The sequence below is a fragment of the Tetrao urogallus genome, assembly GCF_951394365.1.
Source record: "Tetrao urogallus genome assembly, chromosome: 10".
NCBI lineage: Eukaryota > Metazoa > Chordata > Aves > Galliformes > Phasianidae > Tetrao > Tetrao urogallus.
Window position 1 is genome coordinate 15,864,252 of NC_136823.1, and position 72,089 is coordinate 15,936,340.

Genomic DNA, 72,089 nt, shown 5'->3' on the forward strand with positions numbered 1-72,089 from the left:
TTAGGGGTGGTGTGACAGTAAAGTGTTTTTCATGAACCTCCCTGCTGGCTTCTGCTTGAACAAGGATGCCTGGGAAAGATCTCTGGTAAGCTCTGTGTATCTACACTAAATGAATAAAATATTCCTATGGTTTCTGGATCTGCTGCTGATGATCCTCTAGTAGGAGGAGAGTCCACACAGCCTTAGAGGAAAGTTAAGTTGCAAAGGGGTAAGTTGGTACAGCCAGACACCTGTCTGCTCCTGTACAGACAGCCCTGACCCAAATGCCTGTAAGAACCCACCACATAAACTCAACCACCAAGCCAAAATTATCTGACATCCCCCGTAATTTTGTAAACTACACAGAGGCTTATCGATGGTTTTAAAATCATTATGCAATGCCCCATTAAATCCCACTGCAGCTGAGTTATAAGAAGGGAAATAAGAGATGGCATGCACAGAATATTGTTCCTCGACATGGTTTGCCTGTCGACTGTACCAGGAGAGCAGAAGGCGAAGCAGCACTGGCTTGCTGGAGATAATGCCAGCACATCAGCATTAGGCAATAATGGGGAATGTATTCCTCATCCTTCTTCTCTCCCAGACAGATAGAGGTGATATATCTTTTGGCACTGTCAGCCTAATCTAGGTCAGTCCTATTGTCAGGCTCCTCAAATAGTACCTGTCCACAGTTAAAATTTATGTTGGAAAAGCATTAATGCAAGCTTTTAATAAGATGAAGAATTTAACAGTATGCTGTTATCTGGAGATGATATATTTTATATACAGGAGACATATTTAATTAGCTTTGCAATAGTCAAACTGGCTCGTGCCGAGGCAGGCACTACTGCACCTCCACTCCTTCCTCCTGTAATTAGAGGCAGCAAATGCAAGGCACATATTAACTTTTCTGGTGGCTGAGCTGCCTTGCATAGACCTCCGCACAGGCTGCTGCTCACATCTAAATTAGCTTTTTCAAGGCATGCTTGGTGGATAAATAAAAAGGAGGGAAGATCTTCCTTGAAGTTTTGTTCTTAGGTACCAATACCAAGGGAGGAGTCCATGGACATTCACATGGTATTTGCACAGCACACGTGGAAAAGAAGGCAAATATCACTCTTGTGGAGCTAGCAGGGCTGCAGGGAGCCAAGTTGTCCCCATCACTGGGAACCCCCGTCTCCCTTACCAATCCAGCATCAAGATAACATTGGCCAGGCACCCACCAGCAGTTTATGAGCCACATCCCTCCTTCCTGGAGTCAGCAACATGGCTGCAGCCAACGATGCTTAAATGAAAGGTGCAGTTAGGAGTTACTGATGATGATCTTGTGCAGGTTGTTACAGGAAAAAACCCTCCAGATTCTCCCATTTCTCCATCAGTCCTCATCATTTCCTCTCTGCTTGTGCTAGACCCTGCCAGGAAAGCAGATATCTCACTACTGTGTGCTTCTGAAGGCCCTATGCAGTGCAGTGGCCAAAGACATCCTGGAAACCCTGCAGCATTTCTTCTCTTGATTACAGCTCACCTGTGCCCCAGAATAGAAGCCCACCATGGGCAGAGTCGGGTCTGGCAGCTGAGGACAGAGGAAGGCTGTTATGTTGGGACCCCATGGCAGCGTGACAGTGAAGGTAAGCACAGCCCTGCCATCACATGTGCCTTTAGGGACAGCGAACTGAGAAGGACCATAAATGCTCCGAGGGGGAGAACTCTGTTGTTTTAATGCCAAAACGATTTCTAAGGAGTGGTAATAAAAGGCAAGCCTTTTTCAAAGGGGTCACATTTGTTAGTGCTTAAAAATGAAACAGCTGTGAAAAGATAAGTCAAGAGAATGCTTCCGTTCTCCCATAACAATGATACATCTGAGGCTAAATAGACAAACATGTTTTATAAATACAGTCTTCTAGGCTATTAAGACTCTTCTCCTGGATGAAAAGATGCAACAAATCACCATAAACTAACTAAATTTAAATAGTTTCTATTTAAAAAACTTCACAATAGCTCACTATTAATAAGCTGTTGAATAACAGGCATTTAAAGAAAGACATAACTACAATATTAAATAGATAAATGTAAAGTACTCCGTGTGCATTTAAATGTGAATATCACATTAGGAGTTGAAAATTACAAAATTTTAAATACTGTAGGAGGTTGTTATGTAGGTAGTCTATAAAAAACAGACAATTTGGAATTCCTCTAAAGAACATAAACCCTAGATAGAGCTGCTAGCTCCTTTGATAAAGACAGGTCTCAAGCTGAAGGTTTGATGTTTAAACCCCCGAAAGGTGTCTGAGCTATCTTTTTCTAAGGGATTATATAAGATAAAAGCTTGCACTGTAAGTCCCTATTTTAAGAAACAGAGTTGCTAGGAAGTTGCTAATACGAAAGGCTAATTGTGCATGCAAGAAAAGCATTGCTCCATTCACAAAATGAAGTGCTAATGGTTTGACACGGGCTGAACATTTTCTGCTCAGAAGCTGCTGCAGGATGTGCTTCACCCAGGGTTGCTCTTGACCTGCAGCATGGGACAGTGCCAGAACCAGGCCAGCAACGGCTATGGACACAGTGGAAGAGTTGTTGCCTCTTAGACAAGTTTTGAGTGAGTAGAAGTGCGACACATATAGGTTTTGTTCAGTCTTCCCAGACTGTTTGCATCTCTTTTACTTATTAATTTTATTCCGTTCAGCACATTTTCTTCCTCTCCAGCCTCTCCCTCTGACATTCCCATCTGTCTGCATTGTTGGCCATTTGTTAGTTTTCTCTGGGATATTTTCACCTTTGGGACCCAGGTTTCCAACCTACAATGCAAGTGCTCCCTTTGCTGTCACTAAAACAACCTTTGCACCCCACAGAGAATGTCTTATATCTTAAGAGGGCTGCATTCCCTGCTGGTGGCACCTAATGCTTTCCGTAGACTAGGAGTACAAACTAGCCCTGCTAATTTAGGTGTTGCAATTAGTTCAATTTCTACTGTTTGAACTTGATCTAAGCTTCAGGGGCTGAATTGAAGGCTAGTTTGCAGTATCATTCCTCCATCAGATCTGCTGATTTATGTGAGCTAGGTGCAGGAGGAGATACGTGCTTTAATATGAGGTGAAGAGAATGGTTAGGTCAGCAGGGACCTTACACCCACCCCACCGCACAGCCTTGTGATGCAGAGCTGACCCTTCTCCTTTCCTCTTCTCTTCCTGGGCTGATGAATGCACGTAGTGCAGCCCATGTAGTCATGCCTTCCCATTCATGGCATTTCAAGTGTTCATTTTAACCATCAAGGTCTTACATTTCTGGTGATGCAGCAATTTGTCTTTGTGTACAAGGGCTTGTATTGGAATTAAGAGCCAGATCCTCAGCTGATGCAAATTGACATCACTTCATTAATGTGGTTGCTCTCTGTGTAGCTGGGTTGATTTACAGCAGCTGAAAATCAAGACTCAGAGCTTCCTTTCATTAAAACACTCTTGATCTGTAAAATAAAGTTGCGAATAAGATGATGGTGACAGAAGGGGATAGTCTGCTTTGTAGTACCTTGTTCGCTAACATTATAAGTGGTATGGAAATTCAGTTGATGTTTTGCCTTTAAAATATTAGTTAAATCATTCTGTCAACACATATTTTTTAATACATATCCTCCCTGTCAGATTTTACACTTAATCTTGGAGTCTGTAGACAGCTCAAGAGCATCGCTTTCCACAGCGACTCCTGCATCAAGGTCTCCTTTTCTGTTATACTCAGCTTGCATCTGTTTAAACACAAGATAGGAGATAAATGATAGTGCCAAGCTTAAACATACATCATCAGGACTCTGATGTGAGGCTGTGGAAATGGCAGGCCAGATGGTGTAACGCAAAACTCAGACATCACAGTTTGTCATGCCGTGCTCCAGTCCACCGTACTAAAAATGGACTTCCCCACACACTTAGTCAATCATCCCTCTGGTGACCAGGAAGTGGGGGTCAAAGCAAGAAATGTCACGAAACAGAGGTTGTAGTCCTGCTTGGCAGCTGTTCAGCCCTCTAAAACTGGGCATCGTCCTTGCTAGCTGCAGAGGAAAAATTAATAATGAAAGGAGCACATTTGCGGATGATATCAGTGGGTCTGAAGAGTCACGCTAAGAGTTAATGAAAGAAACCAAGCCTACTAATAGAACAGTCAAGAATATAAAGACCCATCTGGAGGAATGTAGTGCTGGAGAACTGTTTTCCTGGAGGACACTAGAGAGATCGATATATAAATAAGTTCTTGTTATGTTTGCTTCAGGGGAAGTACGTAAATGCCACCCAGGGAAGAAAATTAGCCACTACCTCACTGTATTTATAGGCAAAGTGTTAATCAGGGAGAGGAGTGGCAGAATTAAAAGATGCTAATTTGAATGAGTTTTTGGTGTGAATTTTTGCTTGTGACATACAACAGAATGTGCAATGGTAGCCACATTTTAGATTTTTTACATGCTGGCCTTAAGATTATATTTATAGCTAGTCTTACTGATGAACAGAAGTCAGCATCAGACATAGGAAGCTACTAGGAGTAACTGTACTGAACACTCACTGATAGTCGTATATAAATGTGTTTGGAGGATATTTGCTTCAGTTCTGTATGTGTGTGCAATTGCAGTAATTGTGTGAAACTGCAGTAAGGATCCATCGCCCCAGTTGTGCAGTGGTGTAAATGCTGGGACAGAGCAGCAGCGAGCTGAGCTGTCTGCTGCTAAAGTTAAGCTGGGAAGGAAGGAACCAAAGCTTGCGTCAGCAGAACAAATACGTGGTAGACCCAGTGAATATGAAACATTGCTTCTAGTTATCAGAAAACAAAACACATTTGTTGTATTATGCAGGGCAGGTTTGTTTGTTAAGCTCTGTCAGCAGGAGAGAAAAAAGCAGTATGTGGTGTATGGTTTTGATTTAGCAAGGTACTCTGTGCACTGCACTGTTGTCTTTGCAGTAGAAGAGAAGGTTTCTTAACTCATAAAATCCTCTGATTTCCTCTGATCCTCTGAGTTCTCTGATTGTTTTATCAAGCAGCACCTCCAGCATGTGTGTGAGAAGTGGAAAAGACTCAAACAAAATGCAGACGTGCTTAAAATCTTTTCCAATTAACCAATTTTCCTATGTATTCAAACTGCCCTGAGATTAGACAGGGCCGAGTAAGAGGCCAGCACAGCTTAAACTTGTCATTATTTGTTACCTAAAATGAAATCTTCGGAAGCACACGTTGACAATACAGTGACTTGCTGGAACAGACTGCTAAAAGTTGAGTTAGCTTGGTTTGGAAGCATAGAGTTAAGCTGAATTTTATTTATGGGAGCAAAACTCCAAGAGCTCATTGGTACTTTATAGAGCTTTGATTCGATAGGTTATTGATTTTGGCTTCAGGGGATATAGCCTCTGTTCAGAAAGTATCAAACTCACACTGAATAAAATTGTCAAAAGCCTTAAAACCAGTAGTAAGGTACTGGTTAGCTGTGACTGCAGTGCTTCTAATGGAGTGGGGAAGATATGCCTTATTGCCTTCAGACCTCTGGAAGCAGTTATGTGTATTAAATACTGGAATAACTTGATATTTTAAAAGCTTATACGCTCATCCAAGTAAAATGGGTTTAGAAGACTGCTGGGAGTTTCATTATTTTATGACTAAATCGATACCCAGATTTATGCTTTTTGGACACAGAAACTTGAATTTAATTGAGAAAATGGATCTAATGAGAATAGACATTTTTTTTTTTTTCATGCAGGTGCCCTTGTTTAAAAGCACACATGCATGCAGCTCTGTACCAAATAAAAAGAGCAACTTTTATTTTAAGGTTTGAATGCACCCACCAGAGAGGGACACAGCTAAAACACTGGGGAATGGGCAGAAGCAGAGAAATAGTAGTTCTCCTGAACACCTGAGAAACCAGGGGATTTTTTTCTTTACTCTTGAATACAAAATTCATTAGTTAATGCATAAAAGCATATTATATTCCAAGCTATCAGCAAAATTAATGGCCAGATGGCAATAAACTGGCCATCAAAATCTGCACTTCTGGCTGACTCAAGTGCAGCATCAGTATTTCCTTTTTGCCCATTCTCTGGCAAATGTTATATACATATAGTATTTATAATACACTTTTCCTACTATAAATTATTATCTGTAGTGATGAAAATCAGAAGGAAAGTGTATCAAATGTATCTAGCTGAAGTCTGCTGCTTGTGTGGAATCAATTAAACAAAAAGCCCCAGACAAGTACTTATGCTTGTGCTTAATTTTGTTCCTGTCTCTGAGACCAACTTTAGACCATGTGCTTTGCCAAATCAAAACCAAAACGTGGGGCAACCCCATTGACTTCAGTGAAATAACTCGAGAGTCAGTCCCACATATTTGTCTCAATATGTGTTTCATTGGCTATAATAGGCAGGAACTATTTATGACACAGTTTTCCTGGACTTTTACGGGCACAATTAGCACTCTGAAGGGCAGAAGGAAACTAGAAGGAAAAGCTAACAAGTATAGAAATGTAGATAGAGATTCATTAACATTTCATTTCTTCTATACTTAGGCACACACACACACACACACACACACACATACACACACACAAATGACTCTCCGCTGGGAATGCACACATCTTGAAAATTCAAATTACGCACTGAGAATAGGTTTGTGTTGTAATGTACAGCAAGAAATTTTCAAGTTTACGGTTGGCAAGAAATTAGCATTTACTATATAGAGAGACAACATGATGGGGGATATTTTGCTCTTTATGCAGAACCTCCATTGATTGCCATGGGAATTTTCTGCATGGAAAGGCAGCGGGAGCTGTGCCTTTAACAGGAAGCAGCAGTGATAGTCAGTGATGTTTCTGTCTGCACAGAAATGAAGTGCTAATAAAAAAAAAAATCTGCATTGGTATTGTTTAAAAGTCACAGCCGATAGATTTTTATTTTCCCCACTGACTTGAACAGTAAACTTCTGTAAACAAAATCTGACATGCTTATCTTATTAAATGTAATTTAAATGAGTACTCTGGGAAAAAAAAAAAAAAGAAGTCTTCAGTGAGAAGATACGTGGGATAAGACTTAGAAAGTATGCTGGTCAGGAGGGTACTTGGGTAGGGTGCTGCTTTTCCTATGGAAATTGGCATGGCCATTGGATATTCCTTTATTTGCCTAAGTGTGAAGGCACAGCTTCCACAGAGGGGTGAGGACAGATTGGTGCTGAATGGGTCTGAATGGACCAGAGGAGCATTTAGTCTGCAGCCACGTTGGTCCCTGTATTTCATGGCCGGTTTGGGTGCATGCAGCACAAAGAGCCCTGTGGCAGTGGGAGCAGCCAGAATGACTCTGCTGCTGTAAGGCTCACGCCAGGGCAAATACTGGGCTGAGCGTTCACAAATGCACAGCTGCAGACTCTTCTGTAAATAGCTGCCCATAAAAATAAATCTTGAGAATGAATAACTGCAAGCTGTGCGCTCTGTGTCTATTACTGCTCACTGTGCTGACAGAAATTCCCCAGCAAGCCCGCACTGTTTGGTTCACACCAACGGGTTTCTGTTGGACTTAATGGCGTGACCATCGTGTGCAGGGGCTGCCTTTGTGCACTGCTTTGCCCGGGGTAATTTGGGAGGAAGTGATCCTCATGACGAGGCCACCGGCCGTGACGCAAACCCCTGTGCTCTGTCCCATGGCTCCCAATGCTCACTAACGGTGTGCTGCGCTGCGGAGGAACTCGATGCTTATTAAAAATAGATTACTTCCTGCCACTTTGCCATATTTTTACTAAGAGGTTTTTTTGCACTAATTTTTCTGCTTCGCTGACACACTTCTTATTTTTTTCATGATCAACAAGTAATCACTCAAAAGAAATTAAAACAAAAACAAACACCACAAACCCTGGAAGACGATCTGGAAGACCAGAGTGTAAAGTAATTCCAATGATATTGGAAGATAAATGATACCCACTCGGAGATAACCAGGAGGAATCCAATGGCCCCATGCTCTCTCCCTGCAAAGAGCACCCAAGTAAGGGCCATTTCATTGGTCTCTCTTCAGAGGAGGAAGCTCACATCTTTGTGATTAAACTGCTTAGAGAAGAGCCTGCACTTTCATGCTAGAGCTAGAGCAGTTTGCATTCGGTTTCTGCCAAGTGAATTTTTCTTTTTCAGGCATGTTTTTTGCTTTATTCTGTATATGAATATGGTCCAGGTAAAATATTTTTAATTCATTTCAGGCTGGATTAGTTATTGGAAAAAAAGGGACCCTTTTTTCCTTGTTGTTACTTGATTTAATTAGTGCTCTGTTTTTAAAGTGGCAAGCCAAGCTTTGCCAAGTCTGGTTCTCTGACTCATGCGAAAGGGTTTTATAGCCCCACCTGCATCTGTGAGGAGGAAAAAAACCCCAAAGCTTTATTTTTTAACTCCGTGAGTGTAGCTCAACCATTCCATTAATGGTCTGTGGGTGCTGACTGGAAGCCCACCTGAATCCCTTGGTCGGTGGATGCTTCTGCAGTTCATTAACATAAAAAATAATTCAAAATTGTGTTATCAGTGCTTTTCTTCTCTCACAGGACTCTGCCTTCTGTGCTTCTCCAGCAGCTGGGCCTTGTGTGAGTGGATCAGAGTCAGTAGGTAACCCAAAACGCCACTTATTTACCTGATGGGATGGAAAAAAATGTGACTGCATTTCTCGCCTTCTTCCCTCTCCTTTTCTCCCAGCCCATGTTGGCAGCTGTGCTTTGTATTCCAAGCCCAACATTTCCTCCCCATTCTCACCTCACCCTGACGCCACGGCAGGTCTCCCTGCTTTGGGCTCACCAGCAGTCTGGACACGAGCCATTTGAAATCCTGTTGGAAAAAACTGTCATATTTACCATTGCTGAGGCTTTGTGCAGGAAGAGGCCTGCTGTGGTGGATCGTTCCAGTTTGAAAAGGGCTTGAGTTTAAAAAACAAAAACAAACAGAACACTGTTTTTATGAAAACTGTCTAGATTTTGACTTTGATTCATTTTTCTACTTTTCCTCAGAATCCTTGCGACTTTATTCCAGAGGCTAAAAACAAAAATTTTGTGAGATAAACAAATAGAGACATGGTTTAGTTGGCATGGTGTTGGTGGACTGATGATTGGACTTGATGATCTTAGAGGTCTTTTCCATCCTCAACAATTCTATGATTGAAGGCACTGCTTCAAAATGACAAAAACGTATAACTCACTTTACCTCTCCTCAGAAATGATACTTTTAAAAATAAATTCCTTCTTCTTTACCCTGAGCAGAGACAGTTGGAGCCACTGAGTGGTCAAAGTCTCGTGCAAGGTGGGAGAACTCTCTCCTCAAGCTCTGCATAGAGCAAGTGTTTTCCTCCCTCCCTCCCTCCCTGGAGCCGCGTCCTCTGGCTGTGTCCCCGATCCCGCTCTTCCTGCTGCTGGCACCCTCTCTGCTGCCTTTGGCAGGAGCAGGCCTTTTCCTGTTGATTTTTTTTCCCCTCGCTGTCAATCAGTTCCTTTGACATCTAAATGTCAAATGACACCACATGGCATTTTTCGCTTGCGATTTAATTGCAGGCGCAAAGCGGTGGGTGCAGCGCGAGAGGGTTTCAAGAGAGTGGATCATTAGCAAATTCAATCAGCTGGCACCGGCACAGGCTGGCATGGAGGGCTTCGGCGGTGCCAGGGAGGCTGGTGCCATGCACAGCTCCCCAGGCTGGCTGCTCACCTCTGCTTTCCCCCAACCAGCCCGCGATCAGAGCTCCTGCAGTGCAATCCACTAATAACGTGAGGGTCTCTGCTTCCAGGAACAATCCTCCTGCAGCAGCACATCAGCATTTCTTCTATTGTAACATCATTCCTGGAAGTGGTGCAATGTGACATGCCCTCGCTGCCTGTCTCAGTGTGAATGAGAACGCAGCAAAGCTCATGTTTTCCATTGTTGAAATACCAGCATAAATCTCTCACTAATGCACTGCTGTCTTTTATTATAACAGTCACTGTGGCATAGAGAAGTACGTCAAATCTCTCCGTGTTGGTGCAGTCGGTTGTTGGCATCGCCCTGACATGTTGTTTCTTCCCTTAAGATGGCTTTGTGAAGGGACTCAAATGAGTTGCTCAGATTCTGGCAGCACCTCCGCATGTTTTGACAAATCTGAGGCTTCAATGTTGTGTGTGAGAAAGTTCAAAGCAGGGGGAAACCGAGTCCTGGTGGTAGGCTTTAACAAATCCAGGCCCATGTTAGCACCAAAAGGGTGGTGGTGAAGAACCAGGGCAGGAGTATGGGGCGTCCTTCAGCACATGAGTGGGAGAAGGTTGATCTCATATGCAGGTACAGCTTTGTTCCACCTTTCTCCTTCACAACTGAGTATTTCAATTGTGTCTGAAGGATTGCTCACAGGTTGAGGTTTGAGGTTGTTTAAGCAAATGCTTGTATAGAGAAATAAAACCACAATGAGGTAAGGAATTTAATGACTGGCTGTTTGAATCCCAGAGCATCCCATATCCTTCCTATCTGTCCATCCATAAATGCCTTCTTCTTTTATTTTTCTTCTTGTTTTGTTGTTTTTTGGTCAGTGAGCTCTTGCATGATGGGAAGCCTCACTGTACCTTGCAGCAGTGTGGGACCTGGGGCTGCCCCATGGCCCAGCACAGGCAGCCGAGGCTGTCCCTTGGCTCACCTGCTGCAGGATGCTCCTTGGACACCTGCCCCAGATGCTGGCTTAAAATAGCCTCTTCTTGCAAGAAGCTGAGCTCCTCTCACCTCCTTTCAGAGAAGCAAAAAGCACAGCCTCAGCCAGCCGACCCCTCAGTTCGTTTTCTCTCCAGTCTTTTCTCCTTATGAGCAAGATAGGGAAATATTTAAAAGGTTCCTTCTCATGCCTGTAAGGCCCTCCTCCTCCATCCCAGTTTGGGAAAAAACACTTGAAGCTGATGACCTATGTCTAGGGAAGGGCTTGTCTCAAAGGTGCTAGTAGGGCCACAATGACAAACCACTGCAGAAACTTCAAGTCACTTCCAAAAAGAGGAGAGCTTGAGTCCTGTGTTTTCCTGTTTCTCTGCTTCTCAGTTTCCAAATGATGCCATTTGGAAGTGGATGTCCCTTTAGTGTCCAAGAGAGCCGAGAATGGGACATACTCATTTTTTTCACATGGGAAAACTCAGGCAGAAAGCTTGTCTGAGGCAGCAGGGCTTCACATAGATTTTGTAGCAAAACTGGAATTAAACTGCACCTCAAGAGAAAGCTTTCCTCCCAAGGCTGTCTTGCAGCCTCATCCCTTTGCAGACATATCCAAAGTGCCCACCCCAGCTGCAGGGTAACTTTCAGATGCCCCTTGCAAAATATTGCAAAGCATTTGGCATCAGTGCAAATGAGCAGAAAATGTTTGGCGAAGCTCCCTGGCATTTTTTGTTTTTATTTTTTTCTTTTTTTGTTTTTTCCATTCTGCACAAGACATTTTACAGTATTTGTGAACCCGTGTAGAAGCTGGTTCCTGGCATGTGGTGTGCTGGAGACTGCAGGCTGTTGCTGAAGCCTCAGGAGTACAGCTGGCCTTTAAGCTCTGCTTTATAGGAAGGAAACTCTCGTCTTGCTGGAGGGAGAAAAGATCTTGTGACGCTTGGTGGAAATAGAGCTGGTTTAGTTCGGTCAGAGGGAGAAGTTTTCCAAGGAAATATGAGGTTTTTAATAGTTTTCCCAAGTCCAAAAAAGTTCAGTCCAATTGTCTTGCTTTCTCAGGCTAATTTTACAAGGAGGCCCTAAAATGTGAATGAGGAGTGATCTGGTTCAGCCTGAAAAATAAAATTAACACCACTATGAAGAGGACTGAAGACCAGGGAACTGCAAGTGCCTCATTGTATTTTACTGAAGGATGCAAAGGCTGCAGTTGGTACGTAAACAAAGTCCGCTTTGAATAATGTATTTCTTACTTGCCGAAGAGAAAAAAGTAAACTAAGATCCCTCTGGGAGGAGGCAAGCCCTTAGTGCAATAAGGGAGAACAGGGAAATTCCTTCTTTTCCTTCTCTCCTAGAACTGACCTTGGGTCCCTTAAAATCTGCCATTTCTCTCATTTACATAGGGTGCTCTATCCCTCAGAGGTCAGCCTACCTCCTCTTTTTCTTTTGGTTTCAGTACTTAGCACCATTACAAAGTCGAAGTTTGACTGAAAACAGAGCCCGAGCAGCCAGGAACAAGCCTGAGACGTACCACTGCCCTCCTCAAAACCAATGGTCAAATTTCTCTTTCTCAGCAGCAGCACTGGGATTCATCTGGGCTCTACCTGCTTTGTGCCTTACGTGTGCTCTCATCCTCTCTCTTCCTCTCTCTCCCTCCAGCTGTAGGCATCTCCTGTACCTCACCTCTAGGGCTTCAGGGGGGGTCTTTAGGAGCAGTGTGACCAAATCTGGGAACCTGGGTTGAGGTGAATAGCAGAACAGTTAGATTTTTTGCAACCAAATATATTCTGCTAACTTCTTTGCTATATATAAAGTTTTCCTCAAATCTTTCTCAAACTAAGTCCCATCTCCTCCCTTGGAAGCATCTGCTTCCCATTGCTGAATTCTTTTGCGTTCCTGTCCCTTTGGTCATGTTTTCTCTGAATCCTTAAAAAAAAAAAGTGCATTTTGGCTGCGCGGTCATGCCAAAGAGTGTGAGAGTTTGCACATTTCGAGCAGGGATTGGCCCGTCTTGAATTGGTGCATCCAGAGAACCTGTCACAAGTTCCTTGAAGCACTTCTGCCTTCTGTTGTGCTGGCAGCGAGCTGATGGGCGCTCATTTTGCATGTCTCGGCTCTGCGCTTGGCTGCTGAGGATATTTGCAAAGCTGGATATTTCTGGTTCTACTCCATAGAAGCCTTAAATGGAGTATTTGCTGTGCCCTGCCTTACAAAAAGGAGGCTGGTAATAAAAGTTTGAAGGCTCTTGTTCAAAGCCTTGTGTCAGACCTGCCTGGGCGGTGATACGTCTCTCTCTGTTTGTGAAGGAGTTTCAGAATTCCTTGGCTGTCACCACGCTTCCTGAGCTCTCCTTGCTTTGCCTTACCGATGGGTTTCAGAGCGCTTATTAATGCCAGTTCTCCCTATACTGTTCAAGATGTTTTTCAAGCGTGGATTTAAAGGTTGGGAAGCAGCCCGTGGTTGAGCTCAGACCATCTGTGCCCTGAGCCTCCCCATAGGGCTGACAGCAGAAAGTGCTTATAGAATCATTAAGGTTGCAAAAGACCACTAAGATCATCAAGTCTAGCCATCAACTAATCACCACCACAGACACCCATGCTGCAGTCTGGAACCCCAGGGCAGGTAAGAGGCACTGACAGGGAGTGGTTCTTTCTCTTATAAAGCAATATATTGGAGCCTGGATAGCTCCATTTCTGTTCAGCCTCATGGCCTCCATCACTTAGTGGCAGGAGGAGCCTGTGTTGCCCGACCAGCAAGCACCAGCAGCTACTGATCACTACCTGGCAGAGCAAACCACATCCTTTGAGGTTACCAAACTGGAAGCTACAGCATATGGATGCAGGTCTATCACCTGTCTCATCTGTCAGCAGTGACTTAATTACCTGGCACCTTGGGCTCCTCTCATTGCCCAAACAGAAACAAGAGGAAGGAATGACTGATTAAAAACCTCCTCTGCCCCTGTAGATGCTGGTCTTAGTTGCCAGATAATTTTAATGGTGCCTTCTGACCTTAAGAGGGATGAATCTAAGTTAAATATCAAGCGTTTCAATCTCGGCAAAGTTCAGATTTCCAAGATGAAGAAATACAAATAGTTAGAAAGGAGACGCTGTGCCTGCTCTGGAGGGCTGAACGAGTGCCATTAGCGCTTGAGCGTATTCCCAACTAGATATAAAAGAAATCAGGAGTGTTAAGGAAAAACAGAGTAAAGTGTATGTCTATTACAGCTGTCGCAATAGGAAAGTTGCAACATTTGCTTGTAGGATAAGATGCAGAATCACACAGAGTACCTGCTAATGCGAGCGAAGCCAGACTTGGGCAGGATTTCAAGTGTTGCAGACATAATCCTGAAGGCTATATACAGAGCAGCAGACTTTTCCATTATGTTGGTTGAGATGTGCCATTACAATTTGTTTTTAATTTCAATCTTTTTTATTTTTGTTTTTATTTTTTTTTTGGAGGCTGCTGAAGTTTTCTGAGCCTTTATGTAGTAGACATACATAGCTTAGGAACATGGTGTGCGCTGCAGGATGGGACTGATGGTGCAATGTCTTCAGCCATATTACAAACACCACCTGTCTCTGGGCTCCTGTACAGCAGGTCAGATTCTTAGTTGAGGAAATAATGTTCTCAGGGGAAGAAAAAAAATCCATGCTTGGTCCCTTTGTCCTGATTTCCTACTTACAGTCTGGGTGGTCTTACACTTCTCCCTATCTGGCTTGAAAATTAGGAGTTCTCTGGATCAGAGAGTCTTGTCCCTCCCCCACAAAATTCTGGCCGTGACACAGATGTTAAACACAAAGCCAGGGGGTTTTATTCTGCCAGGGATTCTGAGTTTAGGGGGAAAAAAATGCTTTTCAACATCAGAAAAATGGAAGGACTTACACAGAAGGATGGTCAAAGAAAATTCATTTGGGAAGAAAAGGTTTCTGTTCTAGTTCTTATTTCATATTTTAATGAAATGGAACAGATGGTTGACCTGAATCTCAAGGACTTCCAGGCTCCCAGGAACGTGCCTGGGTCATCTTTGCTGCTATGGGCTGACAAAGCCCCGTGGAGCCCTCTGGGGAAGCCAACAGTTCCCAACACTTGGTTGCTTGTGGTGCTGCAAGGTCGGTTAGAACAAACGATTGTTCTGTCATGAGCAACTGTTTTACTGGAAAATTTCTGCTCTGCTTTAGCTCTAATAATTATACAGCTTCTAAAGGTATTAACAAATAATGCTGATCTGGCTTTGTCTTATGAAGCTTTGTATCACAATTAATCTTTGCCCACCCTCCATCATTTCTTGCTTCTTGGAACACAGAGGCATTGCTATAAATACCCTTGAATATAAATATGGATTTCTACATACACACATACACTCAAGTGCACAAATTGATATTTTATCATATCGTACCGCACTGTGTCATATAACTTAATACAGTATTGCATATGTGCAAAGAGAAAAGACATTTTTTTTCTGGCCTGGTTAGTCAAAGTGAAACATTGAAGGTTAATTTCTCCCTGTCTGTAATTTACCCCAAGAAAGTTAAGCCTGACTTTACTGCGCCATGATAAACTTTGGGTAGTATACCTTGTATAAAGGTAAAATACATTTTCCATGACTTAAACCCTTGTGGATCAGCACTATGCTAAGGGCAATTAGATTTAACATCCCTGGAAGCTCTGAAGGCATTTTAAAGGGCTCACTCTTTTGTTCCAACTCCGGTGCTCAGAGAGACTGAGACATTTTTGGAATGGGTTTTGATGGACTTATATGAAAATTTATATGACTAAGAATTGGATTTGTTCCTCTGGAATATTATGGATTATTTTTGCACTGGAATTACATAAGTGTGCAGAGCCGCATGCAGTTGGCTTAATGTAGCTGAAAATATACATTCTGATTTCCATTTGGAAAGGTAGCTGGATTTTTCCCGATTCCCCTCTCAGTAATGACTTTATGGTGTGTATGGGTTATAGTTTATGTGGAACTCTGAAATGCAGAGTAAAATCAAGGCTTTGAAAATTCATTGGTATTTGATTATGTCTTTGAGCAGGTGATGTTATTGTGTGTCCTTCTCCACTCCTGATTTTGAACAGAAAATCCAGCTCTCCTATTCCAAAAGACAACAGATCAGAAAATCCAATCCTTTCGTTTTGAATGACTGACTCCCCTACTTAATGCCAACTTTCAGCACATCTTTCTGTTCCCTCCATGTGGAGCAAAGACAGTACAACACCCCAAAAATTTTTAGGAGCTGAAACAGTGTGTCTGTGGGCAGCTCTGCTGTTTCCCAAGCAGCAAGCTTGTGTGTGCAATGACTGCATCGAGTGCTAAGGCGTATTGACACTTAGAGGAGATGAATGACATAAATACACTGTGCTAAAGATGAAAAAATTGAGCAGCCAGCAGCACGCTTCCATTAGGTTTTTGAGTGTTTTGTAAGGTGGAACACGTGTTATGGCATAAAACCAAAACTCTACTCTTGTTCTGCATCTTCACCTCACCCTGCGTGCTTTCTAAAATGGACATGTCACTTTGGCTGTATAATCTTATCATATTTAGATTTTATTTAAATCTTGCCTTTTCTCAGCTGTGCTTGCTAATGGAATCACTCATGCTTTTTATACAGTTGATCTAATAGTATTTTCTTCACCGCTCTCTGATATTATTTTCTACTTCGTAGAAATCATAGCAAAACTGGCCACGTAAATTGAGTCTGCATCTTAATGATATTGATGGTGATTTTCCTGTGTGTTTGTACAGGTGTGGGGTTTTCTTCTTTCTCTTCGTACCACGATCATTCTAATATGCTGTGGCATGAGGCTGTGAACGACTACTTCAGTGGCAAGGTTCCCTAATAACAGATTACTTTGCCTCATAAACCGCCCTGCTGAGACAGGTCATCAACGTAGTGTCTGTGAGAAATGTTTTTTTCTTATTCTTCTTTGCATTTTATAAGCAGGATTCTCTAGCGCCTGTGAACTGGCTGTTTGGAAGTCTACAGTCTTCTGAGGTCCCTCCTCAATATCAGGAGAGTGGTGCCTCGCTCCTGGAAGGCTCTAGGAGAAGATAATTCAGCGACATTCAACATTTTCTGGCTTGTAAATTTCTCAGATTTCAGGTGGGGATTTATGAGTAGGTACTTTATATTTAGTGACAATAGATTTTTCTTTGCTCCCTTCTGGATGCGCCTAAAAAGAGGACAAACTATATACTGCCAGTGACTGCCTCTGTTTCAGTTTCTGCTCATGCAACCTCCATGATGACTTTATGGGGGAGGGAGAAGATGCATGCTGAGTATGCCCCTTCAGAGCCATTTTTCTCCGTGTTTGAAGGGAGATCTGAGATGCCAGGGGGTATCTCAGAAAAGTGAGGCCTGTTACAGAGGCAGCAGATGCAGTTCAGCAGTGCTCTTTCTACTCTGACCATGGAAGAGCTAGCACTTGGGACAGAAAGTGCTCCATTTAGTCTCAGGCCTTGGCATTTCTCCCAAGGGTACAAATTATAATAATGTTTTTTTTTTGTGATATGGGCACACATCCATTAGGAGTTGGCTTGTGCACACCAACTCATTTTGCACAGGCCATGGAGCATACATCAGATGGCAACAATTCCTGTTCGTGTGCAATGCTAAGAAAATCTAGATTGTTACCAGCAGAATAATGAATTCCATATAATTGTTTTGCTCTGCGGTGACAGGAAGAAAAAGTGCAATTTCTCAAGAACTCTTTCCTTTTTTTTTTTTAAACCACAGGAATGATAGATTATTAATCATGATTAATACTCTGTTACTGTGAGTTATGGTAGAGAAGTGCCTGGTGATCCCAGTCTGTGCAGTAACCTCATGTTCTTGCATAACAGGAAACTTTCTTTTCATTTAGGAGACCTAAAATTCAGCTTGGCATGGATGACAAAGACAGCAATGCAAAATACAGATTGGAACCACTCGTTTCACATAATTAAAAGATACATTTTATAGATATATACATTCTTAGTCAAAGAGTAATTAAAGTTTTTCCATATATACAGGCATAACAACAGGATTGCAAGCGTCTTACTTGCTCCTACATTTTGCTTTCTTCCTGAGAAACAATGTCTTCTAGAGCTCAGCTGTAGCATGCAGTCTGAATCCCTAAGCAGCACTGGAGTTAAGGCAAGAGTCGTCTTGACATTTGGAAGAGCTTGGTTATTCTCAGTGTGATTGCTTAAGAGAGTACGAAGGATTAAAATGCTCTAGGAAGTAAAGGAAAGTCACAGGTGATAACATAATACGCTCCATTCCTGAATTCAGAAAAGTACACGGGATAATTTTTGTTTGCCCCCTATCTAAAGGGACTTCTGTGCATGGAGTGTAAGGCACCAGAACTACAAAGGGGAAGGCTCACTCAAGGGTCAGTTGGAGAACTGCAGTTCCTTTGAGATAACTGCTTAAATTTTCAGAAGCACCCCAAAGCCTTGTCACTGGGTCCTCTGATAGTGCTGGGTGCAGTACAGTATTTAGCAAATGACAACTTCAGCTGCGAAGAATTTGCATCCGAATCAGGAGATAAAAGGACTTTCTTTTTTTAAGGATGAGATTGGTGAGTCACTGCCAAGAGGAGATCCGTGGAGAGCATCCCGTGGTCCATTCCTGTAGAAGGCAGTGATACAGATCTTCGTTATTATCTCCGTCTCTCTCTTCCCCCAACCAATCTGTCAGCTCATTTATGGTGCTGAGGAGAGGCGTCGTGTCAGAGCGATGTTCCCGTTTGCAAAATGGTAACGTTTATTTGTTGTTCTGAGGAGTCAGTTTCACACGCTGCAGAGCTGACATCTCTCCGGGAGCACAGCTGAGTCCAACATGTTCAGAACAGCCATCCACCCAAATGCCTCCTACTCACACACTCAGGCCTTTCTCCCCAGTAAAGGAAAAATACAGAGAGAGCCTCGAATTGTTCCTGATAGTTCTGCTTAACTGGAATGTCTATATCCATGTTCTTATCTGATAAACAGGTATTTCTCTGTCTGAGGAAGTCAGTTTAATGTAGGAATAGGGTGGCTCCCCAGACAGGAAATCCAGTTTCTGGAATGCTGAATGGAAGAAAACATTTTTGTTTTTCTGGTGTCAACACTTTAAATGGTCCCAGCATCATGAAAGTATAACATTACAATTAGCACTTTTATGGCAGAAAACAAAGTTGTCATGAGCCGCCGGCTCTACTATGTTGCATGAAATAAAGTATGAAAACCATTAAATATGGAAGAATATTAACACATTCCTCAAGATTTCATTGCTTATATAGAATTCTTCTAAAAATCTACTTCCTAAAACAGGAAACTGAGCAATGTGTCATTGTAGACTTTAGGCAAGAAGATACTGCTGCACTGTTTAAAACGCTACTATTCATCATGTTAGTAGTTATCAGTATTTTCCAGCATGATTCAATTCATGTTGTTGGGGCTTTCTATCTAGCCATGGCTGTGGCCACGACCATTTAAAATCTGTCTTTGGTCTTACTCATGCCCTACAGTAGACATGACTTCAGTATGCCAACCTACACACAGGAAGAAAGGCTTCTTTTTTTTTGAACAGTGGAACAGTTGAAAGGAATACTTTATACTGGTAATCCTTAATTTAATTTGGTTTCATAATGGGTTATCCCAGTATGGCAAAATTGTAAGTGTCATGAGCTCAGAGCTGGAAAAAAACAAGTAACACTTCACCTCTATACATGTTATTGGCTGTGCTTTGGTGTGCATCACCCTCTGATGCCCCTTGCTCTCCTTCCAGATATTGCAAAAGTGAAAAGCTTTTTTGGATGGCAACATCAAGAGCAAGTATTGCCATTATGCATCGCTATTGGTACTCCTCTCAGAACATATGTGTGGGTGAGATCTCTCCTCTTGTGACTTCTAAATGCTGTGGGTCCATCTCTTTATTCACATGAGCCTACTTGCTAATTTGTTGAAGACAACCTATGGCAATTTTGGGTGTCTCCAACACCCAAAATGTTGCCCTACCAGTGTTGTCTTAATGCTCAGTTTGATCATATTTAAGATCAAAAACCTGCAGGAGAGTGCAAACTGGAGCATTAAAACTCAGCATTGCTCAGCCCCGGGTGTGCAAATACAGTGCCTTGCAGATGGCAGTAGTTAGCACTTTCCATGCTTGGGTCCCATCGCATCTGGCAGGCTGGCACAGGTGTGACAATTAAGAACTAATGACTTTCTTCCTTCAGGTGGCTGCAACTCACAAAAGGCCTTTGTAATTAGAAGAAGGAAACCTATTATTTTCCCCACTGATGTCCTGGAAGGAGCACAGGAGCAAGGTACACTAGGCTGCATTTCTAGGTTCGTTGTCCACAAAGCCATCTCATTTTTTATTTGTCATGGTAGAGGCGTTTCGTTTGCTCTGAGGTAACAAAGCTTTGAAAGATACTTGATAAAGATTGTTAGCATTTGTACCTACTCCTTACTTTCTCATTTCTGGAAGAGAAAGCAATGGAAATTCACACTGGAAATTCACTCTATTGTTATACATTTAATATTTGTGTGTCACGGCTGGAGATTTGAGACTCAGATTATTAAACAAGTGGCTTCAATGACTTCAGCAAAGCTCAGTATCCTGTAATCTTGTCCAGAACTCTTGTTTGGGATTCCCCAGGCACTTCTACACTGAGATCAGTAGGGTCCTGGGAGAAGTTTTGTGACTATACAAAGCAAATGTGGTCTTTGGTGTTAGTCTATAAATATCTAATGTGAGCAAGCAACTCTGTATTTTCCTCTGTGCTTAATACGATCGTTCTGCACCCTGAGGCAGCTGAATTTACATGCTTTTGTTGTCATATGTGTGATGCACAATATGTATTTCCTTTTTATTAATCAGACCTGCCATCAGAAAAAGAGATAGAGGGAGTCTGAAAGCACAACCAGGATAGATACTGTCATTTTGTAATCTTTTGTGCACAGGTGGAGATGCCTGTTTCCACTAGAATAGATGGCAATATTCTGCTGCTTGCAGGAATCTTGCAAATGAAAATCAGGCAAAGGAGTTACTGGCTATCCATGGGGTAATTCTCCTCTGGAAGTGTGCAGTCAATTCGCATTTAGGCTAATTACACTTAAGGAGCCCTTTTCTACAACTAATGAACAATAGGCATAACCTGTTATTACATAACCATAGGCACGCACATTAATACACTGTCGAGTTGCACTACCCTGTTAAAGTGCTTCCTCCACAAAACTCACTGGAGATTTTTAGAGGCATTTGCTGTAATTACAGCTAGCATGGTTTCTAATTCATTTAATTTTCTTTTCTACCTAAACTGAACATATAAGTGTGTTTTAAGAGATTGAATAAATAAATTTTTAATTATAAAATGATGCTGTATCATACATTATTAATAATAACCAACAATGTGTAATACATGTTTATGTATGAATCCATTAGGGAGATGAACTAATATATATCAGTCCTAAAAGAATGTCCTAATTCATCCTGTGTTTGTGAACGGGGGAAATCCATGTTTAAAGCAATTAGGGGTTTATAAAAGCATTGCACTGGCAGCGGGTAACGCGTTGAGCACACTTGGCACTTAGGAATTCTGTTGTTGTCTATGGCAAAGGAGGAAACCTTTTTTTTGCCCTTTATTATCATAGAACCAGTATGTTACAAATATACAGACCTCCAGGGTGAAAGCAGCATGATGGCATAGTCCGGCTGGAAAACATTCCTGTTATCTTTTTTTTTTTTTTTTGCCAAAAAAAAGTCTCCTTGTACTCTGTCCAATCCCTTCCCGGCAGTTTTCAGGATTTTTGTCAATTGTTTTCCTATTAACGATAGCAGACTTCAGAAATCTCCATGGCAAGTTCCAGGCATTCGCCAGTTTCATGGCAGGACTCAAAGAGGCTGCAATCAATGTCACAGTCACAGTTGCAGTCATTGTTGGAGTGGTCTTCATCGGAGGTCTGGTAGTATCTATTGGATGGACAACAGGTATCTATCAGCCAGTGTTCACAGGTATCAGGCAGCATTATAAGAAAGTCCCAAAACTGGCAGAACAAGCAGGCCAGGATAAGTGTTGCACATTCATCTAAGAAAAAGGAAAAGCAGGGAGACGTGAGAAAAAGGGCATGCTTGATTACCCAATATTGTGCTGCTGTGATCATGCAAAAATGAGATAATTCCTTTAATTTGACACTATGGAAATATGAAAAAATAAAAACAATCAGACTGCTGCAATTATTTCTTTAAAGAATTTCTTTGTTAAAAAAAATCAACAAAAGAATTCCCCCCAAAAAACTCTATCAAGGGTAATTTTTTTGCCTACAAGTAATTTGGTACTGAATCTTTTTTTTTTGGGAAATCTTTTCCGGACTGCCTGTTGCTGTGCTCTGATTCAGTCCTTGCTGGAAGTCAATGCACAGACACCCAAAGCTTTTGTGGAGAGTGGAGTAGGTCCTCAGACTCTCCAGGTCTGGTTCTTACTGCTGTACTTGGTTGTTCTGGATGGGTGGTGACCTTTGCCCATGAATTAGATGTGGTATCTGGATGAGGACTGAGATGATCTAATGAGAGCTACACACAGTACAGGGCAAAAAAAACAATTACAGATTCCTCATCTACTTCCAGTTTGGCTTCTATTAAAGGTTTGATTCCATAGAACTGTTTAATGACTGCTAAATGGCCTAGCCAAAGAGAAGAGGTAATGGTAAATACAGAGAACCACATTTGCAGAGGGCACTGTGATGGATTCTCAGCCCAAGGCCCTTCTACTTTCACTCCCAAATTTTACCACCTTTTCATTTACAGCCTTGTCAACTTCCAAAATGAGACAAAAAAATTGGAAAACAGTATCAGGAAGGATGATGCCTGTCTGTTTTCTATTCACCCCCCTCAAAAAAAAAAAAACCAACTCGATTTGTTACCACCCCAAATTTGAACTATGGCATCTGGGGAAGCTGGTGGAGTGCAGCAGGGCTCCAAGCAGGTGTGAGATTCTGACGGTGTGAATCCTGTTGGATCGCAAAGAACCAAACGTTTCCATTTTTTCCCCCTTCTTGTTTTTGGAAAAGAAAAATGCTTTCAACAACACGAATGTCTTTTCATTGGTTCTTTCAGGAAAGCATATGGTTACATCCGCGTTTCTTGCCCTGGGATGACTAACTGTGAACTCATTCAACTGCACTGGTTCTGTTGTGGCATTTTTTTATCTCACGTAACATAAAGTTCACTGCCAGGAAGTTTCCAGAATTATGCTTGTTTTTTTCTTTCTTTCTTTTTTATTTTTTATGAAAGATTTCTCGATGGAAAACAAAATTAAAAATCATTCCAGTGTCTTTATGTATACAAAAAAAGGCAGCTATAGCAGGTAGCAAGAACAAATAGCGTGTGATTGAACTCCTTTCTAAGTAGCATATCATCATCAATGCTATCAATTTTAATACTTATTTAAATATGTCAAGATCTATTTAGGTTCAGACAAGCACAACTAACTTCTAAGTCAGTTCTGTTGAATAAGAATGACTAGATTTTGGTGATACTGAGTAAATTCATGCTTACATTTTTTTCTAAGTAAATGAACTGAAATAATTATAAAATTGAAACATTTTATAAGGTGACACTGCTGCATTTAATTGTATGAAATTTACAGTGTAGAAAATGTAATCATTTTATCCAGTAGCCTATGGTGTAATTAAGACTATTTTTCTTAATGTGTTGATGAAATTTCCTTTCTATACCTAGGTACAAGAGATCATATTCAAAATCATGTATCAATTAAGGAATCTTTCCTTTTAGTTTTTTTTTTTCCTCTCCAGAGATCTGTTTTCTAATATTTTTTTTTTTTTTCTTTTCCTGATGTGCTCACCATATTGGTGCTTCTGTAATCTTCACAGAAAAGGTACCATCCTTAGGGCTCCATCCAGGAGAAGGAACACACAAAAAGCACAAGATTTTAATAACAAAGTAATGTTTCGGCACAGAGTCTGTGATGTGCAGTAAAGATGCTTTTAAATTCCCATCAGAGCACACACCATGAACTGTGATAATGGATGTAACACATTTCGAAAAATCTGCATGTGTGAGGCTTTTTTTGTCCTGTTTTAAGTGGGGTAATGTATATAAATAATAGATATTAGCAATTAAGCATCCATTCCTATGCATTCATTTATATATTTGAAAATAAATTAGCCACAAACTGCATAAAAGGAGATGCAATCTCCTGTTTTCTCTTCTGTTTTCCCCGCTGTTTGCAAAAAGACGTTATTGCATTTATCTCAGTGAGAACAATGACCTCAGCTCTCATTCTCTACATAAGTGGATTAATTACCACAAAAGAAGAACTTATAATAATTTAGCCAGCCTGCCTCATCTCTAGTTTTTCCTGTTCCTGTCTGGTGGCTGCCAGTTTGCCCTCTGTTCAGCACAAACCTGGACTAGAGCTTGCTCATGCCACCAGGGCCAGCACGGTGAGACCTCTGAGCTTTGGATCTGCTCTTCTCTCAGCACATCTCCAACTGCTCTGCTTCCAGAGATCCTCCATGCACCAGTGAGTAGGATTTAGCCTTTTAGGTGTGTGAAGTAAGCAGTAACTTGTCAGAGTAAGGAGAGCAGAGTATGCAGTGACAACCGCAAATCTGGTTTCCTTTGGTTCTCTTGGCTTCCATCCAGTATGTAACATTATTAATTGAGCGTGGCTTTTTTTTTTTTTCTTTTAATTATTTTTTTTTCTTGATTCCTTTTGCTTTTTAAGGATTATGAAATCTGCTATTTTCATCATATGTGCACATCTGTGTGCCAGTAATGATGGAGGGGCCTGATCTGATAGTCAATAAACTCAGAAAACAGTGAATGTCTGGGCTGGAGGATGAGTCCCTTAATCGCAATAAACACTGACTGCCCTTCATTGAAATTAAATGTGTTCTAACAGAAGTGACAGAGACATCACTTTTGTTACAGGATCGCTGTTACAACAGAGGTGGTAGTTGTTCCATGACAGCATTGCAGTTTATTGTGTTGACCTGTATTCACAAGTTCTTAATTCAGGGATCATTTTTATCACATCCATGATAGATCTCAGCGCTGCTTGATATGAAACACTTATCCATTATTGCATAAGACACACATTAGAAACTTTACAAATGATTCACGTAAGTATTTTTTTCACATCTATGCTAATAACCAGGAATAACTTCTTAAGTGCTGGTTATTCACTAAAATCAGGGCTGTCATGCTATTTACATTACCAGGAGTCATAGCCCATGGTCTGTTACGGGCACAACCATTTCCCTTCTTTCTTGGTTCCTTCTTTAACGACAACAAAATCACAGATACTCTGCTCCTTAACCCATGCTCTTGTACTATTAGAAAGACCAGCCCCTTTATCTCACAAGGTGACACAGCTCTGGTCAATAGCCCAAGATCAGGCTATGCTTTAGCAATGTGTATGTTTACATGTAGGGGAGCACAGCAGCTCTGTAGGCTGTAAGCTTCTCTTCTATGACTTTAATATCATTGAAAATTTAAGATTCTCTTCTACAGATTCTCATCACTCAAATGAGAAAATGGCAATAGAGCAACTTATTACTGCTTTTGGCTATGTTCTTGAACTTCCCATTAAGCACGTAAGCATTTATTTCAAGTTAGATATGCATTGTGCTCTGAAGTGCTTGTTATTTAGAAATGCAATTTGTTTTACCAAACATACCATCACTGTCTCTCTGATGAACTGACGCATCATCTTCAATGTAGGTGAATTCTCTGCATTTCTCCAGGGAAGCAATGGATGATCTGCTTGCTTCTGACAATTTCTTCTCATTTTTGGTTTCTTTTGATGAAGTGTCTGCCATGCTAAATTCTGCGACAGAACTCATAACAATACCTTTCACGGTCTTTTCATCTGTATGTTTTTCATTTGTAAGCTGGTTTTCTGGTGGGATTAGGAAAAAAAAAAAAGGAAAAAGAAAGACTTGTTTGTGGTACTAAGGCATAGATCTGAGGGAATAACATATGCAGAATTTCCAAGCCTATAGGTGTTTACTTCTAAGGGATAACCCTGCTTGATGATTTCAGTCTCCTTACATATGTGAAGTTTATTCATCAAGCAAGCAATTGTAAACTTGCACTCGAGGGTTTCCTCTTAAACCCAGAGGATTTATAGGCTAAGTAATAACTCCCTTCCACTGGGTGGGATCAGGCGAGAAGAGAGAACAGAACTGTAACCTCAGCTGAAATCTATTTGGAGTATGTTCTAACTTCAATTTGTGATATGTGAGAATGCAAAACAATAATTTGGTTTTTCAACAGCAGCTCTTGTTTCTCTAAATTTACAGCCAACAGTGTGTGTAGGTAGTACCCAGATGGAGCTGTGCCAGCTGACCATGGTTCAATGTCTTGTTGCAAAGAAAATCAGATTATCTTTGTTTCAAATTTTGTTATAACTTCATCTACTACTTCATTAGCTACTACACATGCTTGTATCGTTGGCCCGAAATTCAGCTAGAAGATGGGATACTTCACATGCTGTCATTGTTCCAGAGAGTCATCTCAGAAACCAGAGACAGAGCTTACTTCTAAGTCCCTATTAGGGGAGAAGAGTTCTGAGCTCAATGTATCCTTGAGGAACTACTTAGGAGCAGATAAACGTGGGTTGATGTACAGTTACACTTATTTTCCAAAGTGATCAAGAGTCCAAGAAACACAGTCATTTGCTCTACTGCTGGGATGATAAAACCTCATTAGTTCTTATCTTCCACTGATTAACTCCTGCACCTCACATCAAGCACAGCCTCACTTTTTATCTTGGTTGATCTTGTGATATGTTGATCTTAAGCTATATACAGAAAATCAATCTTTACAAACACCTCTGTTTTGCAAACGTTACTTTCAAAGGGGATCCATAAATACTCTAAATCAGTTAGTCTGCTTTCTGCTGCAAGGAGCCAGAGGAGAGATCTTGCTTATCTCTTGTCTTTCAGGTACCTTTGATGCCTGCTGTATATTAAATAAAAGCCAAGAAAAGATTGATAAAGAGTGAAACCTTGCAGTTGAGCTCCTACAATTATACTTGTGGCAGAAAAAAGGAAATTTGGGCAGGATGAGTAGACTGCAAGAAGAGCGGATAAAAAAATTGTGACCATTGGGCTTGAGCTAGGAGAAGTGAAGGTTTGAGGTATAACTGTCTCTCATGGAACTCAGCAAAGTGGTGAGGCCTGATGTAAGAGGAGAGGCAGAAGGAGCTGGATTTGATCCTGGAGAAAAAAAGGTGAAGATCTTTCCAGAAGTTGTTTTCTACTACAGGGTGATGGAGAATATAGACCCCAAGTCCTCTCTGTTTTGTCCACTTACTTATGGAATGAGTGAAAATTTCATATACGATTTTACCCATAGTCAGATTTTATCCTGCTGTCAACTTCATGCAGTGGTGTTTCCAAGAGTGAGAAAGCTGGGCAGAGCTTATCAGAGTGATAGCCATGGAAGAGGATAAGAGGAAATGCCAAGATAGTGTATTCATTTTTGTTTTAAATCACGGTTATAAAATGTTTGTTGGCAGGTATTTTTTTTTCTAGATTGTGAACTTGCAGTAAAGACAAGGTCTGCTGTAAAGGAACTGTGGGTTTCCCTGTCCCAGAGAGTCTATAGGTTGGCCTTAGGCAAGGAGTGACTGGTAGGATAGGGAGAAATGGAAAGAAGGAGGCAGTAAGGCAGTAGTGGCACGGAGAGGGGACTTGGAAACCTACAGCTGTCAGGTTTTGTGAGCATTAGGATGACAGAAAGCCACAGGTGAGACTTGAGAAGGGCAGAAGAGGCAGCAGCTCCTCAGGGCGTGATGCAGCAGTGCAAAGCCTGTAGGTTGCACATTTGATTGAAGGAAACGAGAGTTCTGGACAAATATGTCTGTGGTTTTTTTACTATAATAATTTGTTGATAGCTTTTTTTCCAGAGCAGTAAGTATAGTTTTTTTTCTCTCCTACTTCTTGATTAACCTCTTGAATCCAAAATGTGAAAATTCATGCAATTTGGGTGTACTTATATGTACAGTAACTACTATTTTCCAGTGTTTATAAATCAATGACATATCACAATTTCCCCTGTGCTTTCTTCCAATAATATTCCATCTCCTAGAAAGGAGATGTTAATGGAAGTAGCAGAGATCTGGAGGAAGCAATGTCCTCCTGGTCATGCATTGCTGTTATTGGATAATAATTGATTTGTGGGTCCAAAAAGCACATGCCCCACCTGGTATTCAGGTGCCAGTCTTACAATTGGATCTTATTCGTCCAGGCTGAGAGCTGAACATGGGCTGAGCAGTTGAATACCTGTGGGTCAGATTGAAAGGTCTATGCAAGAATGACATTTTGTATCATTTCCCCCTTTCAAAATTGGCCCTAATGTCTAAGCTGGATATATTTTAAATTGCAATATATCTGTTCAGTTCCCCTATTTTGCCACAACACAATGGCCCACGGAACGCATTTGAGCATTCAACAAACGAGACTGAAAAAATCAGACGGAAGTAATCAGTAAATGCCAGACTAACATTTTCTGTATCCACCGACTTCTACTATTCATGCTTCAAGTTAATTTTTATTCTTGAAGTGCTGTTGAAGAGAAATCAAAACCAGAAATAGAAAGGCATAGACATAACCTGAATTTTTCAATGCAGCACCATCAAACAAAAGGGTAACAAAAGCTGTCATTCAAGGACTCTTCTGTTTGCTAAAGCACACTATATCTTTGAAAATACAGTACATTTTAGTGTCAGACTCTTAGTTTGAAAAGCTCCCTTCAAGTAATGTTATACTTGTCTTGTACAGCTAGATCAAGTCTTCATGCAATCACCGTAACAAGCAAGTTGCTATGACAAGCGAGATCCGTGCTTCCAGAAAACAGTGCGATAGAGGCTAAAGCAGTGTACAATTATAGGTCTCCATTTCATTTTTATGCAATTACCTTCAGTTCAGCTGTGGGTCCTTCTACATTATGTCTTTTATCAATTTAATGTTTGCACAAAGTGTTTAAAGAAATAAAAATTATGCTAGGCCAGCATAAAAAAGTGGTTAGCTTTTTTTTTTCTTTTTCCTTTTTTTATAGTTTGTCTCTGCACGGTGCAGTAATAGGCTGAGAGATGAGAACAAATAAGCAGAGCCAAACAGGATTTAAAATATATATATTATGTACAGCTGGTATTATTTATGACTGCTTTTAAATGAGAATGTTAAAAAAAAAAAAAATTGCAGAGAGATGGAGATGGGCAGGAGGTGAAACTTCGTTACTGTCTTCTAAAAGCCTGTGTCCACAGTTCCACACGTCTGCAGAAGCCCATTTTTAACAGGTAGAAATCACTCACTGAACTGGATTAGAAGGGAAAAATAGGTGCATTGTGATAAAAAAGATCTCAAGCTATTTTGTGTTGGTTAGACTGTTAGAGGTAGTTAGGGGCAAATTCCCTTAATGTACCACTTTTAAAGAATATCCCGGAGTAGCCAATTTATTCTTTATCCAGGGAAGCTGGGGCTTGCTTGGACTGTTATAGCAGGGAACTGGGATTGCTTACCCATGTTTGTATTAAAGACAAATAGTAGGAATTTAATGTGAGTATTGAGACTTTTTATTAAGCCGGGTGATTCAGGCCACTGACAACAGCGTCTGAATTCATGAAAGCACAAAGTAAATCACCTGCTTCCCATTGATGCCAGCCACAGATCCCTCTTGTTAATAGCAAGGAGCGGCGGTGCTGTTTGAGACTGGTATTTACAGCAGGTCGTCTGACCCCTATTTCTCTTCATTGGCTCAGGCACAAACCAGGGTCTTCCAGCCCTGGAGAACAGGAGGTAGAATTTCCTAGCGTACTTTAGAAATTAGTTTTTATACAACGGCGTATAAGGGCTTTAAGTCTGCTTTCTTTTGGCGAGGGACTGTGGGACTGAGATGGCTGTGTTCTGCTGGACAGGGCTTGAAGCAATATGGGCAATGCTGCAGAGCCATATAGAGCTCGTGTACATCTTACAACCAGGGACAAGTGGGTGTGTGGCTCTGCTCACCAATGGGATTTGTTCCCAATCCACCCTGGCTGCAGCCCCAGCTTTGTCTTCCTGGGGCAAGGAGTCCCAAGGGTTAACAGTGAATTCTGTGGAAAACTCTGGCAGTTTAGGATGTGTAACTTCTTAATTTCACCGTGAGGCATCTTTGTATATCAGTGCACAAGAAACACTGAAGGAATGCCTGGCTGATCTCCCTGCCATTCCCTATCCTATGCACTGCTGTCACTGCCTGTCTATTCAATATAGCACGTGCTCGTCACTCGAGGAGCTGAGTGCCATGTCCATTCAGTCCTGAGATGGAGCCAGCAGAGCTACATCAGACCTGATGGAGGATGACTTGTAAGTTTAAACACTTGAACTGAACTCAGTTGGTTTGAAAAGACTCACAGAAAAATGAAACCCAAACTCCAGAAAAGAGAGAGAGAAAAGGAAGTAAGAAAATGACCTTTGGTCACCTGTCTAAAGGACATCATTTTTTCTTTAAATAATTATTTGCAGCAATGTGAGGGGAGGCCAGATGTGCAGCTGCATGGTGTGATGTGACACATGCATGGGGCTGCCAGCTTACCTGGGTGGTCCTCACTGCTCAGCATCACCTCATGGAGAACTGGGAGAGGCAAGGAGCTGGTGCAGCTGTCTTGGTGGAAAAATAACACAACGTTACAGAGAAATACTGTAAATAGATGTGGCTCAGCACAGAAATTTCTCCAAATACCAGTCATTTAGGGGAGACAAGCATGCTTCCTTCATAGAGACACAGAATGGCTTGGGTTAGAAGAGACTTTAAAGGTCATCTCATTCCTTGAGAAAGTTTTATCTGAAGGGTCAGGACAAAGGGATCAACACAGGCACAATAGTTCTTTGATTTGTTACAGAAAGTGTTGGGACTGGAATATTTGTAATGAACCGGAGGCCATCATCCATTCCCAAGTACCCTAGAGCCATTAGATGAGGTTCCTGAAAGGCCAGTGAAGGAGGAGGAAGGAAGACACTCTCAAGGCCCAGCCTCCATGGCTTAGCCCTCCTGGTGAACAAGATGCCCGAGGTTCTCATGTGAGTGCTGAGCTCCTCCACCTCTCTTGCACTTGCCTATCCCTCCATTTCCCATGCAGTGCTTGGAGTATTCAGTCTCTCTTCCTTCTTCACCCAGAGTCAGAGAGACAAAGTGGGATGGGGGCTTGCCCCTACAACAAGCCCAGGCAGATCCTGACTAGTATCATAGGTGCACTCATGGTCTCATGCTCATTGCATTTTGCTGAGCTCAGGGTTGAGGATACAAGGGATCTAGAGACTTATTTTTATAATAGGGCAACAGGAAATAGTACACAAGGCTATAAATATTTGTATGACATCATGAACTCGTGCAAGTTCTTCTCTCCTGATTTATGATGATGGACTGGTAATTCACAGAAGCTCTGGGTTTACTTTTCTTTTTTTATTTTTATTTTTTGCCGTTGCAGTAACAAAGTTAATGGTGCAATCCCTGGAGGGGGCATTTTATCAATAGCGAATTTTTGACCTCATTGCATACATTTTAACTTTATGAATTAGTGACCCAGCTGACTGTAAAACCTTCTATAGGCTTATTATAAATCTATCAGAGGACTAGCAAAAAATTTTGGCCCAGATCCTAAACTCTGACAGGCATGTGTTGATGGACTGCATACCAAGCACTTCCACTAATATTTCTCACTAATTATATCATATATTAAAAAAATGAATGAAGCCAATGTTTATATGTAGCTTTAACTGCTTTTGATATAAGAAAGCAACACAATCCCTAATAAATTTTCACCTTCAACATTTCTATTCATTATAATTTTTACCATGATGAATGAAGTTAGAATGGGAAAGGGAGGGTGTTCGTCTTGAAATCTGTTCAGTGAATGACTGAATTCCCTTCCCCAGCTCATACTGAGGAAGGAGGGAACAGATGGACACAGGAAGAAGAGGGAGGCGAGTGTGGAGGGAAGGAGATGGGTGAGGAACAGATGGAGCTGGGGGAAAACGAAGGGAAGAGTCAGGAAGGATGGTAGGAAAGTTTTACACCTGACCTTGAGCTGAAATGAAGATCTGCATATACCTTGGGGCACTTAGAAGTTGCTTTGGGATGCATATTTATGTACCTATGAGGCCCTAGCACGTCAAAGTCATGTGGTCCATTCCAAATGATTCACTGCTCTGTACCCTGCATTTTCTTGAGGAGGCAGATACCGCAGGTGGGCATCCGTGCTGTGTTCAAGCCCTGCTGGTAATGGCAGAGGGCTGAAATGAGAGCAAACACCATAGTGCCCCAAATGGGATGGGAAGTGATAAGTCAGCCAGGCATCTCAGCCAACCCAGAAATTGGAACTTAGAGTTTTGAAGAGGTATCCTGCACCCTGTTGGCTGTTAGAATCTGATGGCCAAAATGCTCAAAGTGATTTACAATTTTACTTGCTTAAAAATAGGACATTTGAGATGGCCTGATTTTTAGAATATGCTCAGCATCTGCGCTTTGAGGTGTATTGAATTATATAGCCCAAATCACTAGTAAGTCTTGGAAATCTTGACTATATTTTTAATTCTATTAAATTGCCTGCATTGGTTCTGGCTCTGCTAGCTGAGAAATGGAAGAGGTGAAAGTTAAATATTGGCCATGTGTGCCATTCCCTTTGAAGAAAATGGGAGCCATGTGCACACACCTAGCAGCAAAGTTTGGCCCCAACTATGATTTCACAGCTGGGCCCTAACTTGAGGAATGCTAAGGCACTAAATGACTCAATTGGGGTAATCTGATCAATGCTGTATTTTTACTCTGAGTTTAAATTGCACACACAGCAAGAGCACAGTTAGTTTTCTTCTCTTTCAAAATCACTTTTCTCTGCAGAATTGATAACACATATATGATGTTTTGCTCTCGTCACACAAATAAGTGAAATGGCAGAGAACATATGTCAAATAAAACGCATAACGTTACATCCTTTTTACTTTCTGCAGGCTGTTTAAGAAAACGGCTTCATTAATTTTGACTGAATAAAAGGTTCCTTTAAGGGATTTCAATAGGTGACATGAAAAACGTTAATATGAACGATCAAGACAATGGAGGTTAAAACTGTTTTGAAAATATGTTTCTTTTATAGATCTCAGCTGCTGGAAGAGTTACAGAATAAATATACGGTAGTGCTGACATTCAGTGCTGTTTCATCTTCGGAAAAGAGTTTTTAATAAAGAAAATTCTTTTCAAGGAATGCTTTCTGCAGCCAGTCTTCAAAAAGAGGTTTTCCCCTCTCCTAGTTTAATAAAATTAAAGTAATTTATGTCACACTGATATGTCGATATGTTTTTCAATAAACTTTTTAACAGCGATTTTTTAAAAATTCTCTTCACTTTAAAAATTATAATTATATGTCTTCCTCCCACTTTGAAAATGGCACAAGGTGCTCATTTGCAGAGCTCTACTGTTCAAATCTTCACTGAGAATAGAAATGTCATGACTCAGTTAACAATGCTTTATTATTCACATTGATCTTTTTTTATAGTGTTCTTTATCTCAAAAACATTGTAAATCAGATATCTTCCTCCCACTCTTTTGTTCATTTGCAAATTTTTATTATTCTAGTTTAAGAAAGCAATGGAGTGTCAAGAGTCAGTGTATATTGTTTATGTTCTTTTTTGCTTTAAAATTACTTTTAACTATAAAAAGTAAGGATGTACAGCCAGGAAAAAGTAGCTGGATTTCAGGATGCTTAAAAAAGAATTGAAAGGATCAGTGTGAATTTTATGTTGTTCACTTACACTTCACAGTCGCAATGGACTTTGAAAAAAGGGGAGACCAAACACTTTATGAAAAGGTTTTCATGCGCTAATTCAAAAGGGCCTATTGCATCAAACATCATCATCTGCATTAGACACCAGACATAATTCATGCTCCCAAGGAGCACAATAGCAAAATTCACAACAGCTTTTGTGGCACATTCCCAGGATGGTTTGCAGGTGCGCACCCAGAGCCATGCACTGCCACAGCTCAGCGCCAGGTCCTTGGGGATCTTAGCTGATGCACCCCAGGTAAATCACTGGGTTTTCACAGCAACTTCACAGCTTTGGGATTAAGTATGAAACTGCAGCAGAGAAGTAACTTCAGCTGGTCAACAGGTCACAGAAACCAGTGGGCTCAGGTGCAGGACGTGGCCGCACATCCTTCGGGATAGATGTGCCAGAGCCCCCAGGGTTTATTTCCAGGTTAGATCTTCCACGCTCTGCCTCAGGCCCTGTTTCCTTTCCTACCAAGTTCTTCTTCGCATCTCTATTCGTGTCCTACTTGCTGTGACAGTGTGAAATTTATCCATGACAGTAAGAGAAGCTAGTGCAGAAGGCAGCAGGACCTCATGGTGTTTCATGTACACCTTCATGCTCTGAAGGAGCAGCAATTTCTGACGCTGCTTTTAAGCCTTAGGTTGGACTTTTGGGTCATGTGACAGCTCTATCCCATAAAACAGCCCTGGAAAGTTGTAGTAAAGAGAAACAAAGTCTTTCCACATCCTCTTTTGTTTTCTTCCTGTTTTATAGATAACTAAGAACTCCTATATTCTCCTTATTTCTCACTTTCAACATGAAGCTGGTGATTCTGATTCACTATCTTATCTGAATTGATCGTGCTATTTTTCAAATGAAAGAAAAAACAAACCTTATTATTGTTATGTCCTTTTCTCAGCAGCACTGCTGCATTAATTCAGCCTTCCTTCCTTCCTCTCAGGGTTAATTGCTCTCCCCATTGGTGAGGTTAAGACCGTCTGCCAATATGATCAAGTTTCAAAAACCAAACCCAACCAGAACGGAGAGCCAAGAAGTGGGCAGGGGTTTCTTTAATGTGTTGGCACAGTAACTAAAGGTAAATCTTACTGATGAACATGCCTGTGCAATTGCTTACTGTTTAGTTTGAGACATTTATAGATGAACTACTACTGAATTTATTACAAAGGTGTTTCTTTTTCAGTGTTTTTTCTCTGTCATTAAATTGGAAAGGTTTCATATTTGGTAAGCTCTATCTGTTGAGAAGTTGAAATTTTAGAGCAGCTACAGTCAGAATTTGTGAGCTTGTCACACAATGTCTTCCTTTTGCATCCTGTGGTCTTTGGCAGTTACGGTCACAAAGATATCATTGCACAGCATTAATGCCAGAGGAGATCTGAGGCTGTCAGCACTTGAATTTGGTGGGGGAAAACACCATCAAACCAGCATGATTTCTTAAAGTACACTGAAAAATGCAGCCTACCGCTCACTACTCCTGGATGGAGTAGGAGAGAGCAGTGAAACTCAAGATGTCCCTCCCTGTTTATACAAAAATGTTTGGAACAAAGCAGTGTTCTTAGAAACGATGAATCTTATTGCAGAACAAAGTTGCCTTCGTAACTGTGGTCCTAATGTTTCCAAATAGCTGCTTGATCATTTGAGCACATGAAATACTAGGTTCAGCCCCGTCACCAGCAAACACTTAAATTCTTCTCACCACGGCACCTTCACTGTGGTCGTTTCTGCCTGGCTTTGTAGCATTGGCATGTGTAGTACAAGTACAAAGTCTTCATTGTACATACAGACTTTCAGTGGAGAGCTACAGATTTCCTGAAATCTCCCTAACACGGACTGTCCTGTATCGCATGGAACTGCACTCCCAAAGAGCTTTCCTGGTGCCTGATGTGGGCCATGCACAGGGGGCTGGTTGGGCACAGGGCACTGAGCTTGCCAAAGCCCGAGGAGCAGCACCCTTGTAGGGCTGCATAGACACAATGATAGATGAGAAGACCCATTGGAGGAGCTCGTGCCCCTCCTCAACACTTCCTCAAGTCAGAAGTTTCAGGGAGGCTCAGGTGGACCTCCCCTTAAAAGCAAGGAGGTCACAGCCTAGGACCTGGGTGTGAATGAAATGGAAGAGGTGTCATGCTTTAACATTCGGTTTAGGAAAAAACTTAACCCCATTAATCCTTAAGAAGAGGGTCTCTGGTTTGTTCTTTTTTCAGTCTATTCTGTATTCAAAGCAAGTACATTTTTTCTGTCACTATACCGCTATTGTTAACAACTATAAATGTATTAAAAACACAGGGGCATTTTAGTATGTGTATTGTGCATAAGAAATATTGTTACATGACAAGCTCCAATTGGCAAGTGAAAAGAGGTTTTATTGAAGGAAATCGCAGTAGCAAACAGTGAACTATGCAGAATAATGGTAATTGTTCCTTTAACATTGGCAGCGCACGTTCACTTAATATGACTGCTCCTCTGTCTCTGCCTCATCCAGACCCAGAGGACCTGTTAGACAAGCAGGCAGCCACCTCTCTCTGGGATCAAGCTGTCAATGCAAACTTGCTTTCTTTCTGTTTCTCAGAGCTAAGCTATACCCCCAGAGCTCCTGAAGCTTTTCCTGAGTGAAAGCTTTAAAAAAGCTCCATTCTAAATTACATCACACGAGCTGTTCTCTTCAGACTGACAGAACAAAAGCACGGGAGGGGGGGGGGGGGAAACGCCAAAAGTACCATCTGAGTGACTTCTGAGTTGCACAGAATGATTTACCTCCTCATGCTTTATCAGAGTAGACTAACATTGGCTTGACCTTGCCCACCAAAGCCCAGAAGTGTCCTTTAACTACCAGAGAAATTTTGCATCCTGTGTGCGTGCAATACAAATAGTGGTAGGCTGTTGGCTTGCATCAGCAGGGTCTTAGACACTGCGTTGAGGATTACCTTTATGGGGGCAAGATGCTTATGGAACATTTTTAGATGACGTGGACTTTAATAGAGCCAGTTCACTGTTACTGGTAGGCCCAGCCTGGTGTGTTCATCCTCTAATTAGCAACTCCCCAATTAACAGTATGAGAAAAGACTGTTGAGGGCTGCTTCCAAAATCTGAAAAGTTTGGGTTGGCTCTGTTTGGACTCTACAACCAAAGGTCATCAGCAGAAGAGAGCAAACAGACATTCAAAATCTGCTGTGGCTGTGTAGGAAGGGGTTAAAAATTGACTGATCTTCCCTTGCTCTGAAGGTTTTGAGGTGGTTGTGAAGGGTTACACCCCTTCAATCAGGAAAATGCTGTCAGCTGGGAAGGAAGGCCATGGCTGTTATTGCTTCCTCAGTAGATAAATACAGGTAGGATGAAGGCACAGTAAGGTTGTGGCTATTTTTCAGGTAAGGTGCACAACAGCAGCTTTTAGGAACTCACTGTTTCTTTGTGTTTTGTCTGAGGTTTAGCAAATTAAAACAAGCAGATTTGGCTTTTGAGCTGGTTCTTTGAGGTTCTCGCTCAGTTTTCAGAAGCAAATTCCTTGTATTCTTGAGTACATAGGCGAAGTTAACTGCACAGCAATTCTTTCTTTGTTCTGTTATTTTGGACTAAACCTTGAAATATTTCACTAATTCATAGTAAAACAAAAATATTCCTTCTGTAAAAGATAAACTGAAACATGATGAGTCAATAGTTAAGGAAGAAACACTTTGCTCGTATTCCCCATGGAGTTAGAATATCTCATGCTCTCTTCTTTCATGAAAGTGGCCATTTCAGTGTTATATTTATATGGTACCTTGAGGAGAAGGAGCTGAGGATGTGGGGATCTTACCTGAGTCTCCATGGGGCTGGAGGATGGGTTTGTCCAGTTCTGGAAAACAAGAATGGGAAAGGAAGACTTCACTGAGCAGGAAAACTCCTCAGCTGATGAGGTGGGGTTGTTACCCCATGTAAACACCGGTGTTTTATAAAGCTGCACTGTTATTGGAGGGAAGTTAGAAGTCAGGCTGCTGGGCTTGGAGGCTTTGTCTCCTGATTGACTTCACAAGAAAGGAAACAAAGTTCTCTAGATGGAAACTGGGAGATAATTCTGCTCTTGAGGGCCCAGCTTTCTCTGGCCTTTCAGATGAGGTGTAATGTTTCCCCAGGGGATGCAGTCGGTTTCCATACAGTCAGCACAACACAGCAGAGGAGCAGCAACTCCCTGAGGACCTCAGCTGGTTGGAGCATCCCTGAATCTGAGTGAGTAAAACTTATGATCTTGGCTATGTCTTTTTGTTGGCTGATGTCTGAGTTGTTTTCACCTGATCAGGGAAACAGCTCTGCGTTGCTGTGTAAGGGACCAAGCTAATGCCTGTTAAAGCTGATTGGAAGTGCTTAGCTTCAGGACATGCTATATCAGGTGTTGTATCTGCTTCCTACACCAAATCATGAAAATCTTAATTAGGCAAAAGTAGTCATTAAAATAATTGCAACCGAGAAAAATGCTGGTAATGAACCTGAATGTAGGCCTGATCGCTGTGTGCACTGTCACAATCCTTTTCCTATCCATGGTAAATGTATAGATGCTGGACTCTCAGTTTTTGAAGCAACAAGAGTAAGTCATTATTTAAACATCTCTTATTCATACCCTCATATTTTCTGAGCTGAGGTTTTGTGATATGCTGGGGGTTCAAATTCAGATCACCTATCTTTATTTTTCCGTTTCAATGAGATGAAGTTTCCCAGGTTTTTAGCTGTGTTAGGGCTTTGCACTGCCTTTTGTCACTGTAGTATCTGAGTATCATAAAATCAATGATGATGACAAAGCAGAAATGTAATGGTGTCTGGAGCAATACACATTTCTCCTCTGTTTGGAGGGAAGGACTGCATACTTGGGTGGCATTGCTGCACTACAGTATGTGGGATTTTGTGCTGTGCAGGTGTCACTCATAAAAATTTCAGATCTTTATTTATTTGGTAGGTCTGGAGCTGTATGTGTGAACTAAGAAAAAACCTAACTTGTAAATCCCAGGTAGAGTTTGTAGTAGTTGCAACCAGAAGCTTGCTTGTAAAACAAGGAAAACTTGAGCTGGAAATGATTTTGAGACAACAAGCAGGGTGCCACAGCCCTGTTCCCAGGCTCCTAACATGAGCACAGCTGGCTTCTCTGCAGGACAGCAATGAAGGTCCTGATGGCATGGGGACGTTTGCTGTGGGTCACTTACACCACCCCACAGGCAAGACCTGGAGTCCCTGGGATGCTCGGTTGCTGAGGAAGTTAACTTACTCATGCCACCACACAAATCATGCTACTACCCTTTGCTCCTCCCTGCACTGATTGGCATTCTGTGTTGCTTTGCTGGTACTACCTGCCGTGGGGATGTATATGGTTAGTTGCTTTTGCTTAGTCCACGGTCCAGAAATTTTACTTAGAAGTCTGTAAATGATGTTACTTGTTTTTCATCTAAGAATTCTGTGCAAACTAAGCTTTGTATCCTCTGAAATTCCTAACATAATTGGGAATTCGTGCCTTTTCCATGCATTGATTTCATGACTCTTCTAGGAAGTGTGATGTGTTTACATATTTCTGTAACAAATGGTAATAGGTAAGGTGGCATCCCTGCCAAGCTCTACGTGCTTTCAAGTAGCTTGCTTTCATCTCCTCCAGAATATGTGGCAGCCCTACTGTGATGTATAGCTTGCATGGAACGGGACCATGGAAATTAAAGCAAGAAATTTAAGATCCCATAGACAGACAAAATCACAAGAGTACAAAGTGACAGTTTGAAAAAGTGCTGTACCTTTCTTTTCCTGTATCAGCTGCCCACTGGAGATGGTGGCTGCTTAAATCCTAAGTGTCCCTCACCAACTGCTTGAACAAAGCACTGAATTCCTGCATGCCTCAAATCATCTCCTGTAAAGTGGGAACATGTACACTTCTTAATCATATACGATTGTTTTGGCACCGAAGAAGTGGCTGTGAGTTAATATATGCCCTGTAAATGTGGTTGTCGATGTCTTGTGGTTGCCTTGTTCAGCTTCAGAAAGAGTCTTAAACTTTTACGCAGTTAACTTCTATGGCCATTACAGTTTATGGTCACCATTTAACTACTGCAGGAGGGTCAAATTTTGCAGACTCTAGTTTCTTTCCAGACTGCAGGATCCCTCCTCCTCCAAGTCTGTTTTCTACACTTGCCAGTACTCTGCCTTCTGTTGAAAGACATTCCTCGTACCAAATAAAGCTAAAGATGCTCATTATAACAACCAAGTTGTTTCCTTTTCAACCGGAGTAAATGCTTATGCCATGAGGATCCTGCCTGTGCTTCTGGTTTAGGGCACAGTAAGACAACCATTTGTTAGAAGGCCAGTGCAGTGCAGGTAATTTTGCTTTTAATTAAACATTTACTGGATAGCTGCTATGAGCATCGATAATCTAATTTTTGCCTGGTTGGTGGTGATGGAAATTCAAGGAATGGGGAATAAAAGGTTATTGCCATGTGTGCTGAATTGTGGTTTGTCAGCAGCAGTTGTCTTGTAGTTAAGTGGTCATCAAAACCTTTCTTGGGGTGGCAATAAATAATAAAAATCAGAAAATATATCAACTTTCAAAGAGTAAAAATAGCTGCAGCAATTATTGTGACACAGGTTTGCAGTCTGTTTCTGATTATCCTTTTGGCTGGAGAGTTGGGGTTTCTAATTGTGAGGTTAAGGAATCCTTTTTATCTGTCTCTTGCCTCCTAATCCTATGCTAGACAGTATTGTTTTCTGTGTCTTTTGTCTTCTGGGGAAGGAGACAATCTCTGGTTCATGCAAACATCTTGTTAAAGTCTGTTGAGGATTAGGGGGTGTGACAGTTTTCTTGCTGAGCCTTTTTATTGGGGATTTTTATGCTTGCTTTTCTGGGAGGTCTTTGAAATATCTTTTATGTAGCAATCATTCCACTCCTTCTTTGTTGTCTCAAATGTTGAGGCTGTATTCTTCTCTGTTCCTGTTTATATGCCATACTAGCTGGTCACAACAGTTTGGCTTGAAACTATCATCATGCTGTGCACTTCTGAATCGCGCAGTATTGCTAACCAGTCTGTGACAATTGCAAATGTGAGCATTATTTTTGGCCATCTGAAGCTTTAGCATGGTTGTTTGCTGTGAAATACTGTTAAAAAACGTTCCAGATGAAAAATAATCATCTTGGAGCTGGGCATTTTGAGTGTCCGCAGCTATAGGCAGTGGCATTAAAACAGCTCCTGCTATAATAGGGTTGGTGTCCTTCGGGGTGGTGTTCATAGCAGCAGCTGCTGTCTGCCCTAAAATCCTGCAATAATCAAAGGGAGAGATGAGTGTCCTGCTGGCATGGCAGCCCCTCTTGATAGGAGAGTTTAAACCAGGAATGAGTTGTTTCTTGGAAGAAATGTTTAGTCCATGCTCCTCGCCCTTCCACCCTGCAGTGGTTGGCTATAAATAATAATGGTAAAAATACTAACTCAGGCTAGAAACTAAATGTATAGGTGACTGAAGGCAGATAATGAAAAGAGTACTCCTGTTTGAAGAAATAAAGGAATTTCTTCAGCTTTTTATAAAAAGACTGGAAAACTTGGTTAATCTCACATTCATAAAGCTGAAGGCTTTGTCAGCCTTCTTCAAGATTGTAGGTAAAGCAAAAGACTGCTTCCTCAATTTTTTTCTTATGGAAACAGCATTTCTACACCTTGAGCAACTGTCTCAATACACGTGGACCCTTGAACCTCTTGTCAATGAAACATTAAGCTCTTGTTATTGCTGGTCTTAACACGATGCTTATTTCGGACACTATGTAAGCTTACACGCTGGCTGGGGACACAGTGCTAAGCGGGGAGCCAGAGCCAGGGCTGTGTTGTTATGTTTTGCTGATAGTGAAGGTACCAGAGGCAGGTCATACCAAAACAGCTGCATCACCTTCCTCTTGGAGAAGGCCACAGGAAGTGTTTGGGAAGGCACTACCAAAGCTATCACTGATTAGCGTGTGCGAAGGGCTGTTTTGATTTATTTTTTTTTTTTTAATTGTGTAAGGCTTCTTCCTTCTTTCACTCCATTAAATATTTTCCTAAAAAGCTGCTATTTCTCCCAATCAAACATGTTCCCCATATAACGGTTTCCACCTGCATTTGCTTACAGCTTTCCCAGCCCAATTTCTGGTGTCTGAAGTCATATATAACATTGTTCCATTTCACACCTAACCACAAAAAGCCACCCTTCCAGATATGACCTCAGTTTATTTTACGTCACATGTCTTTTTCTTGAAGTATTTTATACGTAGCATAATATGCAATGATACAGCACTGATGTTTATCAAAATCTTTCACACTGTAGTTATTTCTATTCCTGTCTTTTGGATCAAGTGTGATACAGCTGCAGATTAATGCCACCTTCTAAAATGGGTTTAATGTGTTTATTTTCTTACCACATTCACTCCATCCACTAACTTGTTATATGGATTATATTTAATGGGAATCTTGTGGGACTATCAAAGGGCATTTATTTTCTATTGAAATAACAATTAAGATAACAGACAAACTAATACAGTAATCAAATAAACCTGACGAATAACAAAAACTTTTTTTTTAAAGCTGCAGAGGCATGCTAACAAATCTATTTGATCAATATATGGGATGTGAAAAAAGAGGAGACAAGATTGACTGATGAATAAAATGGAACTGACACAAATAGGCTGACAGCCAGTCGCAAGTCTCTTTAGGGCAAATGCAATTAACTTAGAATAATAGACTCAAATTTGATGGTTAGAAATGCATTTTTATTAACAATCACAGCCTGAATCATTATGCACTCTTATGAATAAAATTGTACTTATACTGAATGTCTGTGTATACATGTATGCATGTACATACAAAAAAGGCTTGTTGAAGGAGGGCTTTATTTTTGTGACAGAAAATAACTGTATGAGATTTAAAATAAAGAGCATACATAAGTATAAGGCTGAATATTCAAACTAGTGATAAAAGTCCCATGTAGTATGCTAGTATTAATGATGAAGGCAATAAGCATCAGTCCCAGGACTGCTTGTTCTTTTGGGATGTGAAATTGCAATCGGGGATTTACAGATTTCATTCTGAGGCAGAGAAGTCATTACTAGAAACATAAGCTCATTCTCTTTACTTTAATAGCTATTTTAAATCATTCATTTAGAAAATACATTAACTATTTATTGTATAGGCTGTACACTTCTATTGGCCTTCCATTTTCATGCTTTTTGATAATCCTTTTTAGCAAATTATTTTATTAAAAGAAGATTAGAATTAGCAAAAGGATCCTACCAATTTTTGAAAATGCTACTCTTGAAGAAGGATATTTCCTATTATTAACAGGTACAAGGTATTAAAACTTTAAAGAGACAGAAGATATTCAATTGCTAATGTGTCCTTTTTCTTTTGACCTTCATAGCAGAGGCTGATTGCTATTTGTGCGTTACTTTCAAAATTACTAATCTCATTTAATTTCTGAATAAATATAATCTTTTTTTTCCTCCCCAAACATCCTTGGATTTAGATATGAAAAGAGCTGCCTATAGGATATGCTATGCTGCAGGAGTCTTGCTTTTTGGAAAAGATAAAATACACCACTTAATGTAGGGAAAGTCTAGATAGTATAAGCAAAGTATGACATGAATACGAAAATATGAGGCTTACAATTGTAGAATGGTTTGTGTTGGAAGGGACTCCAAGGATTATCAAGTTCCAACTCTACAATGCTTGGTGCCTGAATATCTTGAATGGTAGTCGGTAAAATTTGTGCACTGGAAGTGTCTTAAATCTCCAGCACTGTGTACCTCTGGACCACTGAATGGCCGTGGATGGTGTAGCAGAGAAATAGGATGCTCCGAGAGTTTCCCTGTGAATAAGCTGATATGTAACTTTGTTGTGCTTTTAAGACAATTTCTGGAGTTGCTGAGCTATATCCAAGAATTAACTGCTCTCAGCCTCCTCCACTTGGAAGGGGGTTTCTTTCATTCCTCCCCATTTCCCAAAAGTGAGAAGAGCACAGATGTATGGAAGACAGCCTGTCTGGCTCCTGGTGGGGAGAGAGGCCCACAGAAAGCAGAGAGAAGCAGGGATGGGATGAGGCTGTGGAACACATTTCTTGATAAACACTTGGTATCTGGGGAGTTCATGCGCTACTGCACTTTCTGCCTCTATTTAGCCATAAAGTCATTGCTATGAGGAGAAAAAACTTTCCAGGGACCCCAATGATGCCTGGGAGATTTTCCACCTTTTTCTTCCCTCCCATAATCTAGTTTAGATATCAACAGCAGTGCACCACAACTTCTCCTGAGGTGACTTCTTGAGTAGTTGCTATTGCCTATTCTCAGAGACAACGTGGGAGGATCACACGTGGTGCTAGCACCACCAAACCTGTTGTGTGTCTAAAAGAAGGGAATGAGACTGTCAGGTCTGGCATAGAGTTATTTCTTCTTGACTCAAATTGTCATAAAATGCTCAGAGGTTTGAAATGCTGAAGGATTATCACAGATCTGAGTTTGGTGAGGAGGAAGTTGGAGTATTCAAGTTCACATTCCTGATTTTGTTTCCTCTTAATATCTGTATAGCTGTGTCACTGGAGACTGCTGGAAGCAAAGTTGCTTCTTGAGTGTGATGCTGAGCAAAGGATATATACTGTTTTATAACCACAGTTACTTAATATTTTAAATGAGCAAAAGGTCTTAAAATGATTTATACAAAAGCTTTAGTAGGTAAACAGACCAGAGAATGGTCAGATCCACTGATTTAACTGGGGGCAGCTTCTCTGCAGTCCGTGTACATCTGGCATAGGGGACTGGAGCTGTGGCTCAGCTCTTTCATCTTGCTGGTTTTAGCAGTGAAATATGGTTGAACTCCACACAACATTTCTGAAGTATGGTGATATAAGAGAAGGGCGACTCAGACATTGCATGATGATAGACTAATTCTCCACTGATGTAATCGTGCAACCTGAACAAGAATGACTCACTCTGTCCATAAATATCTTAGGGCCTGCTTCAGATCGCATTTAAATTCGTTCACACCAACCTCATCTCATTTGCTTGAACAGGCCTATCCCTGAGTTGGACTGATGCATGCAAGAGGAAATCCAGGCCCTTAAAAATCAATTCGTAATTAATTTCTCTCTTAATAGCTGCCCTACTTAAAAATAAACAAAAAGGAAATCTGGTATTTCCTAAAATATATTAGAAAGCAAAGGAGGATGATTTTAAGTGCATTAGTTTTTTTCTTAACCCGGCAGCAGTAGAATCATACTTACAATATGTTTCTATTGGCTTTCAGGTTCCAAGTTTTTATGTCTTCTTTTCAGAAGTTGTTTCATTAAAAGAGGATTAGAACTAACAAAATGTGACTACAGGTTTTGTAAATACTTCTTCCAAGAAGGATATATCTCCTCCAACACCTTCCATTTTCATTCTACTCCATTTTAAACCTGTTTGGGTTCAGATCTCTGATCTTGCCCTTTCGTGATCCCAAAATATTAAAAGATTCCATTCTCCATCAGTTTATACTTTTCCAGTTTGTCTGCTGCAAAATCTGGTTTGGCTGGGATGTTCTCATGGAACAAAAATACTTTCCGTTCACCTCATCCTCAAGCAGGTGCCAGGCAATCTGCTGTAGCTGTTCTGCTACCTGAGCAGCGTGCATATATAGCAACCCCAGGCCAGCCTTCACTGTCATGGCATGGGAAACCAAGAATAGATGACATGAACATATTTCCTCCCATGAAGCTAGGTGAAATCTTCAGATTAGCAGGTTTCAGTGATAGAAAATATAGTTTTGGAATGAGGAACCTGGAGTGTAATACAAAAATAGTCTCCATATTCTATATACATTTGGGTAGATAGGGATAGAATGTTGTATCTGTATATTCCTCCTTTCCTCGGTGATGAGGTCTCTGCCAACAACCTGTTCTCCACATCAGGTGTACATCTCTTCCTCTTTCAGCGCCCAGCACTGTGGCTGGGAAGCTACAGAGAAGTAAATTTCCTACAGAGCCATATTTATAATGTATTTAGTGGCCACAGCACTGGTTTACTGTGAAATTCAGGATTATTCTTTAGTCTGGGTTACGCTGCACATTGTGTTGTAGTTGTGCCAAAGGCAGAGGGGAAGAAGCTGTATTTTAAAGGCAAGGAATGATGCCAAAAAGAATCACAGATGATGGACCTAGAAAGGACCTCCTGGCTCAGTTAGTCCCAGCCCACATGGCATGAAAATCTCTGTACGATAACCCCTGCAGTGTTTTCTCTCTCATTTCTACTCAGACACCACAAAATGACAATGCCTGAAAATCCTTCATAGGCAGAACTTTGCCAAGTCTTCCTTCTTTGTCTGACATTTTCCTACCGTGCTGTTTTCTCTGTTCCTAAATGTATCTTGCTGTGAAAGTGGAATGAAATTTACTGGGGTAAATAATTCCGCATGGAATAAGGCCCTTAGCATTCCAGGTTCTTCAAAACCTGTTTTTTTTTTGTTTGTTTGTTTTTTGTTTTTTAATGGAGTAATTTGTTGTTTCTTCCCTGTTCTTGGTGTTGCTGCTTGTTTAAGCTTTTCACTGTGAAGGGTCACATTATTTGTCATATGTCACTTCTTCAAATGCATAGCTCTCAAGGACACCAAGGCAATTGTTACTCCAACCCTAAATTTACGGAGGTTGGAGAGATGTTTTATTGTCACTGGCACTGCCTATTACAAATAAAACAAGCAATTGATCCCGTTTCAGTTTTTATGACAGTGCTAATAAAGTTCTCTGGCTCCCAGGAAACAGCCAACTGGCTCTATCCTGCAGTACAGCCTTAAGGTTAAGACTCAGTATGTGGTGATTTTTCAGTCAACATCGAAGACATTTCAGCAGCATGGCAGTCAAAAGTTAATTTTAATTATTGATTTCTGCCATGGCCAAATTCCTGTCAAACAGCACTCAGAGCAGGTGCAGTTGGAACGTTCCTGCTCCTGAAAACATGAGGTCCACATGGACAACTGAGTTGTGATGTCTTTACAGATAATGGGCTGTATCATGGGTTCTGGCTATTTTTCCCTGAAGATCACACAGGTGGGAATATCCCTGTGCAAAGTTCTCTTTTGAGTGTTAGGTGGGTAATAAAAAACATATTTTGTTCTCCAGCTTTAAATGTTCTTCAAATTGGTTATAAACTTTACCCTCTCTATTAAAAGGCCTTACATAGCTTTCTTCTGTAATCAGGGAGAGGATTACATGGTTTCATTTTCTAGGTGGCTTTCCATCTCTGTATGATGCATTATTTTAATTCCTTTAGGTTTGGTTTGAAACATTTGTAGAACAACACTTATGTAACTGTAGTGAAACTGCAAATGTTCTCCCAGGAGAAGCTAAATTTCTGAGGGTTCCCATCATGCTTCTCTTAAAACAAGCTCTCCTATGGTATTAAGGAAGGAAAACCACAAAATTGCACTAAAATAACAAGAAAAAAAAAAACCCACCTGTATAAAACATTGCTTTCTTGTGAAACTAAACAGAACTGTACCTCCCTTGAATTTCAGAGTGTTCTATAGTTTCACGAGATTTTGGGAACAGGCAACACAATTATCTCATCTCACCAGAGCTCAGTAGAGCTTTCCCCAGTAATTTTTCCTTCAGAGTGAATTATTCTACAGCACAAAAGTGAACGCAGTCAGACCCCACCACATGCAACCAAAGGCCCCTTTCTTTAAAGCTAGGTGCTGCTCCCTGAAAGCCAAAGGGAGGTTTGCCGTTGACTGAAAGGAGGGGAACAGGCTCTTTATTTGCAACTTAAAGCAAGCATGTTAGAATTATGAAGAATGATTATTTAAAATAGCAATGATGTAATATCAGTGTCAATTCCATTATTTTAACAGATGTAAATTTGCTCTGCTCTTGAACTCTGGTGAATTTTAATGGCAATATTAAAGAGATACTATTAAGACTACTTAAAAGAACTATTTGTAAAAAGTGTCTCCAGCTAGGGAAAAAAGTTTAAATTGCTTTTTTATTCAGTCTGCACAGTTATTTATTTGAATGGTTTTGTATATTACAAATTAATATGTATTAGAAGCTAAAAGATCACACTAATGTTACCAATAGTCATGGGATACGAGAGAGCTTGCTCTGTGTAGACAAAGAAAATAGACTTCTTATCTAGCTGAAGTTTAGGTAGCCTTTGCTATAGAGCAAATATAGGTTTTATGGTGTACACTATGGACAATATACATGTAGAAATACTTGAAATCAGGCTAAGTAACTTCAGTAGGGTTCATTTACGTACATTGCAAGACAAGTTACAGGTGAGCTTCAATGCTGTGCCTGTCTCATGGTGACCGCTGCTGCTTTCCTAGCAGCTAAAGAAATTTGAAGGTACTCGCAGAATCCAGTTCTAATTTTACTTCTTGTTTTCATGCAACTGTGTTTCAGTGGGACACCAATGGGAAAAGGATTTAGTATTCTCAAACCAAAAAGGACAAATCTGCAGTAGTTTCTTTCACCTTTGCCTTGTTAGGAAGTGTAAATATAAAGTGCTTTAGTGAAGCTGGACCTTATGAATCATTTGACCTAACAACTATGTTTTCCTCTAAGCATTTATGAGCAGTCCAACAACGTGTTCTTCCAAGTATTCAGTTTTGGTCCAAGGAGAAATGTCTCTTTCTATTAGTTTTTATTTCCTCCTGTTGCTCCAGATAAACTGGAATATTACAGAAGGGCAAATCCATGAAAGTTTTTCTCCCAATTTCCCTCGGAGGGGAAAGCAGGCTTTTTTATCTTAAAATGACACTTTTTCTGTTTCACAAAAATACCTTTCATTACTGTGGAAAATCCTAGGCTGCCCTGTTATGGCAGGGAGAAAGTGAGGGTGTATTTCACTGACACATGCTTATGTAAACTCAGATTTAGACATTGTGTATAAACACAATCTACAGGGGCAAAGATTTATTTCTTCTGTCAGCAGAAGTTTATCTCAATTCTTATCTCTGGATTTAACATCATGACTCTATTACACAGTAACCCAGAACAGACAGCTACTTCCAGCACTCCTTGTTCTGCAGCCCTTGGCTACCTGGTTTAGACATGACTAATCCAGAACCAAGAGCTCAGTGCAGCCAGTTTGTAGCATGGTTGACCAAAGCAACCATAGCTCTATCAGCATATGGTTTTAAAGCAGAGCCAAATGTAGCTTAACAGGCAAATTGCAGTGAACTTGGAAGAGGTCTTCTGCCAGGATTCAAGCCCTATTCTGCCAACCTGCTTATAACTTACTGGTATAGTGTACATAGTTCTCCTGGGAATAATAAATGCATAATCCCATATCCCACAGTCCATTACCACATAGTGCTTGAAAAATTTCCCATTAACAAAACACAGTACATGCAGATAAAAATATCAATGTGTCTCATTAGAGGAAGAAAAAATGGAAAATATGTATTGCGCTAAAGCCAAGTTTGGGGCTCTTGTGCAGAGTTTGAGGGGAAAAATACATGTCTGCAGGTGGTCTCCACTCTGGAAGAAAGGATATAGTTTCTTGGCTATGCTAACGGTTAGAAACATGCCAACATGATAGCCAAGAACTGCCCTCTAAACCGAGGTGTTCCTCATCTTCCTCTGCTATAAGAAGCAGAGCTGAACTCCTAGCATAGGAACAAAGTTGCCAAAATTAGTTCTAAAATCCTGGATACAAGAATCTTATCCGAGTGTTTGCCTTGCTCTGTGGCAGTGCTGCGCAGGCTGTGTTGGGTTGCACAGCAACGCATGGAGTCCTCTGCTCTGATTTTCATCAGCAATAATGCTGAACGTGTATGTGTTAGAGATGAAAGTGGGGCTCAATTATCAGGGGGAAAAAGGGGAATTGAGCCCTGGGGGAAAATAGTGCAGGAGAACTGTATGTGGCGAATACGTACATGGCAGAACCATGACTGGAAAAAACAGCTCACACTTTTTGTGTATAAAATCTTTTCTTACCATTTCATAGAAGTGCTTAAGACTGATATCACTATTGCAAAATGCTACTGGTGGCAGGAGAGTGACTTTGGTATCATTCATTTCTATGAACAGCTGCTGCTCTTTAGGCCTGTTGCACTAGCTTGTGTGAGATGCTCAGCTTGTGCAATGGGTCTGAAAGGGAGCTTGATAGCTGCAGGATGCTGCCTGGAAGAAGTTCAAAGGGACCGAAGCCTAATTCTTGTGTATATAAGCAAACTGCTTTTACCTTCTCTTTTTACTGAAATAAGACCCATAACTAGTGGTGTTTATTTTAAGAGAAGAAATGCTATTTGTTATAAGTGTATAGAGTTGCATGTATCTTTCTTTAGATAAATACAAGCATGTTGAGGATCCTTATGGTTTCCTACTGTTCTTAGTACACTGTAGACAAAATCTGGGGCATCAGTTTCCACCAGGAATGTTTGCACCTTGCTGTTAATACGGTGTTTCTGGAGAGATCTCTAATCTGAAGAAAGAAATTAAAGAAAATGGAAGCTTGGAAAGGGAGGTCTGTTGGTTTTCTGTTTGCATAAATTCTCTGCAGAACACGTGTGGCCCTTAAAGGCTGTGTTGGGTGGAAGAATTCCCCAGGCAGTGCAGCACCACGTGTTTCTGCTAGCCTGTGTGCTCAGTGCAGCTGCAGAGTGTAGCTCATAACACCATCAACTGCAAGCAAGCTGCCTTGCCATTCTGGAAGGGCCTCCAAAACTGTAAATGACAATGGATAAGAAAACTCCCTAAACTACAACATTTGAGCTTGAATTTTTGAGCCAACTACACAGGGCTTGCACTTGATGCATAAACCCTGGTGGGTCATGCCCAAGGCAATCAGTTTGTCCCAGGCTCTTGCCTGGATGCTCTTCAAGAGATTCAAGAGAGTCGCTGGCCAGATATGATACAAAACATCAATCACATGCTTCCAGGAGTATGGGAGCATCCCTTTTCTTTTGAAGCAAGAAGAGGGAGAATGATGCTGTGCTCACCAGGGCTTTTGGCAGGAAGGGTTAGAGGGTTATGAACTTGCCTGGTGGCCCAAAGGTGTTACCTAGCCATGTACATCACCTGTTTTCCCAAAATTGATTGTGATATATCACTGTAGTTCGACCACCCATTGTTCAGTTACCTGACAAGTTTATTTTATTAAAGAAACAATGGTGTTTTACATATAAAACTGTTTTGTTTTGTATGAGATTTAACTGAAATGATCTTAATGACTTATGTAAAGTGAAATATTGGGTTTTCCTTATTCTTTCTCTTTTAGCCCTGGTCTCACACAGGCATATTAATGATTATTTGTCAAAGTCACACTGTTTGCTTACAAGGTACGAAGGCTTTTTAGACACTATAATGACAGCTTTTGATTCACTTGATAATATTTAGAATAAGCCATAAAAGCCAATCTCTGAACGAACAGACCGCTTTTATTGGCTTTTAGTGCTATTACTGCTATCATAAGTGGTAAATTGGCCTAATGCAAGTAATACTGCTGTGTCATACTGTAAAAACCACTGCTTAGTTTTATATTTTATTTATTTTTCATAGGTGTTTTTTTTTTTTTTTTTAAGACAGGGAGACTATACTACCCTTCTACAACTGTTGGTGATTCCCTCCAAGTGAGAGCTGGGGGAGCTTCCACTGCTGTCTAGATTTTCTTTATATAGTGATTATCATCTCTGCTGGACAGTGCTAATCCTAAAGTTAGGAACTAAGAGGGAATCAAGGAAAACCATCTTGAATTTAGGATGTCATTTGTCAAAGGAGCTTCCAGAGAACCTTGTATGAAGCAAGGATTGGTGAATTTATATAAGGTTAGAACATCTTTTCAAAATAACAATCTAAAATCAAAATTAGAATATTATTCACAGCATCTGCCTTGCTGCTTCCTTAGCCTCTGCTTTACATGCTACACTGGATTGATTATTTTTGGTTCAGCCGAAGCCTGATCCAAAGCTGCCTGACTTCCTTGGGTTAGTAGGGTTCCTGCAGAGTCTGTTGGTCCTTTGCAAGGTCCCTGTCTCTCTTAGGCGGCCTGAGGGATGATATTTCCTGGTAGAGTGGCAGTAAGTAAAACCTGAAGTCATTACAGTTCAGGTTGTTCTGCTGGAAATTAGATATTTAAAATTCTTTTCCCAAGGGTGACTGTCTCTCTGAAGCTTATGGCTGAAAGAAGTGCACGTGATAAAAGTATGTTACATGAAGCTGTACTACAAAATGGCAAATACCTGAGAATGTGTGCTGTTTTTCCAAGATTCCTCTGAACTTATTTCTAAGCTTTATGTGAGCTAAGTGAGCATCATGCAAATAGCCAGCATGAAACATGGCTGAGAGTTAACCTGGATATAGGGCATGGCTTAGTGAGCATGGTGGTGTGGGGCTGATGGCTGGTCTAGATTACATTACTGGTTTTTCCCAACCTTAATGAATTCTATGAATAAACTTTTCCTGACTGTCAGTACACAGGTCAGAAACCCTTGGGATTTTAGGCTTAGGAAATACCAGTCTGAATTTGGCTTTAGTGATTGCAGTACTTGTATATAACTTATGTAAGTTGGTGCTGTTCTACCTGAGAGTCGAGAGACAATGAAGACAAATGATTCTTGGGTCAAAAAAAAAAAAAAAAAAAAGTAGTGTTTTAAAACCTGGATGTTTGAAACCCAAATTTAATTTGATTTTGTTATACCATAAGTCTTTTGAAAAAAATTATCCTACTGACAGGAAAGCCTACCTGAGTAGTAATCACTAATTTAATTGAACTCATGCTTGAAATAATTGTTTACTTTCGATATCCTGTGGGAACAAGAAGGTGAATCAGAATCCAACTATAATTTTGGCATCTGTTTGTGGAGGTGATCATCTAAGATAACCATCCTCTTTAAATCTGATGTCGGATGCTTGCTTTGATAGGAAGATATTGCTTTAACTTGTGCTTTTTTCAGAAGAACTCGAGTGACTTTATTTGCCCAAATCTACATCTCTGCTTTTCGAATACAGGTGCAGCAGCACTGTAGAAAAGTGTTGCTATCTGCATCTTTGATACTGCAATAACACTTCCTTTTGAGACTACATGTAGGCATATTTAAGCAGAGAGATGCAGGAATGTAATTTGTCAGTAATCAGTTCTCAGATGTCTCAACACCATCAAGGCAATGTTTGTGTTTTTCTGCAGAGCACAACAGTGAGCAGTGCATCTACTTTATCTCTGAAGCCTACTGACATATTTAGGGATAAGTTTTTTTCTTCCTGCACGTATTTCTACACTGCGTATATTCATTTGTGTGAGAGAAAACATTATCATGTTTAACTGCTGCAATCATAAGCACATTAAGTAGACAGATAATAAACAATCCATCTGAATTTATGATTAAGTTAATTGTGTCTGTGTTTTTCTAATGTGTTTATTCAGATTAAAGACTGAAATTAGAATGAGACTATATATAATCAAGAGACCCTGAGAGACTGCTTCAATCCTATAAAATAAAAATTAATCTAGTTTAGGGGGAAGGCAAAGATCTCTGCCACTTAAGTATTACTTAGGAGATAACAAATCTTTGTGCAATACTCTTCAAAGAGATGAATCTCAGTTATGGTGCACATCATAAAGAAACCTGGCTAAACTGGGGGCTTCAGCTCTTTGCATATGCTTCTCCTAGATTCATCCCTCCATGCAGCACACGTACATCTTAGTGAGAAGTTGAGACAACTTGTTAATAGCTTTCCAGTTCTTGCTAGATAGGTAAATATGCTCTCAGTGTGACTAGAGCCAACTGTTGCCCTCCATGAAGGTGCCCTATCTGCTGCTGTAGTGTCCTTCCTGCGTTCTCTGGAGCAATGAGAAATGAGTAGTCCACCCAAACATATGTACTTGGGAATCCATGTACCATGCTATTAGAGCATCCAATAGCTGAGAGCTGGAGTTTTCTTCTTCTGGAAGATGTGAATCTAAGTCCTCTCACACGATCATGTGCTCTCAGCACAGATCTGAAGCGTCCTAGAAGAAGTCACTTACCACAAAGCTCTTTTGATAAGGGTTTTATTATGTCCAATATTTTATTATTGGACATTTAGAGAAGACAGTGTCTAAGTTTGAATTTAATTCTAGATAATTATTTTAAATGGAAGGAAAAATAATTTTTTTTGAACCTTGGCTAACATAATAAAATATAATGTCTAAACTTTCAGAAGCATTGGATATAACACCAGAGGCAAACAGAAAAACAGCATGCCCAGGATTTAGCCCACTTATTGCAATTTGGTTTGAGTATTTAGGTGCTGCTGTATTTTGGTAAAGTAATACAAATCTGCAAGGAGAAAAGGACCGTTTCTTATAATGTAATTATCTTTACCTTTTGCATCTGATTGTCCCCCTCCTGTTGCCCCAGCAGTAAGGATTTTGCTCTATTTCACACACAAAGGTGTGACAGTCAGTCTGGCTCTACATGCTCTACATGTTGGTGTATAAAACTTGCAGGCCTACAGAGCTCCTGAATTTGGCACTGAGCTGTTTACATCCACAATTACCTGTCTCTAAGCTTAAGGCAATTAAGAATTTCCCTTCTTTGAAATAATCTAACAGCCCTCTAATAATAATATTTTCAGAGTTTTTAGGTGTCTAATGCACATTTAGAATCCAATATTTCTCATTCACCCTTCAGGAGAGAATGAGGATAACACCAGTGACATTTCCATTATTCAAAATAAGGTGAAATACAAATAATACTTTTTTGAGCTTTCTGAAGTGCGGGCTGAAGTTGATTAAAGAAACAGATTGGGCTGTCAGTGAGGAGAAACAAACTGCTTTATGACCGTGACGTATGTATTGTAGACTAATGCCAACAACATCCCTGATTTGGAGTAGGTACACAGTCAAAAGCATTAAGAGTTAAGTTTCTAAAATACATTTTGTTTCTATTAACACAGATTTATATTTTTTTTAATCAAGGTATTTATTCTGCTTACTACAAGCATCTTTCTTGTTTGTATTGTCTTAAAGCTAGGAAACCAGTTTTGTATTTGACCCTTCCTTCTTCTAATTGAAGTGGTAAAAACAAGACATCTCATGAATGTTGTTTTATTTCTCTTCCCTCATTTATGCCCTAAGATAATTACAGGTATGCTTTAAACATGCTGCTTCAATTAAATTTTTGCAAATCAATGTAACTCCTACTTTAGTGGCATTGCTGATCATGTTGATGCAGCTTATCGTAAGTAGAAGATGTTATGGAGGTCCTTGGTAATGAGGATTCTGCTTTAATGTGTGTACTGCTAAATAATAAAAATCAGTAGCTAATGGCTATTTGTGTTATTACACAGGGTTAGTTTTTTTAATTTATTTTTATTTTTTGACTGCACTCATGTAACTAAGGGGAAAATTTTGCACCAGTACAATAAAGAGCAGAATTGCTCTGGAAAATCTCCAGGTCTGAATGATACAAAACAACATCTTGAGGTCTTGACTTGCATTGGCAGTTGAACACAATGTATTTATTTCACTTGTGGAAGATTGAGCTAAGAATTCAGACAAACCTAAATAAACCTTGTCCAGCATTGGAGAGTGACTTTAAGATAATCCACAGAAGTGCCAGTGTGCATTAATTCCACCTTTGTTGCAGAACTCGAAGCCTTACATCTCCAAGGATCCTCCAGTTCAAAGATCAAGGACCACTCAGTTTATAAAACTATAATTAGGAGTGGTGAGCTGGGACCATTGCAGATTTCATATACTCTCTCCTCATTGGAAGAGAGTCCTTAAATCTACTCTTTTACAACTTAAAGGAAGGGTTGTCTCAATTAATTCATGTGGTCATAGTCCTGAAGCTGACAAGGCATCTTCCAGGAATTTGAGCCCGCTGGGATCCTTGTCATCAGTTTTTAAATGTGCTTTTTTGTGTGTGTGTGTGTGTGGTTCTTATCTGGAAGCAGTCTGCCTGGATTACAGCATTCATCTTATAAGCATTTGGCATTTTCTGTTATATGAAACTGAGAGGTTTTTCTTTGCTATCAGAACTCTATCAAGCTTTTCAATCCAATGACTTAATTCAGGCTGGGAGAAGGGAAAAAGCTGCTGGACACAAGTCAGCAAAATGCAGGAAACAAATGTCCAAGTGTGCATGCAGTTGTATTTATTATTATATTTACTGACTTCTGAGTATTGGAAGAACATCTTAAGGCAGTAAGTCCTTCCTGCTTTGTGACTTCTCCAAAAAATCTCTTAAAGTCTTGAGTATCCAGGGTGAGAGGTATGCTGGGGAAAAGGTATTTGAGTGCTGCAAAAATGAAGATTTTGCTATTCCTGCAGGAACACCTCCCAGGGTGTGAGCTGTGGGATGTTATGGGGAGGTACAGTTGGGAGTAGCTGTAAACTCCCCCATCAGAGTTCTGGGATGTACTGCTAAGCCTGGCACAACCCCACTCGGTGGGGTAACTCCTAGAATAAGGTATTATTTGAATAATGTGAATAAAGTCACTGCAGCCAGGTCTATGATATGAGTAAATCCTCCTTTTCATATGAACTGTGGTCCTTGGAGGGGTGAAATGCAATCCTAAACAGAGGCTCCTTTTACCACTTAAGCCCTGTTTTATGGATTAAGTGCTGACCTTGCACTGACCCTCGGCACAGGGCTGAATTTTAGCCTACAGCAAAAATCTGCTGGCTAGAGCAGCCGATTGAAGAAATCAGGGCTCGACTTCTTACTCTTTGCAAGACAATGAAACCAGGCTTATTTTTGACAAAACGTTTCTGATCCATGAGAATTTTAGTGCAGAAAGGGGCTCTTTTGGAGAAAGTCTTGAAATTAGCCTTTCAGCTATATTTTTGGCAGGAGAATGGCAAGGAAGCCATTTCATTAACTTTTCCCTGGAAGTTATATATGGAGGGCATTTGTGTACACAGCTGGGCAGCATAAAACAGGAGGGCTTTGTGTGAGAATATCCTGAAATGAAATTTCGTTCCTGTGCAACTTGGATGTGTGTTCTCAGACTGCCAGGGTCAGTTTGTGATGAAACCATAGGAGGGCAGTGTTAAGCCCTCACTTTTTTCCTCACATTCTGTCTTTTGCAATGGATGCAGAAATCAGGAAGAAACCACTTCCCCACGTGCAAGATCAGTGTCACCTTTTAAAGCCTGGTGTCAGTCAGATAAGCTCTTGCATGCTTCTATGCATCCATATGGCTGTAATCATCAAGTGATACCAAGAGATTACATGTTTGTAAGGCATTCCAAAAGCCACATGTTGAAGCTGGGTGTGAATTTAGCTCTGCTTTGACCTCCCTTCCCACATGCTTGCTGTTCAGACCCCTTATTGTTGCCATGGTGGAAAAAGTCCTGGTTCATGTGGAGGAGGCACCTCTGGCCACGATTTTCACAACTTTTGTGTGATCCTTGGAAATAATAGCCCTAAGGAGCATTCCATATTATTGTAAAAGGTAACTGGTGCGAATTCTTGATCTCAAGACTCCTTGGGATAGGACTAAGACCACTTTTGCATCTTCATTGAAGCCCTCAAACCAGGATGCCTCTTTTGCTGATGTTCAGAGTCAGGGCTTTGACACTGGGTAACCTAGGAGACACTAAGCTGGTTTATTACTCCTGGGTAGCCTAGCAAAACCAGACAGCACATCTGCCAGTCTGATTCCATGGTTATGTTTTTACTATTTCTCTGTAGTTCCACATTTTCCTAGCTGCTGTGGAGGACATTGGGCCCTTCATCAAATAATGACTTTCATGATAAGTAAGAAACTAAAGGGGAGGGTAAATATGTTGTTGTTCCTCTTAAAAATACATTCTAGGGCAGTGGTTTTATAGACATTTCTCTCCAACACTGTGATGTCTTGTGCAGCATTATTTTTTCCCTGTGTCATCTTTAACTCCCAACAGTCCTCTGGTGCACTTGTGGCAGGGATAAATGAATGTAGCAGAGGGTACGAGTGACCTCAAGGTAGGGGCATGAGTAGGAACCGTTTGGGGCTTCCTGACTAAGGATACATTTTGATAAGCACGGCTTAATGCTTTTCTATAATATTTTTTATGCGGCTGATTTGGTTTCTCTTATGTCTTCTGGAAGCTTTTCTTCAAAATGAGGCTTTGATTTCAGCTTTTAGAGACTGAAACAAGATATCTTCTTCCAAAAAAATAGAAGAAAAATAAGTAGTAGCCAGATTAAAACGCCGTCTTCCAGCCTAGATTAAGCTCTCCTAGTGCTGAAAGCCAACAAGCAAGTAATAGATACTTTATTCTGGGGTTGACCCGCTGCACTACTAGTCCATGGGCTGTTAGTCTGCAAAGCATTACGAAGAAACAAGCGTCTACAAGAGATACTAAAGCTACAGCCTAGTCTGTATTTTGATGTTTATTTCTGATACTATGTGGTTCATGATTGTTTCTTTTAGAAGGAACAAATAATCAATACAAAACCATGAATAAAAATAACTTTTCTTTAAAGCGTGATGTTAGAAGAACATATAGTCTTCTTACTGTGCCTGACGGAAACAGTACAAGTCTGTTTTCCACAATTCATTGCTTATTAGAATGCCTGAAATCTATATGTAATGTATTTTTAAAGCATTTAAACACAGAATTTAAGCGTCTGCTCCAGACAGTTTGTTTTAGCATACTCTAAAAAAGTGATGTTTGCTTTAAGCAAAGAAACAATAACAGTTTCTTAATAAGCAAATTTCAGTGTAATATTAAATAATGTCCATATCAATATCTCAAGGAAATTTTCTGTCTCTTCTGAGACACTTCATCTATTTATTGACTCAGCTGCAGTAAAAGACCTTCAAGGCCCACTTCTCTGTTGCATTTTAGAGCAGAGGTGCAAACAAACAGCACTTGTCTCTCTTTCTAAGGAGATTGCATCCTCCAAGAACAAAACAATTAGAACATCACTAATGACCTGGAAACTTGGGATTATGGATCTCCTAAGGAGGGGGAGAACTACAAAAATATTGAGAGTGTGCACCAGTGAAGCTAAACCAACTCAGGAATGTACTGGTGGGAGAGATGTGATTTGGCCCCTGCAGTGCATCTAGACCAGAGGATAGATAACTGTATGGCGCTCTGAGGGCTCGTGCCCATGGTCTAACCCTGCTCAGAGTGTCTTTCTTACTAAGGACCACGTAAACTCCCCTGTACTCCTTTTGTAATACTCCTTTTGTAAGGTTCCAGTCTCTGGTACTTATTCTGATGGAATAAGTATTTATTTCATTTATGTGCTTGTTGTTTATGAACTAACTTGCAATGCTATCTTGTAGAATCAGACCCAGATCTCAGTCATCTATACTGTTCTTTCTGATGTTCAACCTGCAAATCTTCTGCTTGCAGAGTTCCTACTGATGTAGCTGATACCTTGCAAGCAGAGAATTTTGGTTGTCCAGCCAAACAAGCCCAGTGAAACAACAAAAAACACAGGGCAGAGACTTTAATTTAGGTTTACTTCAATCCAACCTCTATGCCAACTTACATATCTATCAAAATTAACTACACGAGCTTAGAATAGACATGTTTTACGGATGACATAACAATAATTGCTGTGAACACTCTTTTCCTCAGTACCCACCTAGTTAATGCTTTCAAAATATGAAGTCACTTGTTGAGTCCTCCCAAGACGTTTGTTAGGATTACAATACAACTGTTTTCATTTAGAAGCCCTAATTTGCACCTAACGTAGTTTGTATCACGCTTATCTTGGAAGCCTTTGCCCTAAGACTCATTTTAAGTTATATACTTCAGTTACGTGCATACATCTGAAATACAGAGAAGTTACTCTGCTATCGTGAGCTAACCTACACAAAGAGGGCCTTAGAATAAGGTATGTGTTAACTTACAAATACTTTTTTTCCAGCAAGACAATCTTTTTTATACGAATAGGGATAAGTAATGAGAAAACTTTTACAATTGTGTATTTGTTTTCCAAAATAGTTTAACATATTACTAGAAATACCCATATTTGACAATTATTTGCAATGGAAGAGCTACTAAATACCTGTCAATTCTGGAAGTCTATACTTCATGAACTGCTGACAACTGATAGTATTTGATCCTAAGGTAACACACTGCCAAGTCCAAAGAATTTGGGTTGGTTTTTTCACATGTTTGAGGAAATTCAACGCATGTGAATCCATTTCAGTACAGGTTTGAGTTAATAAAATCTTTTCCTCAGGAATTAAGAGGATCGTCCATCTCATATTGTTGTAGTTGAGGTTAAGCGAAGTTTCCCAAGGAACGCAGGCATGTTGGGAAAACAAACTTCCAGGTTACTCAGAATTTTGGCAATTTTGGCCACTGTGCACCAAAATAAAATGTATATGGATGTTTCATAGGCGTCAAGTTATGGAGTTTGCGGTGGAAACTCCTTGCCCTATTTAAAGCTGTAAGATTTCTAGTGTGGCTTTTTTTCTGAACATGACCATGCAACTAATAACTCAGCAATGCAGCTTACCTTTCTTCAGCCAAGAAATATTTTGCTTATCATTTTCAAAACTTTCTGCTGGTTTGACTTTTGCTCTGTCTGTCTTGGCTTCTGACATCTATGGGGGGGAAAAAAGAAGGAACTTTGGGGCATCGGGAATTCTCTTAACATTTGTCAGATAAAAATGTTCTCTGTTTAGGTTTCTGTTCTAAGGAATTGCTCACTTACACAGACACGCTTTTTCTCTGCAGATTATTGATACTATATTATATCTGTCATTAAATTTATGTTCTGTTCCTAAATGCTTTATCAATATTACATAGTTGCTGAATATAGATGGTTTCTTTTGTAATGTTACTATAAATTACATGATGAAATGAATGAGTGAGACATTCATAGCAGGCTGCTAAGAGAAGTACATACAACACACGGAACAGGCACGGTCTGGCTGCAGAGGAGCATCCAGCCTGCTTATCGTGGTTCAAAGTAGCTGTAAAGCCTGCTGTCAGAGAGGTATAATTATGTAAATAACGATCAACATTTATAAAGGCAACTCAAACAAATTGTATCCAAAAAATCCTTTAGTGCCACTTGCGACTATTTATTTGCTGTAACGAGAAGAATCACATGCAAGATACAGTACCTGAGGGTATTATGTATACAGGAGCTATCAGCCCGTGCACTGTAGTTTATTTTCATCCCTGCTAGCAATAAGATTAAGCTGTCCGGGCTTCTTCTAACTGCTTCCTATTTTTGCTGAATCCATTTAGCAAAAGCATTTCTCTATTTTTACCTGTATCTTCCAAACGGGGGTGAAGGCAGCAGGGCTCAGACACCGAGGAGGAGTGCTTTCGGCCGAATCCCTCGCTGTGTGTTGATGTCCAGCATTCCCATACACTGACAAAACCGAAAGGATGAGCAGTGCACTCTCTTCCTGCCTGCTGTGTGGTGCTAGATTTGTCTTGCTGCCAGAATCAGCCAACTTATTGCTGAGGGTTTTTTTGTTTTGGTTTTTTTTTTTCCTTTTTGTTTGCATGCACTTCTAGAGCAGGGCAGGGTAGGAAAGCAGGGGGTGATCAGCATCCCAGCGCTACTGGAGTGATGGAAAATCAACAGCTGTGCAAAAGAGAAATTGGTTTGGAAAGGTTATTACTGCAGTTCATAACCCAGTGGATCTGCAAGAGGAGGAAAAAGTCAACCAGGAGATTAATAGGGACTAATCAGACAAATGAGTCAATGTTTTGGCTAAATGTAAGTTGCAATACTGAAAGCTGTAGGAATTAGACCCCAAGTGTCTATTTACAGCTGTTACCTTGGCAATGAGAAAGGTCTAATCCTGTGGGGAGCTGGGGGCTGTGAGACCCCAAAGAGCCGAGAGCATGGTGAGCATTGGGCAGGACTGAGAGGGCTCAAGTGAGGGTAGCCCTCCTGCTGATGGGCAACACAGGGGTCAACGTGGTGGGCTGGACTGCCCTCTGCCTTGAAACTTGAAGGTTGTTAGTTGGCTTTTAAAATGCCTTGGCTGTCTTTACCAGCAATCGTTCTCTGACTGTGGGAGCAAAGAGAATGAGACTTCAGAGGTCACTCCCTACTTTTTCTATAGGGCAAAAAGCAAATGCCACTCTGCTTCCCCAAAAAGAATTTTGTTAATTGCAGAGTACATTCAGAATTACCCAGTTATTTTACCTTTTAGGCAATATTTACAAAATTTCAAGCAGTGTTTGTCACCAGATACTGTAATCCAAGATCCCAGTGCTTAAGTGTGGCCAATAAATAATAACATACTCCCTTTGTTTTGACAATTATCTTCCTCTACTCTCCCATCACATGTCATTCTTGCAAGAAAAAATGTTTTGTTTTTTTTTTTCTTTTTCTTTAAATCTCCTGTGCCAACATGCCTGAGATTCCTCTACCATCTTTAGCTAATTGTGAATTGCATGGTAAGTGCCTACTTACATCTCCAAATTGCAATGATTAGTCTTGCATGGTTTGAAAACCTATTTTAAGCAGGGTACTTTGGGAATAATTGCAACCACAGGGGGGAAACATCTAGGGGTAATATTTTAAGATCTTTGTTCCATTCCCCTTGGATGCAGCTTTGAGAATCATCTATTTTCAATTGCAGTTCTCCTGCTTCTCACAGAAACACCTATTTTGTCAATGTTGTTGCACCTATAATGCTTTAATCAGTGGTGCTGATTCTTCAGCTGGATTTGGTAGGATAGGCTCACAGAGCTCTTGTTTGGCCCTAATAAAATCAGCTGGTCTTCATGAGGTACAGCCAAGACCTATCTGATTGTAACTTGCACCAGATGTTAATGACCACTTAAGAAGCACTATTTAAAATGAGGATATGGGTAGTTTCCAAAGTAAACTAGAGAGAAAATTTATTTTATGCATTCACTCAACTAGAGATTTTGTTAGCATCCTAATGTCTCCTAAACAAAGTAAAAGAGACAAGCAATGCCCCTTCAAAATCACAGCCATGAAAATTGCTGTTTGAAATCACAGCCCATGAAGACTTATCTTCAAAGTTTTCTTGCTGATTTAAGGTCTGCTTGAAACCAACAGGAGCTAGAGCTGAGCCCAGCCAGCCTCCAGGAGTGCAATAAACCAGCACTGCTGGAAGCTGCTGATTCCCAAACATGATGCCTGTAGGATCCCTCTACCTGCTGTAACATGCAAACCTTCAGAAGTTACCTAACCTGAACCTTGGAGTATTATCCATCACTGATATTCAATTACTAGTGTTTCCAATCCAGAAGGATGTAATGCATTGTTCCTTAATCTCAATCAACTCTAGTTTTCTACTGAGCTATATCTGTGAGCTGTTTTTTAGTTTGGTTTTTTTTTTTCTTCCCTCATTTAATTGTTTTAGATAAACACATTAATATTTCTGTTTCCTAATCAATCTTAAAGCAGTCACAGGAATGGCAGGCTTGCCTTGCATTCTCAATAGTGCTAGACTTTTGAAAAGGAGGAATAAAATAAACATTATACAAGAAGGTCATTAAAATATTGAGTAAACTTGTTTCTATTAAAGCTGTAATTGAATTTTTAAAGCCATGGCCCATTTTAAATGCCGAACTTTAGTTTATGGAGTTTATGGTTTGATAATTCATTTAACTTTTATTTTATAGGTTTTACTTTATAGCCATTAAATAGCTATGGGCCATCACTTGAGCCTTTTCCTTCCATATTGTGAAATAGGGCATTTATATGGAGGATTTTTTTCAAAAAAAAGCATAATGCTAAAATAGATACAATATCAATCAATTGCCAGATAAATGTACTGTATAAAGTGCTTGTTGAGATTGAAGTGACTATTTTTCTGGTCTGCTCAACTAGGAGTGCGTTCAAGTCTTTGTAGAGAGGAAGCCTTAATAGATTGCAATAACCATCAAAGCAGAGGAATAAAAGTCACTGCTGGTCCTAGCTATGATCAAAACTTACAAGATTTCCTTGTGTACACCATTTTAGTCAGGAGTCCAAAATGAGGCACTGTTCTGAGTCTAAGACAGGATGCATAGCTATAGCTGGGAGAGGCTTTGGTTATATCCATGGGTCCAAAGTTATATTTCACTACCAAATGGGGTTTTTTACATGAGGACTTGAACTGTGTGCCTCGAAGTTTCATTTCCAGGAGATAGAATCACATGAAATTTCTGCATCGTATCATGAGATTAAGCAGTTATTTCTCTTTTGCATAGCCCAGGTAATATGTAGGCACTTGCCCACTGGCAAGTGGCGCTCTGTAGCTTTGGAATACCCTACACTGTAATAAATGTGGGGGAAAAAAAAAGTGTAATGAAACAGTCTTTGCTCCCTTTTACAGCCTGGGGTGATCATTTCCAATAATAAAGTAAGTATAATGTGATGTGCCCTGTCAAAGTTAAGGAATTTCTTCTTGATCATGCATCTGTAGGTAGAATATTAAGTTGTGGGAACATGGTATACAGCCAGATTATCCTGGTGATTACATGTAAAATGCATGGTTTTTTTAGCCGAGCCATCATGTCCTGTGAGAACTTCAAATGCAAAGCAGCCTGTTTATATAGATTACCTCAAACTGGCACTGACAAATGATCTATATGCTGCAGAGGCTCTGAGCAGTACAAAGACAGTAAGACTTCACTCCCCATCACTCTGTCTAATAGACACTGGGTAATTTTTCAATAACTCAGTGTCCTGGAAGAGAGAGGTGTGGGGCGTTATCTCACTTTTCCAATCTATGCCATTCTGAATTGGTAAATGGGAGTATGTTTAGATGGAAGGAAGAAATAAATCTGTGAAAAGGGTGGTGAAGGCAAGTGAGTACATGGGTCACTAATAACGTAGAGGAAGCACAAACCAGTAAGATTAGGAATACTTCAGGATGAACAGGAAGGAAAAAGAGGTATTGAATGCCAACAAAGCCACTCCACACCCAAAAGTGGATGTACCAAGAGTGAAGGCAGTAAACAGCTTATGGATTTTGTCTTTCTAGAGCTCAGGAAGGACTGAGCCTAGCATGTGATGAAGGGCACAGTATCAGGAGAAGCAGATGGAGGTCAGGTATGAAATAAAGTTGAGAGAATGATGGGGTGCTAGGGCAGGGGAGACCTAGAGAAGGCCTAACCTCAGAGACAAGAAAACCCCATCCAAGCTGATGAGGAGCTATGGATGCTCCTGTATGCTTTGGCTGATTTTCTTCCTACCAGCTGTAAACTCTTGTAAAATGAAGGCCTAGGCTTAATAATGTTTTTGATCCTAATGTATCGTATGTGAACCTTTGTGAGCCCTGGCTGCAAGCAGGAACTTCTCCTGTGCTGTTTGATTTTTGTTTCCCCATTACCTGTGAGTGTGCTGTTTTTACAGACGGTTCTGCATTGGTATGCATGTAGATGGCTGTGTTTGAGAGGACAGTGGCTTCTACAAGAGTTTCTCCCCCCTAAACATTGATACATGGTGCATTAGGGGGCAGCTTGCTCTTTTAGAATGCTTGGTTTTGGTGTCTTTGGTAAAGGGGATAGAAATATAGGTCTGTAGGGGCCAAGGGAGATTTGCTGCAGCAGGCCTTTCTAGACAGAGTTTTGAGCTTTACAGCAAAAATTAGGAAATAGTGGATCAGATAACATGGAAAATAAATGGAATATTGTAACTGCTGCCTTGTCTTAGTGTATACTGGTGTTAGGGACACTGGAATGTGACCATCGTGGGTTATGCTCTTTGGCAACAATTGCAGGATGCATGGTGAGATTGCTGACAGTGAGCTCACACCATCCTTATCATCCTTTATGAGCCAGTTAGGCACTGCAGTGGTTTGGTATGTGTACCATCATATGCAAAAAGTCAATGGCAAATGTTTGTAATGAAGAGGAATCCAAGCACTTACAGCTGATCAACAAAGCTTGAGAGCACCTCCCTAAACAGCACTATCCCAGACGAGATGTCAGTGAAAGCAATGTGCTTCTCAAACAGACAGAAAACTGACTTGAGTGTTTTCCCTTCAGGCTTTATGTAAGCCTCTTCCCAACAGTATTGAAATGTGGTCAGCTTCTCGGAGGTGCTGAGTATGGATGGGAAGGATTTCTTTTTTGGTCCAAATTACTCTTATCAGAAAGGCTAAGATAAACAGCTAGCTTATTTCAGAAAGATGTCAGAGAAACTTCTTAAGCTAAGCACTGATGAAATTAGTTTCTTCAGTTCTCTTGCTAAGTTTGTTAGTCTTCTTCTTGCTAAGTCTTTGTTAGGCCAGAGTGAAGGCAGCAGTAGAGAAAGAACAGCTACATTGTGAATATTAAGGGTCTTCCCAGGGTAGAAGAAACTTCAGTTCAAGCTCCTTTAGAATGACTATATTCATTTCTATCTAGGATGAAACAGCCCCAGCAGGAGAGATTAAGAACTGCTTGTCCTAAAGGAAGTGGTAGCTCGGTGTTTATGGGAGTTATTTGGGATCTTTCTTTTCTAGCTCGTCTGTAAGATGTTTTGTAATGTCTGTGATTTGAACAAGTAGAATGAGAAAAACTCTGGAGTCTCAAAGCCTTGCAGAAGAGGAAATCTGCTCTCTGTCTGAGCACATACAACTGTAACTGAAGTCAATACAAGCTCTGGGAGTGCAGCACCCTGAAAATCAGGCCTGATGTCTAAATGAAGTTGAACTTCAGAATGAAAAGTAGTTTTCTAGCCCTTTGGGAGCCAAAACAAAAAAGTATTTTTTTCTATTTGATCAGCTATTCACAAATGATGCCTTTGTATCTTTAAAATAACTACAAACCAAATTTAAAACTGGAAGCTCTCATCTTTGATGTTATCTGCAGATAAGATAGAGCTTTGAAGCATTAACAGAGACTAATTGGAACAGAATACCAATACAACCAAATAGTAATGGAAAACACAAGAATGGTTTGGAGCGCTATCAGTCTAAACTAGGAACGTTTCTTTTCAAATGCTATAGAATTTCAAGGAAAAAAAAAAGTGCAGTTCTCTTGAGTGTAGATGAAAGAGGAGAATTGTCTGATTTGATGTAGCGTGATACTTCAAATATAATCATAAGGATTAAAGTTATTTGTATGTATTCACTGATATTTAAGTATCAAAATTCTTTCAAATATTAACAAGCTGGAGGATGGAGGAGCGTGGGGAAGGTGTGTCACAGGTGAAAGAATATCAAATTCATATTTTTACTTGAAACAGGCTCACTTCCTGCTTTGTTTTGAAAACTGCACTTCTTTCCATCCTGAACTTGAAAAGAATTTGTCAAAGTTGCTGGAAGGGAAGGGAAAAAAAACAACTAATAGTGCTATATATAGAAAGCATGCAGCTGAGAATAGAGGAAAATTATATCTGCAATCAGCCTAGACCTGAACATTAAATAATAAATTGCCATCAATTCTAACAGCATGTGAGTGTGAGACAAAAGTAACAAAAATTTGTTGTGGAGTTTCAGCTCATATCCCAGCTTCAATGTTCATTGAGGTTCTGCTGGTGAGACAAACCAGGGGAGAGCTAGAGAAGAGAATAAATGTGCTTTACTCCAGGGGGTGATTTGCCCTGGTGAAAGATCAGCTAGCATTTTGTATGCGCTGCTTTGCACCATGGGCAGCATCAAATCCTGGACTATTCTGTCCAAATCTGCTGATGCAGTGGAGGGCAGATGCGTATGCTTGTATCCTTACCTTTAAAAGCATGTGATGGGAGAGTGCTCTCTAGATCTGGCCAAGAAACCCACTTGATGTTAAAAGAAAATTATACCCGTTGCTTAGTCAAGTTCTCCGATGTTAAGCAATGCCAGAACTGAGGTTGCTCAGGCAACCTTATTTCTGCTCCCTCAGTCATTAACATACTAGGTGATCATATAATTGAAGCTACTAATTTTTACTTCAGGTTAGTATCTTGGGTTTAGGCAAGGATTTGCATGAGACAGCTCCTCCTATCACGGAAAGCCTAGGGAAAGGTTTTTGCAGCATTTTCCAGGCACTGCATGTTTTAATGAAAATGTGCGGGATGGCAGTTCGGAAAGATCTGCCAAATTAGAGTGAAATTTCCATTGAGGGCAATAGCTTAGCTGGGAGACCCCAGCATGGAGAACCTCTGCCCTGTTAGGATAACACCCTCTGCTGTCTCTCCATTGCAAGAGCAGCCCAAGCAGCCCAACCTTTATACTCGTGGCCCCACATACATGTTTCTTTTGATGTTGTATTTTGATGTGGTTTTCACCTTGGGCAGCATCTTTCCGAGCACACAGCTATCTACTGCAATGGACTTCTCATTTTTTGCACCAGTCCCACTCAAATTCTCAACTCTGATTTCTCTCTGTGCTATCCAGTCCTTTTTCCTCTCCCTTGATTAGCAAGCACAGTGTCTATCTTGTTCTGGATGTTTCTTGCTTGGAAATGTCACGCTTTTAATCCACCTGGCTTTTTTGAACTATGTTATCAACTCCAAGCCTCTTGGAGAGTGATCATCTCTCAGTCTTTACCATCGTTTAGTTGTAAAGTACCATTCCTCCTTCTTACTGTGTGCTTCTGCAAAGGTCTTGCAGCTTAGTTTGGATGAAAAGCACAGTCTTACTAGAGTATGCTTGTTGTCTCCTTAAAAGCAAAAATCTCTTTTATCTGTAACACTAGAAAGTAGTACAGAATGCAGTTTTTGTTTAAATGCCTGTTGTTTTTTCTTCTTGAAAACCTGGGATTTTGTAGTCCTGTGAAGTGCTTGTTTTCTCTAGTAAATATTCCTCATTGTTGCTGTATTTCAGTTGTTAGGTTTCTCAGGGGACAAAAGCAGTAAAGAAAGAAAATGAATAAATAAACAGCTCGAAGCCTTGAGTGTCCAAAAACCTTGCAGTATCTTGATTTGAATAATCAAAAATTGAAACACTATTTGGGTACATTTCACACATGAAAAACTTTGCATGCAAATCTAAAGCCTGCTATTCTCTCCCATTCTATTAAACATTTTCATTGCTGATCTTTTATCTGTTGTCTGTTCAAGCAAAAGAACACGCCTATGTATTATTCAAAAATAAAGATAACAAGTATTTAGTATTAAAAAAAATGACCCCCAAAACAGAACAGAAGGACAGTGATCCTGTATTTGTCTGGTGTTTATTTATTTATTTTTTTGCAATGTCTAAATGAGGTCCCTTGATTCTCTCTTTGTTTTTCTCTGCTGCAGGAGTAGGAGAAATATCTACATTCGGCACTTGATGCCAACCTCTCAAACTCTGAAGCTGCATTTTTTTTTCTTAGTATTAGCTGAAAATACTAGAAATAATTAATTCATTAACAGCAAGAAGACCTGTGCTCCCAATAGCTTATTGGGAAGTTGGACTTAGAGGGGGCTTAATGCAGTCATCCCAAATGAGACCATTTCGGTTGATTTCTGCTTCTAATTAAACTGCAAAACAAAGCCAAGGGTCAGTGAAGTCTGACTTCTCTTGACTTGAGAGAAGGGCAGGAGGGTTTGTGTCTCCAGGTCTGTCCTAAACATGTGGAAAAGAAACCAAAGCACACAGTGGGATAGGGCAGTGATGTGCACAGTGGTTGGGGCCCGGGCCTGACACATCTGGCGGTGATGAGTGACAGGAGAACATCGCGCCGAGGCCTCTGAAGGATCCCTCACTGCCTGGCCCAGCTTGTTGGACAGTACTTAATTTTTAACATGTGGAAATTTCTGAAATATGCGTCTTAGAATATCTGCTTAGCTTGCCTAGAAAGCTTTAATAATTAATGGATATTCAGAGCTGAGGTATAGTAATGATTTATATGGGGAGCTGTCTTTACACAATCTGCTCTCAAAGCTTTCTAGAGTATTACTCTTAGTGTCTAATTAACTTCCGAAGAGTGAAAGGAGCGGTATCACTACACTGATTGATCAAGGGCTTAACTGCAAGTCATATTTTCCAAGCGATTCCCCAGTGTCCTCTCTGCTCTTATGAGTTCTTTGCTGAACTGTCTCGAACATCAAGAACTACTTTTAAGTTTTCAGATTGTAGTACCTTAGACATCAGGATGTTTCTGTTGCTGTTTAGCTCATATTTCTGTACCACAGAAATTTCTCGTATTTAGAGATGACTTGGTATGGAATAATACAGGCTGGATGGAGCTTGGAGCAACTAAGTTCAGTGAGAGGTGTCCCTGTCTGTAGAAGGGGAGTTGAAACTAGATGGTTTTAAAGGTCCTTTCCAACCAAAACCATTCTATGGTTCTTTAATCTAAATATTTTTATTTCCCCCTCCCCCATTAGAGAGTGTTCCTGGCATGCCATTTGGAGAATTCTTCCTTTCACTCTTTGGCATTTGCAGTAATAATTATATGCTAATACACTAAAATACAATAAAAAGTTATAGTAAGTAATAGTGATTTAGTGCTATAAAATGGTATTGCAAGTGCCAATGGCCAGTTAGGGACTCTGAAAATACAGTGTTGTTTCCTCCTCCTCCTTCCATTTGCACAGTGAAGGAGCGGGGTAAATCCTTTTATTTTCCTATTTCCCTCTGTAAGGGAGACTGAGTAAAGCTGTCAGTCTTCACAGTACCTTATTATCCATTTTAAGCCTGTTTTCTGTCAGGCTTTCTACCTGTTTGTCCCACCACTTTCCTCCTTCCTTGTAACTCAGTGGAGTAAAAGTATCTTACAAATATTTGCTCAGTCATGGTTAAGTTTACTTTTGATGTTGGCAGCTTGTCATCAGCTGGTGAAGCAGACTTCAAAGAGAATCCAGTCCTCCATGAGCAGCCCAGTTCCTCTTGGGCTCGAGCATAAAGGCTGCCCTGATCCCAGAGCCCTCTGGAACGTAGAACACCTTGACTTTGTGTGTTGCTTTAATCACACATTATCAGTCTATCAGCAACACCTAAGAAATGATGGAGCTACTACCACCTCTCCCTTCAAATCAAATATATCACATTTTAAATTCGGATAGTCTCTTCTTAACCAGTTCCTTTCACATTTATGGTGTTCAAAAGTCTCAGCATTGGCTGCTCTTAGACCAGCACTAGGTGTGCTCTGTATTCACAGGATATGGGTTTCTCTTTCCCACAAAGATGGTGCTTTCAGCTCGCACCTGAGTGCACTGCAGTGATGGCACTGGCTTTGGAGACAGTTACCACTTGAGAACATCTACTTCCTATGGATCCAAATATTCCTCTGACAGGATTAATGGTCCCACCTCTTAAGAGATTAGCTACATCTCCATTTCCTCTTTTCATCCAAACGACATTTCTGATACTAATAACATCGGCCAGACTGAAAGAGGAGATAAAAGCACTGGTGGCAGAGTTCCACATGTGAAGGAAGGTGTCATAACTTGGAGGGCTCATCTGAAGTTTGTACCAAAATTAATAACTGGCTTTGTCATTTAAATCAGCCAGGAACCCTAATGTATTTATTCTGAAACTTTATCAGACAAAAGATAGTTTGAAAGTGCTGTGTTGGAATTTGTTAGAGAATGTAACTTTGATGGAGCCAGAATGAAGATCTTCAGTGTATTTCCAGAAGTTGCAGAAAGAGGCTGATAATAGTTAAGGCACTTTGGTTTCTATCTCTCTTCCTTTACCATAGAATCGCAGAGTGGCTTGGATTGGAAGGGACTCTAAAGATCATTTCATCTAGTTCCAGTCCCTCTGCCAAAGGCAGGGTTGATACCCACTGCTGTTCAGGGCCACATCTAATCTGGCCTTGAACACCTCCAGGGATGGGGCACCCACGGCTCGCAGGGCAGCCTGTGCCAGTTCAAATCAAGCAGGCCTGTTAATATGTGGCTTTCAACATTTCTGGTGGTGCCTGCAATTTCTGATTTACTGTTAATGAAAAATTTGTGAACTCTTGTGCAAAAACTAATGATTTACTGTCAAACAATAATATTAATTAACGTAAGAAAGTGATTTCTTGATGCAGATAGTAGTATCTCTTGATGCAGATATCAATCTGCCTCTCGGTGCGGTACAACATCTTGGCTTAAAAATAAGAGAGGTTGCCTTTGGAGAACCATTAAAAATCCAGACATACACCTGCCTTAGTGCTTTTGGATCATGTTGAACTGCTCACATTCTTATTACAGTAATTTTAATAACAAAATACGCTGCCCCTGCAGTACAGTGTTAGACATACAGCTATTTGGAAGAGAAGGGCTGCAGACAGCACCATTTAAATTGTGGGGCTTCTCCAGGGTGAAGCTGCAGAAGAACCAATCAGTAAAGCAAGAAATGACTGCTCTGGTGTGTGAAAGGGGAAGTGCTAATAGGGATGCTGCTACCTGAGGAAAAGGGCAAGTCCTCTTACAGATAAGGGAAGAGAGAACTGTAAGGGGAGAAAACCATGTAAGGAAAGATTAGAGGTTTTTTTTAAAAAAGTGGAAAATAATTTAACATTGAAATTGTATCTCAAGCCAGTCCTGTCTTTCCCAAGACCACTGCACGTTTGTAACCCCAACTTTGCAGACCACACTGTTTCTCTTAGATAACAAGGACATGCAGATAGGAAGAGGCACAAAAATAAATTAGAAAAGGATTTATTTAATGCTGCTAATAATGTATTTGGACATTATTATCATAATGAATCTTGTAAAATGAATTCACTGTTTCCCCTTTTATATGATGTATTTCTGACCTTCACCCACTTGATATGCGATTCCTATTCAGTGAAGGTGCCCAGAATAGAAGGGCAAGAAGGATGATCAGAGTTCAAACAATAGGGTAAGAAATGCAGAGTAGTGGGAAAACGCTTCCATTTTCCCATAAGCTGGGGCATAGAAGATACTGCAGCCTCAGCTCTGCAGTATCTTATGAACAAACAAATTATGCATGAGTTTGCTCAGGGGACTACTCAGCTACTCAACAATAATGGGTAAT

The 72,089-nt window shown here is 40.5% G+C and overlaps 1 protein-coding gene across 1 annotated transcript; it reads right to left on the reverse strand.

Moving 5' to 3' along the window:
* Nucleotides 1–21,404: 21,404 nt before the first annotated feature.
* MDFIC2 (MyoD family inhibitor domain containing 2) lies at nt 21,405–59,876 on the reverse strand (the record flags this gene model as incomplete). The annotated part of the gene is made up of 4 exons (XM_079540108.1): nt 21,405–21,664; nt 25,280–25,501; nt 37,201–37,239; nt 59,789–59,876. 4 exons carry the CDS (start codon nt 59,874–59,876, stop codon nt 21,405–21,407), a joined length of 609 nt encoding a protein of 202 aa, XP_079396234.1.
* Nucleotides 59,877–72,089: the final 12,213 nt, after the last annotated feature.